At 35.0% G+C, this 72,089-nt stretch overlaps 1 protein-coding gene and 1 pseudogene across 4 annotated transcripts; both read right to left on the bottom strand.

The window, feature by feature from the left end:
- Positions 1-19,455: 19,455 nt before the first annotated feature.
- On the bottom strand, positions 19,456-26,585 carry LOC139870063 (uncharacterized; annotated as a pseudogene).
- A 16,257-nt stretch (positions 26,586-42,842) lies between these two features.
- Positions 42,843-57,750, bottom strand: LOC139872653 (uncharacterized). 4 transcript variants are annotated; one of them, XM_071860571.1, is made up of 5 exons: positions 57,359-57,748; positions 57,135-57,212; positions 47,175-47,273; positions 43,683-44,038; positions 42,844-43,316 (listed from the first exon to the last, which is right to left on the bottom strand). In XM_071860571.1, the coding sequence occupies exons 1-5, from the start codon at positions 57,621-57,623 to the stop codon at positions 43,128-43,130; spliced, it is 987 nt and encodes a 328-aa protein (XP_071716672.1). In that variant the 5' UTR covers positions 57,624-57,748; the 3' UTR covers positions 42,844-43,127. The 4 variants fall into 4 exon arrangements, with proteins under 4 accessions (XP_071716674.1, XP_071716672.1, XP_071716675.1 ...); XM_071860572.1 differs by having other exon boundaries at positions 42,846-43,316; positions 57,135-57,209; positions 57,359-57,746; XM_071860573.1 differs by lacking the exon at positions 47,175-47,273 and having other exon boundaries at positions 42,843-43,316; positions 57,359-57,750.
- Between the last annotated feature and the right edge of the window lie 14,339 nt (positions 57,751-72,089).

The raw sequence follows: 72,089 nt of genomic DNA, 5'->3' as shown, positions 1-72,089 counted from the left end.
TGATGAACAAAGGAGCCGTATGTTGTGAATGAAGAAAAGAATCCAGAAAAGATGTATAAATATATCCATAAATTGCACTTTGATCCTTGCAGCATGTAGACTTTACAAAATGATCCCTCAAGACTTCAATATCAGCATACAACAACATAATTTCTTAAATCATCAAGAAAATAAAAAACCTACAAAGAAATAAAACAAATATAAGAACAAAATAAAAAAACAAAACATTTCAGAATAAGATTAAATATATATGTATAAATTTTAACATCCCCCCTCAATCTTATTCTGGAAATAATCCAATAATCTCAATTTTTTAGAAAGAAAATGATGTTGAGCCTTGCATAATCCTTTAGTGAAAACATCTGCAACTTGATCTTTTGAATCAACATATTCCAACCTTAACAATCCAGAAAGATTTTTTTCTCTAACAATATGAACATCAGTTTCAAAATGTTTTGATCTTTCATGAAATACAGAATTAGCAGCAAGAAGAATAGCAGATTTATTATCACAATATAGATGAACAGGTAACATGTTATGAATGCCAAAATCATTAAGAAGTTTAAGAACAAATATAATTTCACAAGTAGTAGCAGCTAAAGATCTATATTCAGATTCAGTTGAAGATCTAGAAACAGTAGGCTGTTTTTTACTTTTCCAGGACACAAGAGAACCACACAAAAACAAACAGTAACCTGAAACAGACCTTCTAGTACTTAAACATTTTCCCCAATCTGCATCTGAATATGCAACAAGGTTAAAAATATCATCAGCTTTTTTTATACATACTCCTTTTCCAGGAGATCCCTTAAGATACCTTAAAACCCTTAAGGCAGCCTTAACATGTGATTGTAAAGGAGCATGCATATGTTGACTTAAGGTTTGGACAGAATAAGATATATCAGGTCTGGTATGTGTAAGATAAATAATTTTTCCAATTAATTTTTGAAATTCAGTAATGTTTTCCAAAAAATCATCACCTTTTGATGCTTCAGAAGCTAAAACTGAATTAACTTCCAAACGTGTATCAATAGGTTTGCAAGCAGACATACCAAATTCATCCAACAAATCCAAACAATATTTTCTTTGTGACATGCACAAACCTTCATTTCCTTTTATAATTTCAATACCCAAGAAATATTTAAGTAACCCCAAATCCTTAATCATAAACTTAGAATTCAAAAAACTTTTAACATTATCAACTTCAGAATTATTATTATCAGTAATAATAATATCATCCACATAGACAGGGGCGGAGCCAGGAATTTACGATAGGGGAGGCTTACTCGATAATTAGAAGAGGCAAACCAAATAAAACTAAAGGAGGTCAACTTCCTACGTAAAACCTATTTTATTTGTTTTAAACATATATAGATAACTACTTTACGAAACTTTGAGAACTATTAAACAGTAAAAAATGCTACTATAAAATTTGCAGTATGAAATCCAAATTAAGTCTTTCGAGTGGATTTTCAATAGATCGAGAGGAAGAAAGCTTGAGTGGCTCACTTGGCTTTCTAACCTAAGTTCATATCTTAACATTCCATGACTTGTATAGTATTTATGCTCTCTTTGCATCCCTATTTTAATAGCTTGTAATCTTCGTGTGCTTTGTTTATACTCTTGAGCAATGGGATGATTGATGAGATGTATGGATCCCCCTCTTTATTGTAACTTTTTGTTGAATTAATATATTTGCTTTATAAAAAGAAAAAATTTGCAATATGAAAATTGATATGGCCCATCAAGAAATTGATAAGTAAATTGTACGATATGTTCCAGTTAATATTACTATGTACCTAGTTTTGAAAGGTAGGTAACCCAAACAATTGGATTAGATGAATAATTGAGGGATGTTTAGCTAAAATAATTAAATATGAACTATTAATATTTCATTGGAATCGGGTCTATTAGGGGAGGCTGAGCATCCCTCTGTCCCCTCCCTGTCTACGCTACTGCACATAGACAAGTAAAGCAACAAATATATCATCTTTAGACAAAATATACAAAGAATAATCATTACCACTTTAAACAAAACCATACTCAAGTAAAGCAGAGGTAAGTTTAGCATTCCACATTCTTGGTGCTTGTTTAAGTCCATATAAAGATTTAGTTAGTTTACATACTTTTGACTTATTATTATTATCACCAAAACCTTTTGGAAATTCCATATAAACTTCCTCACACAGATCACCATATAAGAAAGCATTATTAATATCAAGTTGAAACAAATCCCAATCATATTGAATAGCAAGATTTAACAAACATCTAATAGTAACCATTTTAACCACAGGAGAGAAGATCTCATCATAATCAAGTCCTTCTCTTTGACTGAACCCTTTAGCAACAAGTCTAGCCTTGTACCTTTCAATTTCACCACTAGATTTATATTTAATCCTATAAATCCATTTGCAGCCAATAGCTTTTCTTCCTACTGGAAGATCAGAAACAACCCAAGTATTGTTTCTGTGTAAAGCTTCAATTTCATTGTTCATAGCCTCAATCCACTTTGGATCTTTACAGGCTTCCTCATAATATTGAGGTTCAACAGATTTATCAAGAGAAGAACTGAAACATTTAACACTATCAATCATGTTTGAGTAATTACAGTAATTACTCATTGGATATCTAACTTTAAAATTAAGATTATAATCATTTAATTTAATAGGAATATTCCTAATCCTACTTGACGTTCTCAAGTTCATCTGATTGTCACCATCTATGTTACTTTGATCATTGTTATTTTCAGAATCAGAAGAAGTGTTAGTGCCCTCAGGGTTAGTATCAGATTCACTTGAATAGTGAATCAGTGGTATCAATAATCTCAGTCTCCTCCTCTGGAGTATCAATGAGATTTTGATCACTGCCATTGTCTTCTTCAGTAATAACTTCCCCTTCATCATTGGGACTTTGAGAAGTGTTTGGTTTAGATGACTCAGACTCAAAAAAGTTTATATGATCATTATCAATAGAAATATCAATAGCTTTGGACTTAAGTTTAAAAGGAAAAACAGTTTCATAAAATTTGACATCTCTAGAAAACATGATAGAATTTGACTCAAGACTTAGTAATTTATAACCTTTTTTGACATTTGAATAACCTAATAAAACACACTTTTCAGACTTACTGCTAAACTTATCATTATTATTAAGTATACTAGCAATACACAGACATCCAAACACTCTCATATGGGAGAGACTGGGTTTAAACCTATAAATCATTTCAAAATGAGATCTTCCAAGTAACACAGATGAGGGCAGCCTGTTGATAATATAGGTAGCAGTTAGCGCATAATCAGACCAATAGCACAAAGGTAAATTACTTTGAAACAACAAAGATCTAGCCACATTCAGTAAATGTCTATGCTTTCTCTCAACAATACCATTTTGTTGAGGTGTGTAAGCACAACTAGTCTGATGAACAATGACATTTTCAACACAGAAATCTTCCATTTTTTTGTTGACAAATTCAGTACCATTATCACTTCTAAACATTTTCACATTTACATTGAATTGATTTTTAATTAGTTTAACAAAACTCAGAAGATTATCAAAAACATCACTTTTAGTTTTTAACAAATAAACCCAAACAGCTCTGGAAAAATCATCAACAATAGTCAAGAAAAATTTAAAACTAGAATAACTATTAACCCTGTAAGGGCCCCATACATCTAGGTGAACTAATTCACCAATTTTTGAAGATGTATGATCACTCAAGGGAAAAGGATCCCTTGATTGTTTAGCCTTATAACAAACATCACTATAAAAATTAGGATTGATCCCAATACTATTCTTAAGAAGTTTAAGAACTTGAGTAGCAGGATGTCCTAATATGCAGTGCCACAGAGAAGTAGAAGCATAACACATAATCTTCTTATTAGAATCAATACCTTTATCACAATCAAAAATATACAAGCCCCCTACTTCATTACCAATCCCTACAACCTTCTTTAGATCCAAATCCTGAATAAAACAATTATTACTAGTGAAACCAATGAACATAGGATAATCCTTTGAAAGCTTATTAACAGATAGTAAGTTAACACAGTATCCAGGAATCACAAGAACATCTTTTAGCACACAATTATTGGTTAAGTGAAGGTTACTAATCTTTGTAATTTTAGCAAGAGTACCATTTGGATGACCTACAGTCATATTTAATTTTGACACATCAAATACATTTACTAAACCTTCATTTGAACCAGTCATATGTCTAGTTGCTCCAGAATCAATAATTCATTTGTTATTAAAATCATTGTTACTATAACCATTTTGTTTAAAAAATGTATCAAACTTTGAGTTAAACACAATATTAAAATTGAAAAAAGTACCTGCCATATTGGCATGTACATTTCCTTGGGTAGATTGATCATGCAATAAACTCATAAGCTGTGAAATTTGCTCAGAAGAGAAAGGATGAGAATTATTATCACTAGTATTCACAGCAGGCACAGAATTATTACTGACAGCAGATTTAGTATCATTCCTTTTAACCCAACCAGGAGGATAACCAACAATTTCATAACATCTTTCAATAGTATGACCTAACCTTTTACATTTAGTACACTTAAGATTAGGATTAGGTCCATTACCAATTCTCCTTTTGTTATCAAAAGTCTTGGATACTAAGAAAGCAGAATTTTGATTTTTAACAGAACCAGAACTACTAGCTTGAGAAGAAGTTCTATGAGACTCTTCTCTTAAAACAATAGCAAAAGCAGTTTTAACACTAGGAAGAGGATCAATTAATAAAATATTACTTCTCACAGAAGAATAAGACTCATCTAAACCCATTAAGAACTGCATTAGCTTAATTAAATCATTATGAGTCTTAAATTCTTTATTAGCTTCACAAACACAAGTAGGTAATTTAACAAGAGCATCAAACTGTTTCCATAAAGCATTTAACTTATGATAGTAATCAGATACAGTAGAGTTACCCTGTGTTAATGAATTAAGTTTTTGATGCAGATTAAAAGTAACAGAACCATCTATCTTATCATAAGTTTCTTTAAGTTCTTCCCATACAGTTTGAGCAGATTGAGCAAATACTTGACCACAATACAATTCATCAGATATAGAATTTAAAATCCATGAAAGAACCACATAATTGCATCTATCCCATTGTAACATAAGCACATTATCAGTTTTATTTTCTTACAAGAACCATCAACAAAACCAAACTTATTTTTGGTATGTAGGGCTAGAGTCATAGCCCTACTCTAAACATTATAGTTCTCTGTCCCCTTAAGCTTTAAAGAGACAAGAGCAGTAGTACTAGTATCACTAGCATGCAGATAAAGAGGATCACCAAAATCAAGATCACTCACTTGAGTGATCTTGTGTGTATCACCAGAATCAGAATCCTTTGTCATATTAACAAATAATCAAGAAACACAGAAAAACCAACAATATAGCAAAGGCAGAAAACAAACAAGCACACAACAAATAATAAAAAACCACAACCACAGCAACAATTGCTGGCCAGACACCTGTAAGGAAGAACAACTTACAAATCTCCAGTAGCAATTGGTTACTAGCCAAGCACCCTGTAAGGATTAAGAACACACAAATATATAATATAAACAGGTCAGAATCAACCAAGTGCCTGATCAGGTATTCACACGTTTCAAGAACGTAGATCAAGAGTTGGGCACCGGGATTCAGTCAAAACAGGGTAAAAAATAAAAGACTAGAAGATAAGAACAAGAAAACTCCCCTATCAAGAAGAAATCCTGAAAAGAAGAAGAATAACAGCAACGGAAGACAGGAATCAACTTAGATCGCCCAGACAGAAGAAAACCCTAATTTGACAATTTAGGGTTTGAAGAAATATCACCGGAAAAATCAACAATAGTTGAGAAAATACACCGGATATAAAGAATAATCAGAACGGCAGCAAGAGAACACCAATTTAATCAACAGAACCCCAAATAATGAAAACCCTAGAATCAGATCTTCAACCCAAAACCAAATCTTCAACCCACAACGTCTCAGATTTGAACGTAGACGCTCTGATACCATGTACGAAACTGTGAACACATACAAAAATCACACCAAACCTTGAAAATCATATGATTAAAACCAAAATTACAGAAGAAGATTCACAAACAAAATACAGGAAAGAACAGCTCTAATATCTAGCAGACTAGAACAATCTCTCATAAGAACACTAAGTATCAAGATGATACTTCTTAAATCAGCCAATTTTGGAACTAGGGTTTTGAGATTAAAACGAGAGAAAACCAGATGATGAACAAAGGAGATGTATGTTGTGAATGAAGAAAAGAATCCAGAAAAGATGTATAAATATATCCATAAATTGCACTTTGATCCTTGCAGCATGTAGACTTTACAAAATGATCCCTCAAGACTTCAATATCAGCATACAGCAACATAATTCTTTAAATCATCAAGAAAATAAAAAACCTACAAAGAAATAAAACAAATATAAAAACAAAATAAAAAAACTGTTATAATAATAATAATAATATAGATATGGATAGTCAATTTTGGTGTATACATATAGTCAATTTTGGTACACAAAGTATGTATTTTTATATTGAGATTTTAGGCTATAAATACTCATGAATGCAAGCATTAAACTTGCACCATTTCTCACACTTACAAAGTGTTTCTTTCTTTCTCTCCATTATCATCTTTGTTCTTACACTTCATTATTAGTATTCTAAATCAAGAATCAAATCACTAAAGGTAGTTATAAGCCTACTGAATTATAACATCAAGAATCAAACCACTAAAGGTAGTTATAAGCCTACTGAATTATAACACGTTATCAGCACGATAATCTTAATACTAAATATGGTTGGCTCTGCCACCAAAATGATATATGGTCGGTTATACCACCAAAATGATATATGGTCGGTTATACCACCAAAATGATATATGGTCGGTTATACCACCAGAATGATATAGGTCGGTTATACCACCTGAAAAAATATATGGTCGACACTGTCGCCAAATTTTCATTTATGTTTACTAATATTTATATTTTTGTTATATAACATTTATTTATGATTGCTTACACATGGTCGACACTGTCACCTACTTATCATTTATGTTATATTAAATTTATGTTTAATGTTTATATACTTATGAATATAAATTGACTCTAATTTATCATGATGTTTGTTTTAATTTTTGATAATAGAAAATGTCGAATCTGGAAAAGCTTAAATTTACTCCTTTAGAATCAACTGGAAACAACTACATGCCATGGGTTATAAAAGTAAAAATGCATCTTAAATCAATGGGCATTCTTGAAACCATAAATGAAAACAACACTTGTTCTGAAAAAGAACAAGCTACGGCATGTTGCTTTATTCATCAACATATTGATGAATGCTTACAAAATAATTATGTGACTGTAGAAGATCCCCATGTTTTATGGGAAGGTCTCAAAAGCAGATTCAATAATCAAAGAGAAATTTTACTTCCAGCTGCAATGGAACAATGGAGAACATTAAGGTTCCAAGACTTTAAGAAAGTAAATGAATACAGCTCAGCTCTGTATAATACATGTTCACAACTTAAATTCTGTGGACATGAAATTAGTGATGCAGACATGATGGAGAAAACTTTCTCCACAATGAATGCTGCAAACATCACAGTGCAAAGAAATTTGAGAATGCTAAAGTTCAAAACATATCCTGAACTTAATTCATATCTCTTAGTTGCAGAGCAAAATGATGAGCTATTAATGAAAAATCAGCAATCCCGTCCTACTGGTACACTTGCAATCCCTGAAGCAAATACTGCAAATAATTATAAACAGGGACAAGGACGCGGGCAAGGTCGTGGTTATAATAACCATCACCATCATCATGCCAAAAGCCATAACTATGGTAGAAACCATCCTTATGGTAATGGTAATGGGCGTGGACGTGGTCGTGGTCGTGGCCGTGGTGGTCAAAGAAATAGTAATCCACGAAAATATAAATATCAACCACAAAACAAGCCCATTAAACAAGATGTTGAAGAAAATTCTTCTAAAAATTCTGAAGAATCTTGCTACAGATGTGGTAGAATGGGCCACTGGGCTAATACTTGCCGAACATCTAAAAATCTTGTTAAGATGTATCAGGATTCGCTGAAAGGTAAAGAAAAGGAAGTAAATTTTGTGGATAATATTGATCCAACAGTCACTGAGAAACCATCTGATTTATATGAAGATTTCTTGAATGTTTAAGTTGTGTGTCTTTTGAAAAATAAACGATTTAATATCGTCTGTCTTTGTCATTATGTTTGCTAAATGTTTCAGTACTATCTATTTGCGTTTAAAATATTGTGTAATATTAATGTACTCACTATTTATTTCTTATATATGAAGTTCAATATGAATTTTGATGGAATACAACATCAATCAAGTGGTGGAGATCTCTGTATAGCAGACAGTGGAACTACACACACTATACTTAAATCCGAGAAATATTTTATTGATCTAAAACCAACGGAAGGAACTATACATACAATATCAGGACCTGCTAACTTGATAAAAGGGATAGGAAAGGCAAATTTCATACTACCAAATGGTACAAAATTTTTAATAAATGATGCCTTATTTTCTCCCAAGTCAAGCAGAAATTTATTGAGTTTCTCCGACATATACCTTAACGGGTATGATTATCAGTCAGTGACAACAGAAAATGAGAAATATTTAAGTATCACTGACAAGAGTCATGTGGTTGAAAAACTACCAAGACTTAGTTCTGGATTACATTATACACATATAAATGTACCAGAAATACATATGGTAGTTAACGAAAAATATATTGATCCTGGTGTATTCAGTTTATGGCATAACAAATTAGGCCATCCAGGATCAACAATGATGAAAAGGATTATTGAATGTACTCATGGACATCCACTAAAGGATAGAAAAATCCATCATGATACAATGGTTCCATGTACATCTTGCTCTCTTGGAAAATTGATAACTAGACCCTCACCACTTAAGGTTGAGAAAGAATCACCAATGTTTCTTGAAAGAATTCAAGGTGATATATGTGGACCAATTCATCCACCATGTGGACCATTTAGATATTTCATGGTTCTAATAGACGCATCTAGCAGATGGTCTCATGTTTGTCTGTTATCAAGCCGTAATGTGGCATTTGCAAAATTTCTTGCCCAAATTATTAAATTGAGAGCTCATTTTCCTGATTACACCATTAAAAGGGTGAGACTTGATAATGCTGGTGAATTTACATCTCAAGCATTTAATGACTATTGCATGTCTATAGGAATTGTTGTTGAACATTCTGTTGCTCATGTGCATACACAAAATGGTTTAGCCGAGTCATTGATTAAACGTTTACAGTTAATCGCTAGACCATTGATAATGAGAACAAAACTCCCTGTATCTATATGGGGTCATGCAATTTTACATGCTGCTGCATTGATTCGCATCAGACCAAGTGCAAGTCATAAATATTCCCCCCTACAACTTGCTTTTGGTCAAGAGCCAAATATTTCCCATCTTAGAACATTTGGTTGTGCAGTGTATGTTCCAATTGCGACACCACAACGTACAAAAATGGGTCCTCAAAGGAGGTTGGGAATATATGTTGGATATGAAACATCTTCAATATTAAGGTATATTGAACCTATGACATGTGACGTTTTTACAGCACGTTTTGCTGATTGTCATTTTAATGAAACATTGTTCCCTAGATTAGGGGGAGAAATGAAAAATAAAGAAAATGATGTTTCATGGTGTGAACATAAATTAATGTATCTTGATCATCGCACAAAAGAATGCGAAAAGAAAGTTAAAAAATAATGCATATGCAAGAACTTGCAAATAAATTACTTGATGCATTTACAGATACAAAAAGGGTGACTAAATCATATATACCAGCAGTAAATGCTTCAGCTAGAATTGAAATTCTAAAAGCTGGAAATGTCACTCATGAGTCTTTGCCACGCCTGAAACGTGGGAGACCAATTGGTTCCAAAGATAAAAAATCCCTGAAAAGAAAAATCAGCTGATAATGAGATAAAAGAAAGTGTTCAAGAAGAACCACAAATCAATATTCCTTCTGCAGAGGATATTGATAAATGTAAATACATAAATTGCAATAAATTATGCAATAATATGAAATCGAAATGGAATGACAAATATTGATGAGAATTTTTCATATAATGACATCATGAATAAAGATGATGAGCTGGAACCAAAATCTGTCATTGAATGTCAAAATAGATATGACTATATACGAGCTGAATTAGAATTGCTCAATAAAAGAAAAGTTTTCGGATAAATCATTTTCACTTTTAAAGATGTGAAACGTATGGGACACAAATGAATTTTTATACGAAAAAGAAATGAGAAATAAAGTTACAAGGTATAAAGCTAGACTTGTAGCTCAAAGTTTTTCTCAAAGACCAGGAATTGATTATGAGAAAACTTATTCTCATGTTATGGATGCAATTACTTTTAGATACTTAATCAGCCTGGCAGTTTTTTTTTAAAAATTTAGAAATGCATCTCATGGATGTTGTAACTGCTTATCTATATGGATCACTTGATAGTGATATATATATGAAGATACCTGAAGGATTTAAGGTACCAGAAGCATCAAATGCAAAAGCCAAAGAAATGTATTCAATTAAATTACAAAGATCTTTATATGGGTTAAAACAATCGGGACGTATGTGGTATAACCGATTAAGTGATTACTTGATAAGCAAATGGTACAAATAAAGAGATCCATGAAGCCATTAAGTACTGAAAAGATCTTAACATATACTGAAAAGATTTTGAAATGTTTCAATATGGACAAGGCAAAACCATTAAGTACTCCTATGGTTGTTAGATCACTCAATGTTGAAGCTGATCCATTTCGTCCATGTGAAGATCAAGAAGACATTCTTGGACCAGAAGTACCATATCTTAGTGCAATTGGAGCTCTTATGTATCTTACAAATTGTACAAGACCTGACATTTCTTTTGCAGTTAATTTGTTGGCAAGGTTCAGCTCTGCTCCTACCAAAAGACACTGGAATGGGATCAAACACATATTTCGATACCTTCGAGGAACTACTGATTTAGGATTATTTTATTCTAACGAATCAAAACAAGATTTGGTTGGTTATGCAGATGCAGGTTATTTATCTGATCCACATAAAGCTAAATCTCAAACTGGATATGTATTCCTAAATGGAGGTACTGCAATATCATGGCGTTCTCAAAAACAAACACTTGTTGCTACATCGTCAAATCATGCCGAAGTGATTGCATTACATGAAGCTACTCGAGAATGTTTTTGGTTGAGATCAATGACACAACTCATTACTGATTCTTGTGGACTAGAACGCGATAAAAGTCCAACAACTATCTATGAAGATAATGCAGCTTGCATAGCACAGATGAAAGAAGGGTACATCAAAAGTGACCGAACAAAACACATACCACCTAGATTCTTCTCATACACTCAAAATCTCATTAAGGACAACCAGATTGAAATGAGATATGTGCAATCTAGCAAAAACTCTGCTGATCTTTTCACGAAAGCACTTCCAACTGCTATTTTCAGAACACACGTTCATAACATTGGCATGAGACATGTTCAAAAGATGTAACAGCTGAAGCGATGTCTACTTGAGGGGGAGTCAACTCCATGCTGCACTCTTTTTCCCTTAGCTAAAGTTTTTTCCCACTGGGTTTTCTTTAGCAAGGTTTTTAACGAGGCAGTAATTTATAGTTGATCTTCAACAAAATAAAATTGCTATCCAAGGGGGAGTGTTATAATAATAATAATAATATAGATATGGATAGTCAATTTTGGTGTATACATATAGTCAATTTTGGTACACAAAGTATGTATTTTTATATTGAGATTTTAGGCTATAAATACTCATGAATGCAAGCATTAAACTTGCACCATTTCTCACACTTACAAAGTGTTTCTTTCTTTCTCTCCATTATCATCTTTGTTCTTACACTTCATTATTAGTATTCTAAATCAAGAATCAAATCACTAAAGGTAGTTATAAGCCTACTGAATTATAACATCAAGAATCAAACCACTAAAGGTAGTTATAAGCCTACTGAATTATAACAAAAACAAAATATTTCAGATTGAATATATATGTATAAATTTTAACACGTTTTTAGACAAATGTATCGTGAGACCCATATTTTATTCTTATGCATGTCATCACTATTTTAAAATGTATATGATAAACAAATGGGACGTGTCATGTATGTTTACTACTATTTCAAATAGTGGACTAAAATTTGTTTTGGGTCAAACCAACCCAGTTTGGCCACCTTTATGAATAACAATACAATACGCATTATTATGCAGTGAATAATAATTGAGCACTTATTTTGCCAATAACCATATTTAACTTGTGGCTATTAGATTTTCAGGCATCAGCTCTTCAAAGACTTTGCTATATTGAAGCCTTATGCCAGACAATGAAGGAAAAACATAGGGTCGATTAGCAACATGAGCCAATCTTCATCTTCGTTAAATAAGTTGGAATTGACAATCTAAGATAAAAGTGAATGGGAGCTGTTGTGGTTTCCATTTTCCTTGCTTTGCTTATTGGATTCTACTACAATAGATATTCCTCATATTTGTGGTTTTCCTCACGCTTTCGTTTCTTGTAAGCTGAAGTACTTCTAATAATGTTTCTACAAGTAAAAAATGAACCGACAAGAATGGATATTGTAGAGCAAACAAGTTAAGAAAAGCAGATAGTTGTAGACTGAAAACTGACAAATAAATAATCGAACAAATAAATCAAAATACAGAACCTGTGTTGAAATCAATGAAACTTAAGAGACCTTTGAATTAGGTTAACAAATACGAGGAGTACTATGGTTCGTAATGTGAAAAGGAGAGTAAAGTTTTTATTTGATCAAGAGCAGAGTAAATAATGTTTTGTGAGTGTTATTGAACAAACAGAGACAAATGAACAAGAGGGCAAAGACTTAAAAAAGATTTTATTTCCCGCCCAGATCACTTCAAACATTTTTGGAGAACGAGACCGGTTTAAAGAAAAACAAGGTCTATAAACATGGGAACCAGTTTTTTAGAAAAAACATGTTCCTAAAGTTAGGAATAGAGATTTTTTTATATATAAAAAAACGGTTCCCCGTTTCCTTCTTTTCTAAAATCGGTTCCCATTCACTTTAGGAACCTGTTTATCCATATTTCTCTAAAACCGGTTCCTTTCAAGGGTTCCTATTCTCATTTGTGTAGTAGTGATTACAAAAAGGTATATGGTAAATGATAGATGAACGGTTGCACTTCAAAAATATCAAATTGTTAATAATGAACTTTTTTACTCCGTTGATTCCTATATTATACTACCTCATTTTGCTAACAGCGTCCATTAGTTTTCAATTTTGCCTTTAGAAACTTTTGTTTATCAAATATTTGCAATCAACATTCCTCCGTCATTTTTTTTTTTTTGCTAACAACATACCTCACTATTATACCCTATTTTACTAACAGCGTCCCTCGGAGGGATGCTGATTGCAATTTTTTGATAAACAAAAGATTCTAAGGGCAAAATTGAAACCGAGGGACGCTGTTAGCAAAATGTGAATACAAGGACCAACGGAGCAAAAACGTTTTTAATGATATATATAATTTTAGGTTGACTTGACCAATTAGCTGTACACATATGTTTGGTAAACAAATTTGTGACGAAATTTTATTAATTAGTTGAATCAGATTGATATTTGTATTTAATACTCGATGTTTCTTAACATATTGATATTTGTATATAATAAACATAAATTCAATTTGATTTTTACCATATACGTGTATTAATTACGAATTTTGATATATTAGAAAACATCGGGTTCACTAACTGCACCTTAATGTATGTGTCTGACATACATTAGCAAAACCCTTTTTGTAATTGGTAATTTTTAGTCTTCAAATGAGTTGGACTTTTCATATACTCATTTAAGGTTGAGCATGACTCGTTAGTCGTTTACTATTACACATTGACTCATGTAGCCTTGATCATGAATCCTATACTCTAAACAACCGATTTTATAATTTTTGGGGGATAGAAGTTGTGTCTGGACTTTTATAACTGCAATTTATCCCAATTAGTATGAGATGAGAAGTTTTTAATTTTTAGACTTAATTACGAAAATCGTCCTTAATGTCTACCTTTTTATTCATCCTATACCTTAAAGTTTCTTTTTTTCATGCTCACCCTTAATATTTTGATATGGTCTCAAAATCATCCCTAGTGCTAACTTAACATTATGTTATCTCCGTAAGTCATTATCAGGTGCTTACCATCTGGGGGAAAATTAGTCTTCTTGTGTCTATGTTAATAATATATATAACATGTATACGAAGCACTAATGCTTAATCTTAACTGCAGTTTTCAATCGACCCTTTGCAAACCCCAGTTCCCAACTAGAATCGTCTCTTCCCAAATTATGATATGCTCAACCGGAATCTAATGATTGGAGTTGAGCTTTCAATTAATCGGAGAACACAATTGAAGAAATTGCTCTGGAATTAATCGATTGTATTTCAAGATTGAATGTTACAGAGTAGAGACCGTAGGGATGGCAATAGATCGGATATGGATCGGGTGAGGCCGTATCCATATCCATATCCATATCCATTTATTTTTTTTAGTTTTCATCCATCCATATCCATATCCGTCGGGTGAAGCGGGTTAATGGATAATTATCCATATCCGTTTAAATTTATCTTATTTTTAACAATTATAAGCGGTGATTCATTATATACAATCAAAAGTAATATTTTTTAATAGTTTATGCGACCGAAAGTCACATTTTTACTAATCTATATAACAAATATTCAATAAATAGCCTATTAAATGTGTAAAGATATCGACATGTAAGTTGCTTACTTTTAGTTACATGGAATCACATTTAAACCACCAAAGTACGATAAATACATTTAAATTAAACAAAACAAAATATAAGAATAAAGTTATATTTTTAGAGAAAATATAACGAAAGATGAATATGAATATAATTAATGAAATATCACTACATAAATGATACTAATTTGAGTGATAAATTTATATATTTAGTTATTTCGGATGGAAGCGGGTTCATCCATGGATGAAATTTTTTCGTCCATATCCATATCCATATCCATTTAAATCGTCCATATCCACGAATAATCGGGTGGATCGGATGAATATCCACTGGATCGGGTATCCATTGCCATCCCACTAGAGAGGAAATTTTTACAAGCCCTAGGCATCTACTCATGAGGTCGTTCTGTTACAACGACAATTCTCAACAGATTACTAACTAACGCTAACAGCTTCAACTCCTTATTGCAATTTGCGGAAGAAACAACGCACGTGCAGTGCACCTGAGCTAACCACGTGAGAAGTACACACCTGTACATATCAAAGTACGGATATTCAAGACTGAGGAACGAAAGAGAAGACATCTTTCGTTTGTATTAATATTGTGACGATGAAGGATGGGGAAGACAACTGAAATACGAAGCATAAATTAGGTTTAAGTTGGGTAAAAAAAATTGGGTCAATTTTCTTAATAAACTAGGCCAAAATCTTTAAAAATATTTCAATATTTTGTTACGTAAATAATAAATAAAATGATTTTAAATGAATTAAATAATAATAATAATTTAAAAAGAATAAAAAATAATTAAATAATGAATTAGACACTGAACCATTTCCACACTTTTGCCTTTTGTATTAGACACTGAACCATTTCTACACTTTTGCTCTTAGTTCTCAATTTTGTGCAAAATTGCACATAGTACAAGTCATCAACGACCATTTCTACACTTTTGCTCTTAGTTCTCAATTTTGTGCAAAATTGCACATAGTACAAGTCATCAACGCATAATATATGTGAATTTATCAAATAAATGAGTGAAATACCACCACCTCCCATATTTTATCCCTGTATCAGTGCACAATTTAACATGTGAAACTGTATCCCTCAAGAACAAGAAAGCAAGTCTACAAAACACTATCGATCCTAAAACCAAAAAAAGGGAGACAACTGGATTTGTAAGGAAAAGTGAATTCACGAGAACCAGAAATCAGTCCCAATTCCCAAACTCAGAACCAGAAATCACTATCACAATCACAACACCAATTAAAACAAAATACCATAGCAATCACTATCACAAATTCTATCACCTAAAAAAACCATCTATTTTTAATAGTCATAACGAAAGTACGAAAAAAATACAGAAGCACAAGAGTTACTACCATCCAAAAGACATGATAGGAGAAATGAAAACGCTGGTATCCGAAAATGGACAAGTTTAAATTGCATTTGACTATTAATGATGATAAAAAAGTACTGCATCTCTCTAATCTTCCATATATGTAAGATGAACATAGTACACTCGCTCATCCCTTTGAAATTAATACCATGCGTATCCGCCTCTATTCATTTACAAGCGTTCCTTCGTTTGGACCATGTTTCTCCAGATAAGTTCTTTTATAACCCGAAGCTCTTCCCACTTCTTTATTCATTTCACCACATATTCTGTTCATCTTTGAATTCTATTCTATCATCGCTCCTGAACATATGCTCAATTTTGCCCTCAACGTTATAAGTCGAATGGCCTCACTCATGACGAAAGCATACTGTATAAAATCATCATGTGTATCATCTCCTGTTTTGGATACTGATAGTTGTCTCAGTGCAACGAGAAAGGTCCAATACGAAATGTGACCACCATCAAAATATCCATTATCATATCGAGAACTAAAATCCAAAATTTTAGGGTTTTCTGACACCCTGTTTGGTAATTTATACCTACCAATGTCATCTACTACGAAATATACTCCTTTAGAATTAACGAAACCCACAAGGTAAATGTCTTTTGGATTTATTAATAATGTTGTTAATAAATACCTCTTCTCAACGATGTTAATCCGTAGAAGTTGGTCATTATTTTTTTTTTCGTCTACGATTACTCTAAATAGATCTAAAAACTTTGCGTAATCATTGGCAAGTTTTAACCGATGATTACACAAAGTGTTTAAATCTATTTAGGCGATCGATATAAATTGAGATAGTGACCAACTTCTACGGATTAACATCGTTGAGAAAGGGTGTTTACTGACTACGTTATTAATAAAACCAAAAGACATTATCTCGTGGGTTTCGTCAATTCTAAAGGTGTATATTTCGTAGTAGATGACATTGCTACGTATGAATTACCAGACGGGGTGTCGAAAAAGTCTAAAACTTTAGATTTTGGTTCTTGATACGATAATGGATATTTTGATGGTGGTCACGTTTCGTATTGGACCTTTCTCGTTGCACTGAGACAACTATCAGGAACCAAAACATGAGATGATACAGATGATGATTTGATACAGTGTGCTTTCTTCATGAGTGAGGCTAGTCGACTTATAAACGTTGAGGAAAAAATTGAGCATGCGTTCAGGAGCGATGATAGAATAGAATTCAAAGATGAACAGAATATGGTGAAATGGATAAAGAAGTGGGGAGGAGCTTCGGGTTATAAAAGAACTTATCTGGAGAAACATGGTCCATACGAAGGAACGCTTGTAGATGAAATACAGGCGGATACGGATGATATTAATTTCAAAGGGTACAATGAGCGAGTAGGCCATTTAGCTGCGGCTACGGTCTGACTTGAGTGTCTTCCTTCATCCAGGTACCATTCAGGATGCAGCTAGTTGAAAAGATAGGAAACCCTTTATATTTGTCATATATAATAAGTAATAAATTGCATGTGTTTGAGATGAGATGAAATACCTACTAAGCTGTTTTTATTCGAAAGATTTAACGAATGATAAGTTTAAATTATGCATATTATTTGTTCTTATTCCTTCATGTTTCATATTTAACATTGGCTTTAATTGGTGGATTATAATTGTATTTATGTTAAGTGAGGCAATTTAGGCTTTGTACATGTTTGGTTATTAAAGTCAGTTTACAAGTAATGAAAATACCTCACAATTATATCTTGGTGTAGGTATAACTATGAGGATTAATATCGAGACTTTAAAAGTCCACGAGAATTTCCATTGTAGCTAGGCCCAATCAAGAATCAGCCTTTGGAAAAGAAGCCCAGCTGATAACAGCCCAACCCAAAAGGAAGATATGAAAATGATATTTAGAAGGCCAGAGAAGAAAAGAAACGAAAACGTGAAATTCATAGTGGCAAAAAAATTCAGGAACGGTTCTTCCGAGTTCGTTGCACCAGATCGTGGCATACCCATATCGTGGATTCAGTTATTGGCATCAATTAGAGAACGTGGAGAGATGGACACGATCAAGGGCTTAGTTGTTAAATTGAGAAGCAACAAGATTTATAAACAGACTCTTATATTCGGTGGAAGAAGAACACAAAAAAAAAAATCACAGTCGATGCCCAATTGCATGTTGTTGCTGCTGCGATTTATTGCATGTTGAGGCGCTGATCATCGCAATTAAAGGCTCACCATTCGTTAGTTGTGATTTTCTCCTAAAGTCATGAGTAGCTAATTTATTTTTACTATCTAGTTAAAGAATTTTCTATGTTTATGAATCCAATTAGGTTTTGAGACTTGTTAATTTCCCTAATTCAGTACTTTTGAGTATTTGCTTATACTCTGCTTTATTTCTTGAACATGGTTACTTTTGATTAATTGAATCAGTTTGTGTGTTTTTTTTAATTGTCAAAGTATCATTTGCTATTTAGATGTTTAAGTCCTTAATTGCTTGAATGTTCTAATGAAAGTAGCAATTAACAATGTTGATTATGGTCAAGTTTTCAATTATTGTTAAGGGTATAAGTAATTTGATTTAGATGAACCGAGCTTATGTGTTTGTCAATCAGAACTGGTAATCTCTTTTGAGTCTAATGCTATCATCAATCAAGCCTTGAGAGCTTGTTTAAGGCCGATTAGTTTGATAAGGGAAATAATCAAAGAGCTTGTTTTGTTTATCGACAATTTAAGAAGAGATAGGTTATTAGAGCTTGTTAATGGCCATAACCAGTTTACTTGTAAATCTCTGAAATGTTTAGTGTAATGATAAACCAAGGATTCATAACTAGATTTATCTTTAACTAGGTCGTACTTTTAATCTATATATTTGTCTTTCACTTGTTTACTGATTACTTTTAATTAGTACTTTTATTTTTCTAAATTGCTAGTAGTATAACTAAACTCAAAACCCCCCTTTAACTTTGTTTGGTAATAAAGAAATAATCTAAACCAATCTCCGTGGAAACGACCCTACTCGTGCTATCTACAAATATTTAAAGTAGGATTTATTTTGTTGGATTCGACACCCACCAACGAACCAAAAAGATGGTGTTTTTTGGTCAAGATCTAACCCAACTTCGCCAACCCCTTTTTATTATCACTCCGTGAGATTGAGTATTGTTTTTGTAAACTTTTTTTTTTTATAATTATCAAAAATGCCAACTATTATCAAGGGTACGTATATGCATTACAGTATCATACCAGATCATCATCTTCTTTTGGTAGAACTCCTTTGACAAAACCATCCCCAAGCCGACTTCTTCTTCAAGAATGCTACATCTTTCTTGCATAAATCAAAGATCCGATTTCTTCAAATATCATTTCTCTAACTAAAAATCCTGCTCTTTTCGCCATGGAAATAGCAATCTAGAATATAATAAAAATAAGGGAAAAAAAAAGAGAAAAAACATGAAAAAAAAATTTAAAGATAAAATGTGTCTTCAAGAATCAAGAATTTTAATTACAACAAATTACTTACATTTTTGGCTCTATTGTGCTTCCCAAACTCTTTCGGTTCATCACATTTTTCATCAGAAATTTCTTCAGGATCCAGCTTTCTTTTCATCCCTCGTTTGTTATAATCTAAACCCTGATCATATTCTTCCTTTGCTTGTTCCTAAATTGATGAATTTTGATTTATTTTTGCTTGATGTAACGAGCTGTGAAGAACATCAGATAATGTTAGTGGTCTAGCTACATCTTTTGCCCCCTGTTGAATTAGAAACATACCTTTTAACTTCATATTACAACTCCCCTATATGAAAATGAAATGTTCACCTTTTATTTCGTTTAAAAAACAAATAGATGAACTTATGAAAGAAGCAAGAAATAAAAGAAGAAAGTAATAAGGCAATCGAAAGTACTTGTTTACTACTGTATGTCATAAGCTGTTCTTACTAATAATCTGATTCAACAGGCATTGATAATTAACTCATACATTTTGTCAACAAACAGAATTCAGTTATACCTATTTTGTGACTGAGTCTTTTTGTATAATAACTAAATGGATTATTCATTAAACATATGAAGTACTTGTACAATTGTACAAATAACATGAAATATCCAAGGTGGAACTTCTTTGTAATAAATACATGGAAGTCTTGAAATTTCTCAACTAAAGTCAACCTTTTTCTTATAAGCCATGAAAAAAAAGTAGATGATCAACTCTGTAACCAATTTCTATATAAATACCAAATAGCTTGTGCAAGTTTATATTCAAACAAAATAAAGAAACAGCAGATTTCATTTTCCTTGTAAAAGCCCAGATTCAATTAATTTAAACTTAGGTTAATAATGTTAAAATACAATGCAAATTTAGAATAATATGGAATTAGTAAATGTATATGGGTAAAATATCTAGATATTAATATGTATAAGAAAATATCTAGATATTAGAATATGAGAGAAAAATCTAGAAATTGAAATGTAAAAGAAAAATCTAGATATTTGTAGGTTGTAGAAATATCTAGATATTTATATATCCATGGAAATATCTAGGTTCTAGAATGTTCCATGGAGTAGTATAAATATGGGAGGAGATTTCATTTGTGTTGTGTGAAGTTGTGAGAGTGAAATAAGAAGTGAGTTGTGAAGAAGAGAAGAAGAGTGTGAGTTAGCGAAAGTAGAGAAGATAAAGCTTGTAAGTAATATTGTAATTGTAATTTAATATAAGTGTTTTTGTTAAGTTTCCCGATCAAGCCTTAGTTTGTGTTTAAGTTCTTAGTGCACTTTTGTTGTTCTTATTATATGGTCGGCTCTGCCGCCTAAGTAATACATGGTCGGTTATACCGCCTAAAGATATATGGTCGACACTGTCGCCTAAGTACATTGTGCACTAAGGATTTATAAAATTAAAGGCTAAACAACGCCAAAGTGTTGGTGTAGTGAGTCTTGTATAGTCTAGATCCTCTATAGTGGGTGTGTTGGGCTCGTCGAAGCTTCCAACAATTGGTATCAGAGCGGGTCGTTTGGGACCATTTCTAGTGGAGGAAATCGGTAAACGTTGGACGTTTACATCGGCTTGTTTTCACCAAGGCTCTAAGGAAGATTCTTTCGGAGCACAGTTAGGAACTGTGAAAGCTCATCGGTCAGGGACCAAGCTTATTGGACGTTGGACGTCATGATGGCAAATCTTGCAAGTACGAGCAGTGGAATCAAGAGTCTCAATAACCACAACTATGGTTATTGGTGGACTTGCATAGAATCCTACCTACAAGGACAAGATTTATGGGAAATAGTTGCTGGCAGTGACACAACGCCTCCACCGAAAGAAAATGCTGAAGCCTTGAGAAAATGGAACATCAAGGCCGGGAAGGCTTTATTTATATTGAAGACTACAATCGAGGAGGATCTATTGGAGCACATCCGTGACGAGAAAACACCAAAGGCAGCTTGGGAAACTTTTGAAAAATTATTTTCAAAGAAGAATGAAGCATGCCTCCAGCTCTTGGAAAATGAGCTCGCGGGTATCTCACAAGGAAGTCTGTCTATTTCTCAGTATTTCACCAAGGTGAAATCAATTTGCCGTGAGATATCTCAACTTGCTCCTGAAGAGAAAGTGAGTGATGCAAGAATGAAGAGAATTATCATCCATGGCTTAAGGTCCGAGTATAATGGATTTATAGCCGCTGTGAGAGGATGGCCTACTCAACCATCATTAATAGAGCTGGAGAATTTGTTGGCTAATCAAGAGGCATTAGCCAAGCAGATGAATGAAGTAACCATAAAAGACGGAGAAGGTGCACTCTTCACCAATAAAAAGAAAGCAACATCTCGAAGACAAGAGGCGATGAAAGAAAGTAAGACATATGGGTGGAAGGGTCACCCAAAATCAAAAGGCAACGCTTCAGGGGGAGTTCGGGGAGCTCAACAAGGAAGAAGAGATCATCGCCAACAATACGGGGAAAATGATAAGAGAAAGAATGGTGAATGCTTCAATTGTGGCAAGAAGGGTCATTTTGCTCGAGATTGTAGATTCCCCAGAAGGCGAACTTTTGAAGGAAATGTAGCCGCCGCAAGAGATGAGAAGAAAGAGGTCACATTCGAAGCAACCATTAATGAGAAAACATGGGATGCAGAAGCTGGACTTTCTGTTGAAGCTGACATAGATGATCAAGCTCTTACAACAACTTTAAAATCAAAAATAAACTACAAAGATGATTGGATCATCGATTCTGGGTGCTCAAATCATATGACCAATGATGGGACAAAGCTGCAAGAAATGGAGGATTACAAAGGAAAGAGAGTCGTGTTGACAGCCAATAATTCAAGGTTGTCTATTTCTCACATTGGAAAGACAATAATTCCAAATGAAGGCGACTCTCAAAAGCTCCAACTCGAGAAGGTGTATCTTGTCCCTGGCCTAAAGAAGAATTTACTGTCAGTACCACAATTGACAGCAGAAGGAAACTATGTGCTCTTTGGACCAGAAGATGTGTCCGTATTCAAGAGAGTGAAGGTGGTTGGCAATCCAATTATGCAAGGAAGAAGAATAGAGTCGGTCTATGTACTATCTACTGAAACAGCATATGTGGATAAGACTCGAAAGAATGAGACGGCTGATCTTTGGCATGAACGTCTTGGACATGTGGGCTACAACAAGTTAAAGGAGATGATGGTGAAACACATAGTAAATGGACTTCCTCAAATTGATATCCGAACATATACAATATGTGTTGGATGTCAATTTGGAAAAGCTCACCAATTGCCATTCAAGGAGTCACAACATCAGTCCAAGACACCACTAGAGCTCATACACTCAGACGTCTTTGGCCCAGTGAAACAAACATCACTTGGAGGAATGAAGTATATGGTGACATTCATTGATGACTTCTCAAGGTATGTGTGGGTTTACTTCATGAAGGAAAAGTCGGAGACTTTTCAGAAGTTTAAAGAGTTCAAGAACAAGGTAGAAAGTGAGCTCAATAATAAGATTAGGTGCTTATGCACAGATAATGGAGGAGAATATTTATCAACCGAGTTCAATATCTATCTTGAGAAGCACAAGATCAGAAGGCAATTGACTTGCCCCAATACTCCACAACAGAATGGAGTGGCGGAATGCAAGAATCGTCACCTTGCCGAAACTTGTCGAAGTATGCTTCATGGTAAGAATGTACCAGGAAGATTTTGGGCCGAATGTATGAGGACGGCTTCATACGTGATTAACAGACTCCCACAAACAAAGTTGGGATATATTTCACCATATGAAAGATTATGGAAGATCAAGCCAACCGTCAACCATTTCAAGGTTTTTGGATGTGTATGCTACGTCTTCGTGCCAGATCATCTCCGAAGCAAATTTGATAAGAAGGCAATTCGGTGCATTTTTGTCGGTTATGATGAATCAAGAAAAGGATGGAGATGTTGTGATCCAAATACTGGGAAGTGTCATACTTCAAGAAATGTGGTATTTGATGAAGCCTCTTCATGGTGGTCACCTCAAAAGATAGAGCTTCCAGAATCTCATGGATTAGAAGAAGTTCCAGAAGAGAAAGAAGAACATATAGAGCACATATCGGATCCAATTAAAGAAGGAGATGGATCGTACTCTAAGGAAACGAGTCCATGGAAAATTGGGGTACATCAATCTACATTCGAAGAGGTTCGTCCAAGCCAAATGGATGCCGAGGAGCATGTGCAAGAATTACGGAGATCAACAAGGCCGAGGCAACCTAATCCGAGGTATGCCAATGCTGCTCATGTGGATGAATTAATACATATTGAGCTTTCCACTTATGAAGAAGCAGCACAAAGTCAAGAATGGCGGAAAGCAATGGAAGAAGAAATTAATGCACTAACAGAAAATTAGACATGGAATTTAGTTCCAAAACCAAAAGATGTGAAACCAATATCTTGTAAGTGGGTTTACAAGGTGAAGACTCGATCAGATGGCTCCATTGAAAGGTATAAAGCTCGACTTACTGCTCGAGGTTTTTCTCAACGATATGGGCTGAATTATGAAGAAACATTTAGTCCAGTAGCGAAGATCACAACAATTCGAGCTCTACTAGCTTTAGCCGCCAGCAAATCTTGGAAGCTGTGGCAGATGGATGTCAAGAACGCTTTCTTACATGGAGAACTTGACAAAGACATTTATATGGAACAACCAAGAGGCTTTAAGAACAAGTTCCATCCTGACCATGTCTGCAAATTAAAGAAAGCACTATACGGCTTGAAGCAGGCTCCAAGAGCTTGGTACGGGAAGATTGGCGAGTTTTTGGTACAAAGTGGTTTCACAGTTGCTCCTTCAGACTCTAGTTTATTTGTGAAACATGATCAAGGAAAACTAGCCATAGTGCTAGTATATGTGGATGATTTAATCATCACGGGAGATCATTATGAGGAGATTCAAAGAACAAGGGAGAATCTTTCTATCAGATTTCATATGAAGGAGCTTGGAGAACTCAAACATTTTCTTGGACTCGAAATAGAGCAGAAAAGAGAAGGATTATTTCTGGGACAACAGAAATATGCGCGAGATCTTTTACAAAAGTACGGAATGCTTAATTGCAAACCTATCTCAACTCCGATGGATCCGAATACAAAACTACGAGCAGATGAAGGAAAAAGTCTTCAAGATGTTACCATGTATCGAAAGATGGTCGGAAGTCTTATTTATCTCACACTAAGCCGGCCAGACATATCTTATGCAGTTGGAGTGGTAAGTCGATACATGAGCAATCCGAAGAAGCCTCACCTTGATGATGTACGACGCATCTTAAGGTATGTTAAAGGCACTATTAACTTTGGTATTTTATATAAGAGAACAAAAGAATGTCGGGTGACTGGATATTGTGACGCTGATTACGCTGGAGACTATGATACACGACGGTCAACAACTGGATACATGTTTAGTCTTGGATCGGGAGTAATATCATGGTGCAGCAAGAGACAACCAACTGTATCCTTATCAAGCACTGAAGCAGAATATCGATCGGCATCATCAGCAACACAAGAAATTACATGGTTGAAACAACTAATGGAAGATCTTCATCAATCAACAGATTATCAAGTAAATCTTTTTTGCGATAACCTATCAGCTATACGACTAGCAGAAAATCCAGTCTTCCATGCAAGAACAAAACATATAGAAGTGCACTATCACTATGTTCGTGAGAAGGTCCTTGAAGGAAAAATCAAGATGGTGCCAACAAAGACAGATGAACAGGTTGCAGATATATTCACCAAGAGCCTAAGTAAATCAAAGTTTGAAAAATTCAGAGAAGCACTTGGAATGGTCTGCAAGACATCGTTGGAAGGAAATTTGCATTGAGGGGGAGTGTTAAAATACAATGCAAATTTAGAATAATATGGAATTAGTAAATGTATATGGGTAAAATATCTAGATATTAATATGTATAAGAAAATATCTAGATATTAGAATATGAGAGAAAAATCTAGAAATTGAAATGTAAAAGAAAAATCTAGATATTTGTAGGTTGTAGAAATATCTAGATATTTATATATCTATGGAAATATCTAGGTTCTAGAATGTTCCATGGAGTAGTATAAATATGGGAGGAGATTTCATTTGTGTTGTGTGAAGTTGTGAGAGTGAAATAAGAAGTGAGTTGTGAAGAAGAGAAGAAGAGTGTGAGTTAGCGAAAGTAGAGAAGATAAAACTTGTAAGTAATATTGTAATTGTAATTTAATATAAGTGTTTTTGTTAAGTTTCCCGATCAAGCCTTAGTTTGTGTTTAAGTTCTTAGTGCACTTTTGTTGTTCTTATTATATGGTCGGCTCTGCCGCCTAAGTAATACATGGTCGGTTATACCGCCTAAAGATATATGGTCGACACTGTCGCCTAAGTACATTGTGCACTAAGGATTTATAAAATTAAAGGCTAAACAACGCCAAAGTGTTTGTGTAGTGAGTCTTGTATAGTCTAGATCCTCTATAGTGGGTGTGTTGGGCTCGTCGAAGCTTCCAACAAATAAACAATAAATCAGACTCGTTTTCTTAGTAATAATAATGGTTAATTATAAAAATAAAAACAAAAAAATTACAAAAATTGAGTAAGCTACCTGAAGTGCATTATCAAGATTATTAGAAAGCTGAGATAGTGAGCTAGAAACAGAATCAAATCCCTTTAACAAAAGCAATAAATCTTCCTTCAATCGTTTCGCCCGATTCAGCCCTTCATGACTCTAAAACAAGAAAAAATTCCCCAATTTTCAAAACCCTAAAAACCAAATTAGTACCAAATCAACAAAATTCAATCCAACCCCACTTACCAAAGATTAATCTTTCTAGTTTTCAAGCAGTGAATCAATCCAATTCCGAAGAACACTCCAATATTGCTTTTCTGAAACCGGACTAGTCATCAGAGACAAACCCACATACTACTCGATTCCTGCTTTTAGACACATCAAAATTAACGGGTTGGTTTAAAAAGAAAAAAGATGCAAACTTTGATTAAAAGCATACCTTAAAAAGGGGATCTTGAGATGGTGATTCGATGGATGTTGCCAATTGCCATTGAAGCTTTTTTTTGAAGTAAAGTGGAGTACAGGAGAGAAAGATTGAAGTAAAGTAACGGCTAGTTTTAAAATGAATCAAAAACTGAGAACATTTGTTTTAAACTATTTGTAACGGGTAGTGGTGTTACTTGTGGTGTCACTTGCCTTTTTGTATTTTTTGGATGAATATGACGTGTTTCTTTTTTGGGTGAAGTAGTGGTGGTGTTTCTTTTTTGTGTTAGTTAGGAGTATTATGATGATGTGTAAAAATATAATTGGGTTGAGTATTAAAAGGGGATAAAAAGAATATTTTTAAATTAATTAAAAAAACAAGAAACGAGTGTCACTTACCCCGTCTCTTTCTCCCCGACGCCACAAAGTGACACCAAAGTGACATCCGTTACAGCCAAAATGGCGTCTCTTTGTGTCCAACAAGGCAAGTGACGGGGTCACTTACCCCGTTACAATCAGCCTTATGTACGGAGTAAAAGAGGAAGTATAACGTACGTACTTGTGTTTTGGACCTTGGGTTCTAGGGTCTAACGGCTCTAAATTGTGGGGTAGTAGTATTTATTTTTGGATTTTTTTGCACACTCAAAGGGTTAAAAGGTTTCTAGTTTCTTAATCTCGTCTAGTGTTTAAGTTTCTAATATTTCAAAATTTGGGGTATTGTGTGGACTTGGTTAGCTTTAATAACTTGATTAATGCTTGTTCTTCTGATTTTGTGGGCGTTTCACCTTTTGAGCCGCCTGCCAATTCCTATTTTCGGTATGATTGGCTTGAGATTCTTGGCATTCTAGTGATGTTTGCGTCTTCGGTGAATGCTACGGTTGTTGGTAGTTTATTTGGGGAGGTTCTTTCGGTTGCTAAAACTACGGTGAATTTGGGTAATGTTTGCTCCTTGTATGCTTTCGTTAGGTCTTCTAGTTCTAGACATGTTCATGACTCCGTGGATGTGGTTTTACAGGATGATTCACATGATGCACGCACGTTGAACAATGTTTGGGTGTCCAAGATTTCTGATGCACGCACGCACGGTGAATTCGGATCTTGTTCGATTCTTTTGATCAGAATTTATTAAATTCTACTAACCGTTTTGTGGTCTCAAATTGTTCTTTGACTGCTACACCTTCTGCTGTCGTGCAAATTAATGTTGTTAATTGTTCATCATCTATTTCAAAACTTGCGGCTGTAACTGATTCTACAACTCCTTAGTTATTATACAAAATTAGTACCAAATATAAGGATATTAGGACCCAAAACAACGCAAGTGATTCAACAAGATCACTCACCGATAGTAATTCTACAAGATTACTAACCCACTTAATGAACGAAAGATTATAAATGCAAGAAATGTAAATCGACACAAGAGATAACGTGGTTATATGCAATCGTTGTGATTGCTTTAGTCCACGGACCAACTAGAGAATGTATTTACTGAATATTTGTGGTGTGTTTACAATGAGTTACAAGAGGGTCTATTTATAGAATGGTTTAAGGAGTAAGCTAAAAACAATTCCTTGAAGCTTCATGTGAGTTTTCTGACAGCTTCATGGAAGCTACATGTGAATTTCCTCACAACTTCGTGGAAGCTACATGTGAGTTTCCTAACAACTTCGTGGAAGCTTCGTGTGAGTTTCCTGGAATCTTCCCTCTAATTGTTTAAAGTTCTCCATATCTCCAACAATCTCCCACTTGGAGACTTTGAACAAACCCAACCTTCGTCAACCCAAAATATCAACGATCTAACCAAGAACGTTAAACCATCATTATACCGCCAAACTCCATTTGGGACACGCACACTCAACACATACTTCGGATGAGTAGACTTTCGATACAAGGTCTTCAACACTACTTGTTAGAATTAAAACATTAACTCTCTAATTCTCTAGTTGGGGTCTTCTCTCATCAATTCATTAGAAGACCGATTGAGGTAATGTAATACCTCAATTTCTCTGTCGTAACAACCTTAGTAAACATATCAGTAGGATTCTTAGTACCAAGGATTTTCTCCAATAATAAAGTACCATCATTTATATGTTGTCGAATAAAATGATACCTTATCTTGATGTGTTTCGTACGACTATGAAACACCGGATTCTTCCCAAGATGAACCGCAATTTGATTATCACAATTCAAGACGCAATAGTCTTGTCTTTTACCCAACTCACCTAAGAAGTTTTTCAACCAAACAAGCTCTTTAGAAGCTTCTGCAATAGCCATATATTCAGCTTCGGTGGTTGATAAAGCAACACTCTTTTGTAGTCGAGACATCCAACTAACCGCTGTCTTCCCTATTGTGAAAACATAACCCGTAGTGCTTTTCCCAGAATCATCACATCCACCTAAATCAGCATCCGCATAACCCCTAAGTATGAGATTGTTTTTGGAGAAACACAATCCCATATTAGAAGTACCTTTCAAATAACGAAGCAACCATTTGACCGCTTCCCAATGCTCTTTCCCGGGATTAGACATATAACGACTTACAACTCCCACTGCTTGAGCAATATCGGGTCTTGTACAAACCATGGCATACATAATACTACCCACGGCCGATGCATATGGAACCTTTTCCATATCTGTTTTGTCTTTTACCATCTTTGGTGATTGACTTTTCGATAACTTAATCGTGATACCCAAAGGCATAGAACGAGCCTTTGAATTCTCCATATTAAACCTCTCTACTACTTTCTCAATATATTTGGATTGAGACAAGTATAGAGTACCTTTCACTCGATCACGCACAATACTCATGCCAAGTATTTGCCTAGCACCACCAAGATCTTTCATCTCGAATTCACGGGAAAGTAATACCTTCAACTTGTTAATTTCGGACATGTTGGAACCTGCAAGTAACATGTCATCAACATACAACAATAAGATTATATAAGAAGACTTGAGTTTCTTCAAGTAGCAACAGTGATCCGCTTCACATCTTAAGAAACCAATCTTCTTCATAAAATTATCAAACTTCAAGTACCATTGCCGAGGTGCTTGCTTTAATCCATACAAACTTTTCTTTAGCTTACAAACCCATTTCTCTTTACCCTTTACCTCAAAGCCCTCGGGTTGCCTCATGTAGATCTCTTCAACAAGATCACCATGCAAGAATGCGGCCTTCACATCTAGTTGCTCTAGATGTAAGTCTTCGGATGCAACCATAGAAAGTACCAAACAGATAGTAGTCATTTTAACTACTGGTGAAAATTTCTCTTTGTAGTCAACCCCTTCCTTTTGTTGAAAGCCTTTGACTACCAAACGAGCCTTGTACCTTTTCTTGCCATCCAACTCATTCTTGATTCGATACACCCATTTACTTTGCAACGCCCTTTTATCATGAGGTAACTTCACTAGTGACCAAGTTTTATTCTTCTCAAGTGACCCCATCTCTTCTTTCATGGCAAGCTCCCATTGTATGGATTCTTTTGTCTTTCTTGCCTCAAAGTAACTTTCGGGTTCACCATTCTCGGTATAGAGTAAGTAGTTCGCTGATGGAGAATACCTAGCATTAGGTTTGGGCACTCTAGTCGAGCGTCTTAGTGTAGGAGTAACCAAAATGGTTGGACCGGTTTCAATTGTGTCCTCCTCATCACTAGAATTCACACTACGTTCGAAATCATCACCGCTTTCCGAACCATCCCCATCATTAGCATTTTCCGATGCCTCACCATTTGTTGGTAATTCATTGTTTCCCGTACTCCCACTAGAACCTGTAATATCATCAACAGAAACATCGTTAAAAGTAACATGACCCGGTTTAGGACTCCCCATTTCCGGTTTGCCATAAACCGAATCTTCATCAAAGGTAACATCACGAGAACGAATCACTTATCTAGCCTCGTTATCCCAACAACGATAACCCATTTTATCCGACCCGTAACCTATGAAAGTACACTTCTTTGACTTAGCTTCAAGCTTGTCTCTATCCGCATCTTTGGTCTTCACATAAGCATTACACCCAAAGATCTTAAGGTGACCATAACTCACCTTCTTACCATGCCATTCTTCCTCGGGAATTCGGAAATTCAAAGGTGTTGAGGGTCCCCTATTTATCAAATAAGCCGCCGTGTTAACCGCATCCGCCCAAAACATTTTAGTCAAACCGGCATGTAGTCTCATACTCTTTGCCCTTTCATTTAACGTTACGATTCATACGTTCGGCAACCCCATTGTGTTGCGGTGTCTCCGGTACCGTTTTCAACATTCTAATACCGAACTTTGCACAATGGTCTTTAAACTCAAGACTACCATATTCACCTCAATTATCCGACTTCAAGCACTTGACCTTCAAGTTAGTCTCATTTTCTACCATAGCTTTCCACTTCACAAATGTATTAAATACATCAGATTTAGCTTTAAGAAAATAAACCCATACCTTTCGAGTGGAGTCGTCAATGAAGGTGACATAATAGCGAGAACCTCCATGTGATTCTACATTGGTTGAACCAAACACATCCGTATGAACGAGCTCCAATTTCTCCAACTTAGGTGCATTCCCTGATTTCCCAAAAGTCACCTTCTTTTGCTTCCCATATACACATGGTTCGCAAAATCTAAGTTCTACCTTTTTCAAATCCGGAATTCTCCCACTCGAAACAAGCATCTTCTTACCCTTCTCACTCATATGCCAGAGTCTTCGGTGCCATAGAGTTGATTCGGACTCAACATTAACTGTAGCAACCACCGTGTCTTCATCAAACACTTCAACCATATAAAGAGTTCCCCTTTTATGTCCACGAGCCACTACACAACTACCCTTAACCACCTTCCATTGGCGGTTTTCAAAAGTAACTGCGTTACCTTCATCATCTAATTGGCCAACCGAAATAAGTTTCCTTTTTAATTTAGGAATGTACCTTACGTTTTTCAAGGTCCAATTAGAGCCAAGAGTAGTCTTCAATACAACATCTCCAATGCCCTCTATATTGAGTTGTTTATTGTGGGCCAATCTCACCTTGCCTTGATATGATCGAAAATTCTTTATCATGATTTTGACATGAGTAACATGAAACGAAGCTCCCGAATCCAAAATTCAAGACTCCATAGAATTTTCAACACTACACAAAAGTACATCATCACTTTCATCTGCGGTCAAGTTCACACCTTTCGCCGGACCATTTTTACAATTCCTTTGAAAGTGCCCTTTTTGATTGCAACCCCAACAAACAGCTTCACTTCTATTTTTCGATGGATACCTCTTCTTAGACTTATTTCTACCCTTTTTTCACCGCGTTCAAATTTCCTACCACGGTTGTCAGTACTTAACAAAGAACCGGATGTTGATTCCCCCGAGTTTCTCCTACGAGTATCTTCACCTAGAATCAAATCCCTTATTCCTTCGAACGCTAGCTTAGTAGTTCCCGTAGAGCTACTAACCGCGGTAACCGTACCCGACCAACTTTCCGGTAATGATGAAAGCAAGATTAGTGCTTTAAGTTCATCATCAAACTTAATCTCTACCGATTCAAGCCTTGAAACGATATTATTAAATTCATTGATATGATCCGTTGCACTCGTACCTTCCTTCATCTTTGTATTGAACAATTGACGCATGAGAAATACCTTATTAGAAGCGGTAGGTTTCTCTTACATGTTAGAGAGTGCTTTCAAGAAAGCAAACGTCTTCTTCTCATTCACAACGTTGTATGCAACGTTCGTAGCAAGTGAAAGACGAATAGCGCCCAAAGCTTGACGATCCAAAAGCGTCCAATCGGCATCGCTCATGCTTTTGGGATTGGTCTCTAACAGAGGTTGATGTAGCTTCTTTTGATATAAGTAATCTTCAATTTGCATCTTTCAAAAGCCAAAGTCTCTCTCATCGAATCGGTCGATTCTAAACTTCCCGTCTTCCGCCATCGTTCCCTTAACGAAACCTTCTGCTCTGATACCAGTTGTAAGGATATTAGGACCCAAAACAATGCAAGTGATTCAACAAGATCACTCACCGATAGTAATTCTACAAGATTACTAATCCACTTAATGAACGAAAGATTATAAATGCAAGAAATGTAAATCGACACAAGAGATAACGTGGTTATATGCAATCGTTGTGATTGCTTTAGTCCACGGACCAACTAGAGAATGTATTTACTGAATATTTGTGGTGTGTTTACAATGAGTTACAAGAGGGTCTATTTATAGAATGGTTTAAGGAGTAAGCTAAAAACAATTCCTTGAAGCTTCATGTGAGTTTCCTGACAGCTTCATGGAAGCTACATGTGAATTTCCTCACAACTTCGTGAAAGCTACATGTGAGTTTCCTAACAACTTCGTGGAAGCTATATGTGAGTTTCCTAACAACTTCGTGGAAGCTTCGTGGAAGCTTCGTGTGAGTTTCCTGGAATCTTCCCTCTAATTGTTTAAAGTTCTCCATATCTCCAACACCAAATCAACAAAATTAGTACCCGATTCAGCCCTTCATGACTCTAAAACAAGAAAAAATTCCCCAATTTTCAAAACCCTAAAAACTAAATTAGTACCAAATCAACAAAATTCAATCCAACCCCACTTACCAAAGATTAATCTTTCTAGTTTTCAAGCAGTGAATCAATCCGATTTCGAAAACACTCCAAAATTGCGTATCTGAAACCGGACTAGTCATCGGAGACAGACCCACGATACTACTCGATTCCCGTTTCTTAGACAGATCATAATTGACGGGGTAGTTTAAAAGGGAAAAAGATGCGAACTCTGATTGAAAACAGACCTTAAAAAAGGGATCTTGAGATGTGGATTCGATGGATGTTGCCATTGAAGCTTTTTTTGAAGTAAAGTGGAGAACAGGAGAGAAAGATTGAAGTAAAGTAACGACTAGTTTTGAAGTGAATTAAAACTAGGAACACTGGTTTTATTTAAAGAGGACGTATAACGTTATTAATTGTGCTTTGGACAGTTTTGGTGAAAAAGGCACTGACTGAACCTATAAAGTTGCAAGCTAATGTTCTCTTTGATAAAAACAGATCTGATAAGCTGAAGAAGAATCTTGAAAGTACATTTTAGGCAGCATAAAATAAACCTAAAGAGAAAGTGACACCATATACTGTCGATACAACTGTTAGGCCCTATAACTTCTCACTTGACCAATCAAAACTTGGCTGGTAATACACCAGGCCCAAGCCCATTACAAAATCAAAAGTCTCATGGGCCTGTGCAGAAGGAGTCCAATTTCGATGTAGAGATAACGTACGAAACGTCTTATTTTCATTCTGCAAGACATTCCCATAAAAAACCAGATAAACATCTCTGTCCCACTTTAGACTGCAGATCAGCTTGTGCTCTGTATAAGAAGAATGCTCAAAAGTCTAAGATTCAAAATAATAGAGAAGGTGCTTCTGTTCATCGTGGTCCTAGTAAGAATCACAACAGGAAAAAGAACAAATTGAGTGACTTGAATGAGGAATTGGAACTGGAGATGGAATCACGTGGTGTTGTAGATCAAAGGGTTGACAATCATGAAGAAGAGATGCCTCGCAAACCTGTTAGGGTTGAAGGTAAGATGCTAAACCCTAAAAAAAACAACTAAAGATAAAAAGGATGATGTGTTTGGTAACTTTATAGGGGGGATGTTCGATGGTAATGAAAAATTATCTATCAAAAACAAACATGAAAATAGCTTCATGGAATTCTAGAGGCCTAGGTAGTAAAGATAAAGGTAGTAGAATGGGAAAGTTAATTTCAAATTTCCAAATACTATTTATTGCAATACAAATTTACAATAACATAGGAGAGATAAAGTTGAGCAGAAAGCTCTCACCATGTTCACCGATAACGGCTCAATTTCACCGGTAACGTCTATATTTCCTTTCTTTTTCCGGTGATATCTTCACCTTTCTTCTTGTTCTTAATTTCATCTCTTGTCTTTTCATCCAATCTGCATTTGTTAACTGGTAGTCACCCTTTTGATCATCATCTTTTTTCTTCTTATTGTTATTGCACACAACCTGTTTGTTCATTTGTCTCAAAGAAAAACATCTTCAAAAAAAAAAAAAAAATCATTGTGTTAATCTCATTACTGCATCAATTAGCGATTTTATTTTTAGTTCTCTACAATCATCATGTTCTCAATACCAATCTCACCTTTTACACCACGCCCTTCATCATCCAAAAAGTCGATACATTCTCAACCTAACACAATCAATCACATCAAATACCAACCGGACAATGTTGGTATTTGGGTTGAAGTCAATCGGAATAAAACTAAACAACCTGCTCAATCGTTGAATAATCAAGCTCCAAAATTAGATGATTTCCCTGATCTCAATCAATCTATCAGAAACCCAAAAATACCAACCGCCGCCAGATTCAACATGTCATCAAACCCCATCTATCAACGATTCAAATCTCATGAACACGCAAAAAACCTGATCAAGAACTTTGGTTCTAGTGCCAGCCTTCATCCTCGTGACAAACTTGATCCTAAAAACATCACATCATTCCTCTTTTTCAATTTTCCTGACTCTTGGAATTCTATGAAGTTATGGGGTCTTTTCAAACATTATGGGGATATCACCGAAGTGTACATCCCAAAAAAGACGCTAAAAAATGGTAAACGTTTTGGATTCGTTCGATATAGGAACATACCGGAACACCTTGTCGATTCAATGGTGAGGAAACTCAGCATGATTGATGCTGATGGTATGTATCTTGTAGTATTCAGAGCACATGACAGGAACAAGCAGAATGAGTCTAATCCTAAACCTACTGTGAACAGACCTAGCTAACACATTCCCCCATCAACAAACAAACTCACAGACGAACGCAAATTTTCCGATGTTTCTGCTCCTCATGCCCATACCGAACCTGCCAAAAGCTCAGGTATCTCAAGTAACAGTCTTAAATCTATAGAAATTAACGTAATTCAAGATGAAAAGCTCAACGATTTACTTGGTCATGCTCTTGTCGGAGTGATAAAAAATATTGATCATCTTGCATATTTCGATGAAATTTGCAAATCGGAAAACCTTATTGGATTTGAACCCAAATACTTAGGTGGTCGTGATGTCATGCTTATTTTTGGGGATAAAAGATTGGCTCTTGACGTACTAAACATTAGCGAATTAAATGAAAATAAGAACCCTCTGTGGAATTGGTTCGAAGATATCCAACCTTGGGATCCTGATGATTACTCCTATCCTGGGCGTTTAGTTTGGGTCGATATCAAAGGGGTCCCAATCTCGTGCTGGTTTGAATCTACCTTCAAAGATATCGCTAAAAATTGGGGTGAAATAATCGACCTACAAAATTGTTCTATCGATGAGAAAGGGTCACAAGATCTCTCCTCGGGCAAGGTCCTCATCTTAACTAGCTCGCTTGAACCTATCAACGGACGTGCCCTTATCAACCAAAGGTCGATATCAACGTATGCATTTGTTTATGAAAATAACGACCCTACGATTGAATTTAATTCCATGGATAATGAATCATCTGTATGGGATGATGAGGTACTATCTGATGATTACGCTTCGGACGAAGAATCTCTCATGGATGGTAATCAAATATTTGAAGGCTATGAGTCACGAAAACCTCCAAACAACAACTTCAATATTAACGACCTTAGTGATAACAATTCCGGAAACGAAAAGAAATTGCCTTCTGATGAATCGTCACAGTCAAACTCGAAGCGAATTGAAACCTGCAAGTTCCCAAATAATCATGATGTCTCTGACTCGACTCCCGAACCTAATGGTCATGTTCACAACGAAAATAATATTTCCTCGGATTTTGATCATGTCTAGGAAACTGAAGTAATTGATGACGGCCTACCTTCTCCAAAACCATGTAACCATAACACACCACATATAGATCACGATTTACATAACACACCTACTGAACCCAACCTCAACCAACTAAACGAACCTATTTCCTCAATCATCCCTATAAGTCCAAATCAGATCATGAACAACTTGGAATCCATGAACTCCAATAAGCCCAATAACGTTTTCCATGAACCTGTGTCAAGCCCAACAAGCACACCAATCCATACTCCACCTCACAATGAACCCACCATAATAACCCAACAAAATCACGTAGCCAAACCCATTAATGCTAATCTAGAAGGCACATGTGACGAGCTGGGTAAGGTTGATATCGAAAGTTCCTGTGTTAATCCTGCCAACAATGTCCACATCTCCCCACCCGCACATGAATCCCCTATTATAGGCGATGACAATGTTTTCTCCAACCCAACAATAGCTGAGATTCAATCGAACGAAAAAAAGAAACGTCTGTCTGCGAAGAAAGAAAAAAAGAAAAGTCTTCGAACAAACGATCTAGAATTCAAAAAAATCGCAAGGGTTCAATCAAAACCACTACACCAATCCAAGCTTGCTGAACCGAATAGAAAGGCACCACACTCCAAATTCCTATATATTAAACATTGTGCACGTAGTGGTCAAAAACTGAAATTTTCTCAACTCAATCGCAAATGTAGCTCGACATCAAATCCCATCTCTACATCGAATATCCCCAAAAGGTCGTGCTCAAAAAATACAGCTGGAAGTAGCGCAAGCACAAATGAGTTTGGTACAGATATCGGAATTCGGTGGAATGCGGAACATTAGCCTCCCTCCTCATCATCTCGTTTTTTGTAAGTTTTCTAATGGCTTGTATTTCTCTTAATATTCGGGGTTTAGGGGTAACGGGTAAAATTAGTTGGCTTAAAAAAAATATGCAACTCAAATTGCCCTATCATCATAGGTTTACAAGAAACAAAATGTGGACAATCTCCTGATTCACAAATTGACTCCTTCTGGTATGACTCCAATTTCAATTTCGTTCAAAAAGACGCTATCGGGGCCTCGGGTGGTCTACTATTGATCTGGGATCCCTCCACTTTTATTTTTGAAAGTGCAATTGAAGGTGAATTTTTTATTGCAATCAAAGGAAAGTGGACTGGTTTTGACTCAGACATGGTAATCATTAACGTTTACGGGCCCCATTCGCACCAGAAAAAACTTATGCTTTGGGATGAACTTTCGCGACTTATTGATTCCATTGATATTCCTCACATTATCTTTGGTGATTTCAATGAAGTCTGATCCAAATCCGAACGCCTAAACTGTTTTTTCAAGCAGTCATGGGCCGACAATTTTAATAACTTCATACATAAATCTAATTTTATCGATATTCCACTTGGAGGTAAGAAATACACTCGCTTGTGTCTCAAGACAATGAAATTCAGTAAACTTGATCGTTTCTTGGTATCTGAGACCATCCTAAAATTATGGCCGAATATCTCCTCAAAATCACTCGATCGTGACCTTTCTGACTACTGTCCAATCATCCTTAAAAACTCTATCGTAAACTTCGGCCCTAAACCCACTCGTGTTTTTAATACTTGGTTGAAATTAAAAAATGCAGACGACATCATAAAATCTACATGGTCGATACCCGTTAGCGGAAACCGCCCTTATTGTATCCTCCAAAACAAACTAAAAAACGCCAAGCTTGAACTAAAAAAATTAAGCTCACAACTAAATAACCTGGATAATGAAATCAAATCACATCTCGACGCCTCAAATGATTTTGAAAAACTTGCGGAAATTAGACCCTTAACAGATTTCGAAAAAGACAAATGGATTAACAACAGAATGCAGCACATAGAAAAGGAAAAACAGAAATCTAACATGTTCAAACAAAAAGCCCGAATCAAATGGAACCTCGAAGGCGATGAAAACTCTAAATACTTTCATAATTACATTAAAAGAAGAGTTAACAAAAACAATATCCGTGGTATATCCCTAAATGGTACTTGGTCTGAAGAACCTAACACAATAAAAAACGAAGCACTTAAATATTTTGAATCACTCTTCCGCTCCAAACCATGTAAAGGTTCTTGTCCATTCGAAAATGAACCTGATCGTATCTACATTTTGCGAGAAGATAATCTAATCCTCGAATCACAATTCTCTGAAAAAGAGGTCTGGGATGCCCTTAACGATTGCGAAAGCTCTAAGGCACCTGGACCGGACGGTTTCAACATGAAATTCTTCAAAAAATATTGGTGCTTAGTTAAAGAGGACCTCATTAAGGCCCTAGATTGGTTTTGGCTCAATTCCGAAATATCTAAAGGCTGCAATGCATCTTTCTTCACGCTAATACCTAAAAAATCCAACCCTATTGGCTTTAACGAATATCGACCCATATGCTTAATTGGAAGTTACTATAAAATCCTCACCAAGATTCTTGCCAACCGTCTTTCAAAAGTTATCCATAAAATAATCGTTGTTGAACAAACCGCATTTCTAAAAGGTCGTAACATCCTCGATAGCGTTCTAATTGCAAACGAAATTATTGATGAACTCAAAAGAAAAAAAGAAAAAGGCCTCATATTCAAAGTGGACTTCGAAAAGGCATTCGACTGCATCGAATGGGATTTTCTTTTCGAGACCATGGCATGCATGGGCTTCGGGCGCAAATGGATCAGTTTCATCCATGCCTGCCTCTCCTCCTCCTCCATTTCCATCCTTATCAATGGCTCCCCAACCATGGAATTCTCTCCTGAAAGAGGCATTCGCCAAGGCGATCCTATCTCTCCCTTCCTTTCCATCATCGCGGCCGAAGGTCTAAACATCCTCACTAAACGCGCTATAGCAAACGACCAATTCCGAGAGATTTGTGTCGGGCACGATAAGATTGTGATATCCCATTTACAATATGCGGATGACACAATCTTCTTTGGTGAATGGAGTAAACGGAATGCAAAAAATGTGTCCAAGTTACTAAAATGCTTTGAAAACATATCGGGCCTAAAAGTAAATCTCAAAAAAAGTAACTTATACGAAATTGGGGTATCGAAAATTGAAGTTGATGCTATGGCAAACTATATAAACTGTACAGCCGGCACAACTCCATTCACTTACCTTGGACTTCCCATCGGCACCCTCACAACGAAAGCATCGTCTTGGAAACCAATCATTGAGAAATTTGATAAAAGACTTTCCGACTGGAAAGCAAAATCAATCTCTTTTGGTGGACGACTAACTTTAATCAAATCCGTATTAACTAGTATCCCGTTATACTACTTCTCCTTATTCCACGCCCCTTGCAACATCATCAATTTACTCGAAGCAAAAAGACGTAAATTCTTTTGGGGAGGTTCCGAAGCGGATAAAAAAATTAATTGGATCAAATGAGAACACATTCTTGTACCCTATGATAAGGGCGGTTTAAACATTGGCTCTTTAACTTGTAAAAACATCTCCTTACTTTCTAAATGGTGGTGGAGATTCCATAACGAAAAAAACGCTCTTTGGGTTAAAATAATTTCAAGCATTTACGGACCGGGTGGGGGGGGGGAGGGGGGGGGAGGGGGTTTGCACTAATGATTTTTCTAGAAATGTTCCAGGCTGCACCATTTGGAATGAAATAATCAAGGCTGGTCATATCGCGGACACCCTCGGGACAAACTTCACCAAGTCTATCATAAAATGCATTGGAAATGGCACCGACACCAAATTTTGGCACGACACTTGGTGTGGTACCCAAAAATTCAGCAATCAATTTAGAAGACTATTCATGCTCGAAAGCAACAAACACGCTCTGGTTGCCGATTGTATCACGACACAAAACTCTACAACCTTCGGTTTGTGGAATTGGTCTAGAAATCCACATGGGCGTACTCTTAACGAATTAACGGAACTCAACAATCTTTTATCCACCATTAATTTAACCGATAAACCAGACACATGGAAGTGGTCCTTATATAATGATGGTATGTTCACAACTAAGAAACTTGCTTCGATCCTCGACAACACCAAACTACACTTTCAAAACCCCTAAAAACAAATTTTTACCCCAAAAAATTAACATAATCATCTGGAGATTAATTTATGGTAGAATTCCCACTCGTAGTGAACTATACAAGCGTAATATCAATCTCAACTCAATTCTTTTCCCATTATGCAACTCACACATTGAAACCATTGAACACATCCTTTGTCTTTGTCCGAAAACATCAAGTGTATGGCTTTCTATACTAAATTGGTGGAACCTTCCTTCTAACACCATTAACGACGTAACCATCTCGGAGCTATCGTTCACTACGTCGAAAACCGGTTCACATATATGGCAAGCCACTAAATGGGCCTCATCGTACATTCTTTGGAAACACAGGAACCTCAATGTTTTTAGCAAAAAAGAATGGTGTGTAGCTACAATTTTAACCGAAATCCAATCACAGACATACGCTTGGATATCCAAAAGATCAAAGAAATCAACAATCGATTGGCATCAATGGCTCATCAATCCGTCATCCTACACCTCGGATCAACAAAGATCGGGCATTGGCTAATTTTCATCATGTCCAAGATGGCCCTTTTGTATCCACGCTTCTTCATGGATAGGTTTGCATTTTGTCACTTGGTTAAATGGGTAGTATTAATCAACTTTGTCACCGCAAAGTCGGTACTGTTCGGTTAATTCTATCCAGCTTGAAGTTTCAAGTCCCGCGGTGCCAAACTGTTACCTTATTCATGATGTCGTCATTTGCTATTTTCCAATATCATCATATTGTATAGAATTTATAGGGCCTGTAATTATCCATTATATTAATATAATTTCTTGCTTTTCAAAAAAAAAAAAAAAAATTTATTGCAATACAAGAAACTAAGGTTGCTAATGTTTCAAAAAAATTTATTGCAAATACAATTGATTTTGACGATATGCTCCTTTAAATGGTGGAACATTACGTTGGCTATTTCTTCTTCTATAATGGAATTTTCAATTGAATGGTGTAGTGGATGGGTATCAAAGCTAGAGGTTTTTGGGGGTTAATTGCGCCGGCTAACCATTGGGCTATTTGGTTGGCAAGGATCGAAGTAGTATTTAATGAGGCGTATTCATGTTGGGCGGTTATAGCTTCAAAAATAAAGATCAAAGTTTTTCAATAGACGTAGTCATCAAATATTCATATGGACATCCCAACCATGGTTGCTATTGTAATGGTTGTTTTTGTGATTGTAATGTGTAGCTCTTAGTTAATTACTAGTGAACCTACTGTCTGTTGTTTTTATGGGTGGATGCATATAATAAATCCATGCCATTGCTCTGTATTGATTCCTCTTGTTTTTCACAGTTTGTGAAAGACTTTTATTATATTCATTGTTTTTTTGCCAAAAAGATAAAAAGAAAAAAAATGGCTCTAAATTGTGTAGTAGTATTTATTTTGGGAGTTTGTACTTTCGAAGTTTTGTAATTTGTCAACGTCAATTTGCGTATTCAGGCTTTTTATATAACATTTTCGTGGTTTAATTTTTGAAACTACAATGCTCTCTCCGTAAAAAAAAAAAAAAAAAAAAAAAAAAAAAAAAAAACTCTTTTTTGACTTTTTGTTGAATTTAAGATATAGTAATAAATTGTTTAATTTGTTATTTATTTAATGTAGTTATAAAAAGTAACTAATAAATTAATTGATATATTTAAAGTTAAATTTCCAAAATTAAAAGGGATAAAATTGAAACTTTAATGATATTTAATGGTTATTTAGAAAAATGGACAATAATTTTGGGACAAACAAAAATAGAAAGACGCACAGTTTTTTGGAGACGGTGGGAGTAGTTTATTTTTTATTAGATAAAACAATAACTAATAATTATTATCTCACCAATGGCTACTCTTCTTTCATCTTGTTCATCAGCTTCTCTTGTTTTCACCAATCTCTCTCCCAAATCTCTCTCACCATCTCTCCTTTCTCTCTTTCTCTTCCAATGTATCTCTAATTTCTTCATCTATATCTCTCTCTAATCACTCTTTTTCAACTTCTTCTAGAATTAGACCATTATCAGTCTCCTCATTCACAGTTAAAGCTAGTGTTTCAGAGAAGAAAAAAAGTACTAATTGTCAACACAAATAGTGGTGGTCATGCGGTTATTGGTTTCTATTTTGCTAAAGAGCTTTTGAGCTCTGGTCATGATGTTACTGTTCTTACTGTTGGTGATGAAAGATTTGATAAGATGAAGAGGCCTCCATTTACTAGATTCTCTGTGAATTTCCATTCCATTTTATGTTTTATTTAATTATTAGTGATCTTTGTTGTGTTTTGGTTTCTGGGTCTTGTGGATTTTAATAGGCAGGCAAGCATGCATAATGTATAATAAACATAAATATGAGACACACCACGAAACCATTTAACATTAAACATGCATCAAAAAATCAAATCAAATACAAATTAACCAAACCATTTTATTTTAAGCATTCATCAGTACACGAAGAAAAAAAGATAAGTAAGCACATCCATGGGCCACGTCATTGGCACATAATAAGTTAGTACAATAAAGACAAAGGCAGCTGCAGAAGCAAAAAGAAAAGGAAACACATCCATAGGCCCTGGCATTGGCAGTTTGGCACATAATAAGTTACAATAAAGACAAAGGCGGCAGCAGCAGCAGCAGCAGCAATAAGCCGTATTTATTCAAAAGCCCACCTGTGAAACATGACACGATTACTATACTCCTTATATACTTTATGACTAAACTCATCTCTCAAATTCACGTATAAGATTTTGTAAGCCTCATCATCAGTCATTTTGAGAAAAACGTCAATAACATCATCCATCAACACGTCCACGAGGCTTCTTATCTCCAACTCAAAAGCCGCCTGAAATGAAAACAGAAAACTATGAACCAAATTATTAATTATCCATAAATAATAGAACAAAAAAGGGGTAAAGTGTTGTGTTCGGGTTTGAGATATAAAGGAAGGCAGTTGTACTTATCAATTAACGTCAAATTATTGATTAATTATCCATAAATAAATAAATCCCTACTAGGCTTTAAGGTTAAGGTTGTTGAGGCATATGAGAGAAAAGAAGGAAGTCCAAATTCGGAACAAGCTTCTTCTTCTTTTAAAGTGAGTATTATGACTGATTCCTTACCACCTTATAATAATAATCAAACAACAAAATTTCTTCTAACAGGAAGGAGGCACGAATTAATTAAAAAAAAAAGGAAAAAAGAGGCGTACAGTCATAAGATCAAGAGCATAAATCCGATTTTCTTGGCGAAAACTGGAATTGAAGTCATCCAACTTCTGTCGGAGGACGGTTTCATCATCGGAATAATTATCCTGGATCTTTGCACGTTCCGCACAGTAAAATTGAACTTTCAGAAGGAGTTCACTATTGCCTTTAAGATTTTCTACGTAGGCAAAGCCAAACTTGCAATGGTTTTGGACCACTAAAGACTCCCTTTTAAAGGGCTCGCCATCAATAGATATTCCGTCCGAACAATAAATCTCCATCTTTCTAATGGTTTTGCTATTATTGCTTTCGACTTCATCATCAGTCTCCGCTGCTACTTGTTTATCTTGCTGCATGTTTTCTGCTACAATCAATCAATCAAGTTGTTAATAATAATAGCAAAAGTAATAAATTCTTAAACCTCCTTCAATACAATTGTAATAACCCTACTTTTTCCATTACTTTTTACGTTAATTCTTTAACGTCCGTTAGTTAACTTTTTGTGAGATACGTTTAGAAGATAACATTTTATGTTATAAATTTCTATACATATTATTTGTAATATTTATTTGATGAAAATAATATTATAGTTTAAACCCCGTCGACCGTAGAGACCGTTATTGGTTTAGCGTTTTCTCACCGTTTATCGATAGACTTTTAAATCAACAATTAAACCCAATACCACATGAGTGGTGTATGAGGGAGGTGATACACCCAGAGTCATTTCTCCATCCACCCAGAGTGAAACACTCTTAAGAGTAGAAAAATTCATTCTCTCTTTATTCGACAGATAAAGAGATTGCTTCCGAGAGGACCTCCGGCCTTTAAGTAGGAAAAAGTTCAAAAAAAAAAAAAAAAAAAAAAATACTAAAATAAAAATAATAATATACGCCATGAAAATGATAAAATCAGATTTCCATGGGTTTTAAATCCTGCCTGGAATTTAATTGTTTCGTGTTAAATTGTAAAGAAAAAAATAAAGCTTGTTCCCTCCCATCCTTTGGGCAAGGCCCCAAAGGGGTGTTTGTGTAACTTCTGATTTATCAAATATCTAAGTTTAATCTCATTTGAACAAATTATTGCCCAACTTTTCTCCTCTTCTCTCTGTCGACATACCCCACGAACACCATCACCATCATCGACCATCTTCATCATCAAATAACCCTTGAATCTTCACTTGATCATTAAATTAAATACATACCCGCGTTTGTATCATTCTCCTCTACGCATCTACGGTTTCAATTTTGTTTTTTGGGTAAAATCTCAAAACCCTAATTTTTTGAAACTCTGATTTTGTTCTTGTTTCATAGTGTAATATAGTCTATGGCTCGAGTCTTTAATTATATCTATGTGTATGTATTGTTTTGTTAAAAGTGTTATGATTTCATGAAAAATTCGAATTTAATATTGCTGATTCGGATGAGTACATGTTGGTAACTGATTACTATTAGTTCATACTTGGATTGTTCATGAAGAGTACATAAGTTTTCATATATAAAACACGTTATTTCGTTGAACGTTTCAGAAGATATGATCAAAATACGCTGAAAACTGATTTGACCACTGTTAACGTATATTGTTGTTGCGGTTTTTCTATATTGAATTAGGACTTGACGTTATTTCGTTGAACGTTTCAGAAGATATGATCAAAATACGCTGAAAACTGATTTGACCACTGTTAACGTATATTGTTGTTGCGGTTTTTCTATATTGAATTAGGACTTGGGAATTTTACAGTGGGTTGTCTACTTAAAACGAAGCTTTTTCAATTGGCGGTAACTGAATTGGAGTTGCGTTGATTTTTCTAGAAAATACAGAAGTTACTGCTGTAATGCAGATATTAAATCGTCGTTTACGCAAACGTGTTGTGATTTAAAAATAATGGTTCGGATTTGAGACCCGAACATTTTTGTACATGTTTTAACACTTAAACACAAAGCTTTTTCAAGTGGCGTTGCATCATTTGGTGTCTTTTTTAATTTAATGGTATTTTTGTGTAAAAATCGCATTGTTAAACCGAAAAGATTTGTGAAACTTTTTGTAGTTTGACTTTTATTAAGTCAAAGGTCAAAACTTTTTTAGTCAAGTAATAATATGAAGTTAAAATGAATTATATTACTTACCTTTTGGTCAAATGTATAAAATCTTGTATAGTGTTTAGTAGTGTTAAAGTGCTAGTTGGTTTAAACCGACTAGTGACACTATAGAGCACTACTGTTTACTGAAATGTACTTAACATGTAATTGTGAACTGGTGTAGTAAACATCTAAAATCAGGATACTATTATTTTTGGACAACAATTGTGAGTTAAAGGTTTTATTAAACTTTACGTGTAACGTTTATTATTCGATTGTTATTTGGATAACACTTGTAATTGTTATCGGAAACACAATAAACTTTGGGAATTTGTTAAAGACTTTTGAGTCGGATTTGAGCTATAGGATTATGATTACATTTTGACCAGACTTAATTTATTAGACATTGTTTGACCAACTTATATCTCTAGGTTGAGTACGTTGGTGATGTAGGATCGGGTGAGCTTGCGAAGATTGGGTTGCAATATCATTGAGCTGAAATTATAGAGCATAATAGTGGGCCTTCTAATGTTAGTTTGGTTCATTACTTTGGAGAAACAACACGTGAGCCGCCTACATCAGTCGGTTAGACTTTTTGTCGTGCACTCGAGGTGAGTTGTAGTCCCGCTATTAACTTTTAATCTTTTTGGGATGAGAATACATGCAACTTTTATTTTATTTTTACACAATAGACACGAATATTTATTTATATACTTTGAGTTTGTAACGCAAATCCCTTAGCTTGGTAACTGTTAACTACTTGGTTTTTGAACTGTTGGGCGCGAATTCGTATATATGAATCCATAAAGTTTGACCTCCCCGTCCGGGTTAGTCATGCTAACATTTAACAGACGTATAGTATTTCGAGTGGTAGACGTGTTAAGGTGTATTTTATTACAGATGGTTTATTATTTCTACGTTAAACTTGGTTAGTGGGTGCTCAAAACTGTAGAACACTTTCATGAATTTGAGGATGTTTTCTAACATGCAAATCTTGTGGTATACTTTTATTTATTGTTCAAAATGCTTAAACGTATAACTCACCAACATTCATGTTGACTTTTTTAGCATGTTTTATTCTCTGGTACTTTATTGTTTGCTTCCGCTGTCGATGTTTAAGGTGTTGCATTGGAGTTTATGTGGCATAATTTCAAACTCTTTTGCATTCAAACTTTATTACTTTATGTTGGATGATTTGACTTTTGGTCAACTTACTATTTCTAGTAACTTGCTATTTATGGAAATTTAACGTTTTATGAAAACTTTTGAATAATGAATGCAATGTTTATTTAAAACGTTTCATATAGAGGGCATAACCTCGCCGTGGGACCGTTAGTTAATGTAGCGTGTCAATAGCGATTTTAGCGGGTCATTACACCAATCAAGTTTGGATTAATTAATTGATAAAGAACAAGAACGTACCTGTCAAGACTGGTTTATATAAGCGTGGTTTATATGAATAAACATCATCGGTCTCGGTCTCGGTCTCGGTCTCTATTTGTTTATCCTGCTGCATGTTTTCTGTTACAATCAATCAGTTAATTAATCAAGTTATTAATAATAGAAAAGTAACAAATAATAATAATAAATAATAAATTTGATAAATTCATAGATATACTTAGATAAATTTGATCTCGTATGTAGCACCTTATGTTATTGTTGGTGTAAAATTTATTTTGAAACTAAAAAATTTAGGTCATGGATTTTCATTTGGTCAAAAATTTTCTCTCTTTAACTTCTCTCTGGTGCGATTGTACGATCTTCCAATATCACATTCATTCATCTTTTTTCAGTCTTGTTTTCTTGGTGGAATTCATCAACACTGGTGAAGCATTCAAATCGTCCTCCTGATAGTGATTAGCATGTAGATCCTATGGAGATAAATTGATTATGAATATAATGTGGTGAGCGGTTCGCCACGCGTTACTGCGGACCCCTCCTTGTTTGCGATAAGGTGTTTTAATGAATTACTTGCTATTTACATTTATATTCAGCAATAAGTATGTTTAGAAGTCCATAACTCATCTTAGATTTTTGTATTTGCATTTTGTAATGTAAAATTAATTTGTAAAAAATAAAGGAAGGGAAAAAAAAATATTGAAAGAGGGCGTAAATATAAATGATGATTTTGATTTTTGATGAACAAAATAAAAAAACGTATAAAGAGAACATATGAAAGGTGAGAACTTGAAGGTGTGCAAAACACAAAAGAAAAAAAAGGTGAGGACGCTCGAACCTTTGTTTGAGGTGAAGCACGAGGAACCATACACCTGGCTTCAGGAAGAAAGGAGGAGGAGGAGGAGGAGGAGGAGGGGGGGGGGGGGGGGGGGGGGGGGGGGGGTTTACAAAAAAAAAAAAAAAAAATTAACTGTTATGCATAGTACTCTCTCTTTCAAGATATACAAGAAAAAAAGAAAAAAAAGGGAAAAAGTATTCGATGACCGATCGCCGTTTTTGGTGGTGGTTTTCGGTGGTGGTGGCAAACTGTTTTTAGGTGGCGGCGACACACTGTTTTAGGTCGCGACAAAGAAAATAAGAGAATGGTAGAACCCTAAACTCTAGTATATATTCCAAAAGTTTAATCCGGTGACTGAAGTATTTTTGAAGCTTGTAAAGAGAAAGACAGTGTAAAAGGAGTAGCTAGGAGTATACATGTATACTTGAACAGTTGAACATGATGATTCAACATTAAATGTTGAAGCATTCAAAACTCAACGTGTTTATTAGTGACATGTAAAATAACATGTTGAACCATTCAAAATAATCTTTTATCTAGTTAACACTTCCAAAAAAAGTTTAAACAAAATTACATAAAAAAAAAAAAAAAAGATAGTCACATAAGAATTTTTTGATGCGGATAGTCCCTGTGGTTTGCACACATTGCTCGAATAGTCCAAATCACTAACAACGTTAATTTTTCCCGTTAGAAGAGAGTCATATGCGATGCACATGAGGCTATTTTTGATATTTGCATTTTTCTATTTTTCATCACACACTTATTAGTCTGCAACTTATTAATGAAACCTTTAAAATTATCAACATCAAGCAAATGAGTCTTTGGTGTTCAAACCCACTGCAACTTGTGTTCGAAAAAAAAATTAAACACAAAGATCAAATATATGGCGTTTTCACTTTTCACAATTTCACAAACAAACAAATGGGTTTTGTAATTGCTCTGCAACTGGGCTTGACTTCGTAAAAAAAAAATATCACACACAAAGATCTAAATCTATAAAGCAATATATCAATAGTAATACACCCATATAACAACTTCAATTGATCTTCAAATTTCATCTTCTTTTTTTAGTCACTCTAGCATGTCGTGTTCGTGAAACAATAGGTATCAAACAATTCAAAGGTTACTAAAACGAATTGATGGTTACATGAACGATTCGATGGTTAGAGAAATGATTCAGAAGAAATGGGGGAAAAGAGAATGAATTGGTGGATTTGATGAAATAGAGTGTATGTATATGAAGTTTGGGGTAAGAATATTGAAAAGAAAAAAAATGTAGATGGAACTGGATCTAGATAGATAGATCTGAATTAAAGTGTGTTTTAAGTATCCAAATGTTTCTGGTTCAGTATATGAGGTGAATTGTGTTGAAACTATTCATGATTTAGAAGATGGAGTATATTTATTATCCTATTGTGGGAAGGATGGCCTACGCTCTACAGCTCTATGGGTGGTGACAAGTCAATGGAGGCTGCTATATATATATATATATATATATATATATATATATAGTAGAGGGATCAAATGAGAACCAATTTTGCATTGAGAACCCTGAGAACTCACAAATTCGAGCAAAAATTGGGACGCGGCCGATAGGCAAACCTAAATAAATAAATGGGAATTTAGTGGGGTGGAAGTAGGTAGTGATAAGGTTCTACTTTCACACTTACAATATGCGGATGACACGATGTTCCTTGAAGTAGGTAGCTAATGCGCGTAATCTTACTAATATTTTGAAATGTTTTGAGCTAGCTTCGGGATTGAAAGTTAATTTCAACAAGAGTTGTCTTTATGGAGTGGGTGTCAATGCGGGTGAAATTGAAAGTCTAGAAAGACGAATGGGATGCCAAGCCGGAAAATTCCCATTTATTTATTTAGGTTTGCCTATCGGTGCCAAAATGAGGAAAGTAAAAGATTGGGATCCGGTAATCCTTAAGATTAAGAAGAGGCTTTCGGAATGGAAAATGCGTACGATGTCCTTCGGTGGACGGTTGGTTCTCCTAAAATCGGTACTTAATAGTCTTCCATTGTATTATTTCGCGCTCTTCCGTGCTCCTCCCTGTGTGCTTAAAATTCTTGAGAGTGTGAGACGTAATTTTTTTGGGGTGGAGATCTTTCGGGTAATAAAATTCCATGGGTTAATTGGAAAACCACTTGTCTACCATACGGGGGGGGGGGGGGGGGGGGGGGGGGGGGGGCTAAACATCGGGTCGTTCAAAAGCAAAAATCTTGCTCTTTTGGCCAAGTGGTGGTGGAGGTTTAAAACCGAAGACAATTGCTTATGGGTCAAAATTATTCGAAGTATTTATGGAATTGACGGTGGCTTGAGGTTGGGAGGCGGGCTTGCTCGTCTCTCGACTTCCGGTACTTGGAACAACATTATCTATGCAGGTTCACTAATTGAAGACCTAAATATTCCTTTCGTAAGTTCGTTCAAGAGATTGATTGGAGATGGTAGCACTACGGATTTTTGGAACGAAGCATGGTGCGGCTCGGAGAGTCTCAAAAATGTGTTTCCCAGATTGCACAGGCTCGAAACAAACAAGAATATTATGATTTCTGGGCGGTTAAAACAGTGTCAACAGCAGGCTTTGAGTTCGGGGCAGACGGGTTGCAATTCGGGTACAGCAGGCCTACATCAGTCTCGTGTTCAGGCTACTAATCTAGGTGAGAATTCGGAGGCTGAAGTCGACTAGGCGAGTCGACTGGTCAGTTTAATAATAATCATCACAGCCGAGTAGATCAGTCAGGTGGCGGGGCAAATATCTCGGGTTCAATTCATATTCGTTTCAATTGGGAATGGACAAAGGAACCCACAGGGCGTACAGCGGGTGAGCTCGAGGAACTGATCAACTTGCTAAGATCAATCTCCTTCGAGTTTAGCCATCAAATGTCTTGGAAATGGACACTTGCAGGTAACGGTTTGTTCACAGTTAAAACATTATCGAAATTAATTGATTCGGAGGTTCTAGACAGCGGTGCTCTTTCGACACAAGAGACATTAAGAAACAATCTTGTGCCAAAGAAAATCGAGGTCTTTATATGGAGGGTTTTGAAGAAAAGATTACCGGTTCGGATCGAACTCGACAAAAGGGGCATTGACTTGCATAGTATTCGATGTCCCGTTTGCGATGACGGTCTTGAATCGGTTGATCACGGCCTTAGTCGAATGCAAATTTTCATCGGATATCTGGTCTCGTGTTCTTAAATGGTGGAACAACAGCAACATAAACTCTTCCGAGATACTTCGTGGAAAATCTTCTCACACTATGTCCTCACTCGGCTCCAAGATTTGGCAAGCCGTGGAGTGGATATGCGCTTATTCGATATGGAGGAATCGTAACTCTTTAGTTTTTCAAGGCAAAAGTAGTATCTCACCGGTGATTCTTAATGAGATCCAAGCAAAATCCTTCGAATGGATCTCGGAAATAATCAAAGGCGTTTCCATCGATTGCCATAGTTGGTTAGTTAGCCCTTATTTTTATGTAAACGTTTAATAGATTAGGAAGTAATCTTTACTTCCTGAAAATGTATAGGTTCGTCGATGTCACTTGAATAGCTCGATTGTTGTAAGTTGGTACATCCGGTGCTTGTGGATGTACCAAAGTTGTACTCTCCTTATTTATAATATTAATTACCTTACCTTTCAAAAAAAAAAAAAAAAATTTGGGACGCAGCCGAACAAAAAAATTTATAGTCGAACAATTTTTAATTTTTAGTTATTAGATGCATTGTTTCTTGGTTCTACATTTTGATGTAGAACACATGTAGAACATGCTGTTCTACACTTGTTTTACATCAATTTTCATCAAATTAAGTTAAGGTTTAGATTTAGGGTTTAGGGTATAGATTTTTGGGTTTTAGGGGTTTAGATTTAGGGTTTAGAATGAGTTTTTTACACGAACGATTTAACCCTAAACTCTAAATCGGGCTAAATAAAAAAAAAAATTGATTTTTGAAAAAAACAGGTGAAATTCGAACAAAAAAAAAAAATTCGAACCAATTTTCGTTCTACAATTTTGTAGTTACGAACCAAAATTTTGTAGAACACAATAAAAATTCAGGCGGTCGAGAACAAATTTTCCCAAATTCGAACGAATTTGCGTTCTACAATTTTGTAGAATCCAACAGAAAATGTAGAACATGCATCTAAATTTTTACTCGACTCACATTTTTTTGTTCGGCCGCCAAATTTTTTGTTCGCCTTCCTCTGTTTTTGTTCGCCCGCCGGTTCTCAGGGTTCTCACACCAATTGGGTTCTCACTGGATCCTCTCCCTATATATATGTATATGTATATGTATATGTATATGTATATATATATATATGTATATGTATATGTATATATATATATAGGGACCAGATCAATCGGGAAGTAACCAATCGGGGGGAAGCAAATTTTTTTTTTTCGTTGTTTTAGAATTTTTTTTTCCAGCATCAAGATCACACGGAAATATGAACATTTAGAAAAGACACTTCGTGATGAATGTTATTATTTAGGCGGGAAAACGAACGACAAAAATAACATTCAAGATAATATTGTTCGTGAAGAATGTGAACGTTTTTTTTTTTAATGTTTTGTGAAGTAAAATTTAGCTCGATTTAGAGTTTAGGGTTTAGGGTTCGGTGTTTTGGGTTTATTCCATAAACCCAAAACACCAAACCCTAAACCCTTAACCCTAAACTCTAAACCGTTCGTGTTAAAAACTCGATATAAATCCTAAATCTTAACCCTAAATTTCTAAACCCTAATATCTAAACCCTATAAACCCTAATATCTAAACCCTAATATCTAAAACCTCAACATACACTCGAAAAACACGATAATTGTTATATATTACTTCTTCGAGCGTTTTTCCGCCAAAATAAAAACATTTATCACAAAGTGTCTTTATTAAATGTTCATATTTTCATCCAATCTATAATGTTCGTAAACAAAGTTTTTTCAAAAAACGAAAAGAAAAAAAAAATTTGCTTCCCCCCGATTGGTTACTTCACCCTTGATCCTACCACTATATATATATACATACATACATATATATATATATATATATATATATATATATATATATATATATATATATATATGTATGTATATATATATGTATGTATATATATATGGTCATCATCCATAGGGAATCACTTTGTTTGGGGGAAGTGAGGGGAAGTAATTTTTTTTATTTTTTTGAAATATTTTTTTCAAACATTAAAATCACATGAAAATATGAACATTAAAAAAAACATTTTGTGACGAATGTTATTATTTTGACGGGAAATCGCTCGAAGAAATAAATGATAATATTCATCATGAGTAATGTTTTAATTAGAGTTAACTTGCATCATTTTGTTTTCATCTTGTGTGAAGTATTTTTTTCGAAATTTGGCCCGATTTAGAGTTTAAGTTTAGTGTTTTAGTGTTTTAGGTTTAGTCCCCAAACCCTAAACTCTAAACCGTTATTGTTAAAATTTCATGCTAAACCCTAAACCCTAATTTCTGACCCTAATAGCTAAACCCTAATTTTTAAACCCCTAATTTCTAACCCCTTAAAAAAAACTCAGAAGCAAAACATTCATTACAATGAATGTCATCATTTATTTCTTCGAGCGTTTTCCCGCCAAAGTAATAACATTTATCACAAAGTGTCTTTTTTAAATATTCATATTTTCATGTGATCTTAATGCTTGAAATTAAGGATTTAGAAATTAGGGTTAAGAAATTGGGGTTTATGGTTTACAAATTAGGGTTTAGATTGAATTTTTAACACGAACAGTTTAGAGTTTAGGGTTTATACTAAACCCAAAACACTAAACCCTAAACTATAAATCGGGCTAAATTTTTTTAAAAAAAACTTCACATAAGATGAAAAACAAACGATGGAAAAAAAACTCTAATTAAAACATTATTCATGACGCATGTTATCATTTATTTCTTCGAGCGTTTTCATGCGAAAATAATAATATTCATCACAAAGTGTTTTTTTTAAATATTCATATTTTCATGTATCTTAATGTTTGAAAAAAAAAAAAAATCAAAAAAACGAAACAAATTTACTTCCCCCCAATAAAGTGCTTCCCTCTTGATGATCCTATATATGTGTCAATGAATGTGTGTGTGTGTGTGTGTGTATATATATATATATATATATATATATATATATATATATATATATTGTTTTAATCAAGGGGGAAATAGATATTAGGAGGGAAGAGGGGAAGTTAATTTTTTTGTTTTACTTTTTTAAAATTTCACAAACATTAAGATCATGTGAAAATATATACATTTAAGAAAGACACTTTGTGATGGATATTATTATTTTGACCGGAAAACGCTCGAAAAATAACATTCTATCATAATAAATGTTATTCCTTATGATGTTAGTTATAACATTGATCGTGATGAATGTTATTTTTCAAACATTTTTCGGTCAAAATAATGACATTCATCACTAAGTGTCTTTTTTAAATGTTCATATTTTCACCTGATCTTGGCATTCATAACTAATATAAAAAAAAATTACTTCCCTCTTCCCTCCTAAAATTCACTTCCCTTTTAATTAGCCCCCATATGTATGTATAAAGTTGTTGAGAACAAAGATGGTAAAAAGTGGATGTGGTAATGGAAACATTGATGAAAATCTAAACGCTCAAAATTCTTTTTTTTCAACTTTAAAAGCTGACCAAAATGACACGGATGAGGAGATGAATGATGAATGGGTGGGATGAAAAGTCCCATCTTTATTATGATGATGATAGTAAGAAGAAACTTGTGATGGACTACTGACTACATTCTGAATAGGCGCAGCTCCCAACCAAACAGATTATACAAGAATGGAGCTTGATGCAAGTTATTATATTATTTTTTTTAAGGCAAATGTGTTGAAAATGGCATCAACTGATTTAGTGTTTTATTAAGTTGTTCATAATATTTTTGCAATAGTTTAGAAACTTGCTTATGCTTATAATTTATCAAGTTGGATCTACTTATATGTGGATTCACTTTAATTGAACAAGTATAAACACATTGTTGTATTGTTTGCGCATCATCTGCCCATGTATGAAGATTGTTTCTTGCCTTTTGTTTTAAAGTGATGATGCTTCTATATCTTTTTCGTAACAAAATCTTTCAGTTTATGTTGTGTAGATCAAATGAGATTTGTGAAAAGATGACCATAAACTTAGGGATAGATGCTCTGTACAATCGATGTTTATGTACTGTTTTACTTTCATGTGATCACAATGCTATTATATACATATTAATGGGTAAAGAACAATCCATTATGGATACATTCATTAACAAAGAAGCACTCTTAATTTATTACTCCGTGTACACTTGTGTTATTGCCTTTTTGGGAATTTATATATTCTTAGAAAAGTCAAGTATTTGGATGATGATTCAGATTCAGATGTGGCCAGATCTCATCAAGAAGGCAAAAGGAGAGTTGGATGTGAACAAATCTCAAGGTGGTCCAATTGTTTTTGTTTATTTATTAAATATTAAATATTTTGTTTATTTTAAATGTATTACTATATGCGTATGTAAATGTTAATGTAATTGTGTGAATACATTTGGGACACCATTGTAGGAATATAGTTGGTGATTGGTTTGCGTCTAATTCTTGTAGTCGTGTGGGTATATTCGAGACATCGGAATAGCCTAGGTTTTATGAGAGTAAAACTAGATTAAGTCACATTTTCATTTAACTTGGTGGTGAATTAACTTGTATCTAGGTTAGTGACAGTTCATAGGTTAACACTTGTTAAGAAACTGTGAGAATCGAATTGCAGTGTCACTACATTTTACAGTTGTTTAAACGAGTTTAATTAAGCAACTAGCTAGGGGAATTGACTCTAAGTGGATACATTTGTCTCCATTAACTTTAAATAGGTCAGAGGTGTGTTATAGAGACTTCAAGGGTTTTTGAGTCCTTTGTCTAATTGGAGGAGTCAGAGGGTGTTTATAAACTGAAAAATAGTTTATTATATGTAAGCTACGAGACAGTACGTTGAAGGAACAAGTAAAGATGAACAGCCCCAACAAATGCGATTTTGAAGGTGAATTAAAATCTTATCGTATCAGGTTTCATACTATTTTGTCAAGTAGTAACTTAAATGAAACTGGGTGTTTTGATGCATGTTTTGGGATTCAAGACCTGCATTTGTTGATAAATTATTATTGTTTTGCACACTAACCATTTGATTGAATGCTTCAATAGAATTATAGAAACCAATATGTCAATTGTGAATATGAATTATTCAATGTATGTGAGTCGTCTTTTTAAGAGTAGTATCATCTCAACTGCTTGATACACTGAAAATAAGACTTGATATTATTTACCGATGGTTAGATTGGGTCATTGGGACACGCACGCGCGCAGACACACATACACACATACAAAATCATGTTAGAACCATGTAAGACTACATTGTTGTTACCTGATAATTTGAAGTTACCCTTGAAATAAATTTATAGTTGGTTGGATTCAGATTCATCTTCAATATAATCGATAGAACTGCTTTGTTTACTTAGTTGTTTATAGATGGCGATTTCTACCCATTTGATGTATTATTAAGTTGTTCATAATATTATTGCAATAGTTTCGTGACTTGCTTATGTTTATAATTTATCAAGTTGGATCTACTTATATGTGGATTCACTTTGATTGAACATGTATAAACAAATTGCTGTATTGTTTGCGCATCATCTGCCCATGTATGAAGATTGTTTCTTGCCTTTTGTGTTTCAAAGGGATGATGCTTATATATTTTTATTTTTTTCGTAACAAAATTTTTCATATGTTGTGTTGATCAAATGAGACTTGTGGAAAGATGACCATAAACTTGGGGAAAGGGGGTGAATGACATGCTTATGTTTCTTTTGCTTATTCATCTAATTCTAAACTTTCAACTTCCAATCGAAAAGGGTGTTAATTTGATTGAAATTGAACTGGATACCAATTTTAAGACAGATGCCTTTATGCAAAGTCAAGTAACTCCTACATTGTGTAATATATCATTTCGACACTTTCCTTCAACAAACCTGTGGAACCACAAGTCCTTCAACTAGTAAATGCTTAAACCTCTTTCAATCCAATCCAATCCAATCCAGTTGGGATTATTATGTAATTGAAGAAGAAGTACAAGAACATACCTGTCAAGACTACTGCTTTATATGAATCAGCATCATCACTCTCACTCTCTGCTATTTGTTTATCCAGCATGTTTTCTGCTACAATCAATCAATCAAATTGTTAAATATAGAAAAGTAACAAATAAAAAAAATAATAATAATAATAATATAAATAATTATAAATCAATTACAATATAATATATAATATATAATAATCAAATTATAGAAAAAAGTATTGTATATACCAAGAGTATTATATGGAGATTTTTCATCGGTCCAATTAGCAGCTAACATCCTCCTTCGATGATTTCTAGATCCACCCCATGATAAAGTTTCCATCTTTTTAACATTTGATGAATCAATCAATCGAGGCTTTGAAGAATTAGGATTTTGTATCGGATTCGAAAGGCTAAAAATCAATCGAGGTCGACATCTAGCTCGACTGGAACAGCATGTGAACGATGAGTATACCGCTTGATTAAGCCTTAAAATTGCCCTCAGATTGCTCATGCTTTGATTTCGATGGCCAAACCCTAGTTCCCAATTTCAAAGAAATCAATTAGCAAGGAGATGTGGATTCAGGATTTAACATTTGACAAAATTACTAGAACTAGAATGACTGATAAGTAGAGGAGGACGCTCAATGAAAAAAAAAAAAAAAAAAAAAAAAAAAAAAAAAAAAAAAAGGTAAAGATTTCTTCAATGGTAGATTGATTCCACTCCAAAGTTATGACTGCACAATTAGTCCTTATATTATTCATTCCCAATTACATCATTAGTCCTAAGGAAAGTAAGTTAATTGTCTGTTAAATTGCTGTCAACGTGCTGGTCACTTGTTTTTAGCATAGAAACATTTGAATCTTGTGTATAATCCTGGTGGAAAAAAAGTACACACATTTAAATGTTTTTTTAATGTTACTTTTTTTTTTTTTTTACAACAGTTAGTTGTGATCACCCAGAGGGACTTAAACACCCACGCAATCATCTCCCGCAGTTGCTATATCCTCCCTCCCAACTGCGTGCCCAGGAGAAACCCGCATCAATCCCATACGATGCATGGACGTTAGAACACCCCCTCCCCTTTACCCCCCAACGTGATGTGAAAAAGGTGTCATGAGTGGTACTTCATGGCAGAGATGAAATTGTGAGTTAATAATGTAGTCAAAGGGAGTCGAACTCTTGACATCCCCTAAAGAAGGCAAACCAACAACCGCTAAAAATTACACATTTGAAAGTTACTAAAAATATTAATACGAAACAATAGATTGTAAAGACAAACGCTCTTAACAATTAAAATAAAATACGGTAAAACAAGAAACTCAAAGCTTATATATACAAAATATGTCCTTTAACTAATTCACGAGTTGTAATCACTTGAATCCAATAATTTGCTTGAAAACTAGTCTCTCGCCCAGCCTTCGCCTTCTTCAGTGGCCAAGTTGAAGCGTTCAACGGTTCTTCGGCCTACCACCTTTCTCAAGGTTGAGCTTGTTTAATTGAAGCTAATGCTATGCTGCCCTTCCCTTGTTCAAGAGAAAGCGAGGACAGCTAGCGCGCTTGACTAAGAAGATAGAAAGGGCCTTTTCCGCTTGGTTAGTAAAGTCAAGTTTTTGGCCTTATCTTGCAGGTGACGACGACGTCGAGTTGACGGCAGAGAAAGACTGGGCATTCAGGCCAACGGACCAATCAGAGCGCGACATGTGGCGCGACAATCACATGTGATTGAAAAAAAATCCAAAAAAAAAAATCCAAATTTTTTTTTAAATAATTTAAAAAAAATTAAATTTTTTTTAAAAAAAATTAAATTTTTTTTAAAAAAAATTTTAATTTTTTTTTTAATTTAACATTTCAAATCCAATCACATGTGATTGTAAAACACAATCACGTGTGATTCTGCATGTCAAATTCAATCATATGTGATTGAAAAAAAAATTCAAATTTTTTTTTTCAAAAAAATAATTTCAACCGAAAACAGACTTTAATTGAGTGATTTGATCAAGTTTGTTAGCGTCTCGTGATCATATATTCAAAATTTCAGACTTTAATTCGGTGATTTAATCAAGTTTTGATCAAAAACTTGGTGTTTAAAGGTTTTAACACAAATTTACTGAAATTTGTCATTTTACTAAAAAAAAAAAAAAATTCAATCAAATGTGATTGGATTTCACAGGCAGAATCACATGTGATTGAGTTTTACAATCACATGTGATTGGCATCCAGAATCACATGTGATTGACTGTATGTCAAATCCAATCACATGTGATTGAAAAAAAAATGTTCGAAAAAAAAAATTGGGAAAAAAAATTTTCGAAAAAAAATAAAAAAAAAAAATTTTTAAATTTTTTTTTCTCAATCACATGTGATTATCGCGCCACGTGTCGCACTCTGATTAGTTCCTTGGATCTCAACTTAAAAGTTGGTCGCATATGAATATTTCTCAACTAACGTAGTACATATTTATATTTATTTATAAGAAAACGAGCACAATCATAATAGGATTAAAACTCCTAAACTATAACTAACATGTTTATCAAAAATGAAATAACAATAAATAAAGATAGTTATCGAATCCTGTATTCATTTGACCCATGGGTTTATTTAAATTGGACCAACAACCCACCCGGGTTCACATCTACATCTAGCCCATTATCTAGCCCTGCTACAGTCTCCCCCACTTGAAAAAATCTCTCCCTCGAGTTATCCGGGTATAGAGGACCTTCAGATGCATGATAGGGAGACAAGTCTACAAAACTGAAAGTAGACGAAATATACATGGAAGCGGGGATGTCGATCACATATACATTGTCACTGATTTTATGAAGGATCTTGTATGGCTCATACTTATTTGGTTGCAACTTGGTATATTGACCCTGCAAGTAACTAGATGGCAGTGAATAGTTACTTAGTGGTTTCTTAAAACTTCTTCGATGTTTTAAACATTCTAAGCATAAGTTTTAAGTGCGGAAGCGTTTGTGTTTGTTAATGCAATATGTAAAGAATGTAAAGTGCAACAAACATAAGGACTTATAAAGGTTCGAGAGGATGTTAACTAATTCTCCTTAATCCACTCCTCGACACATCATGTCGAGAGTTTAGCTTCACTACGCTTTTCCCCAAATCCGGTGGAAAATCGATTACATCACTTGTCCTTTAATAAGCAACACCAACAATCTTTTAGTCCCATCGAAAGATCAAAGCTTAGTTTGATAACACATATCTCCAATGAGATTTGGATTGTTCCCATTAAAAGAACAATCAATATTTTAAGTCCATTTAAGGAAATTAGTTATTAGCTAAATAAAATGGTGTTCTTATTACAAGAACAAAGCCGCTAATTTGATCACCCCCAAGTTAGAAGCTCACACTCACACACAAGGTTGTTACAAGTGATGATCTATGCTACTTCTTCGACCTATTCAAAAAAGTAGCTTACAATGCAAACTATCTAATGATAAGAATGAAGTGCTTAGTTTACATTGAATCTATCATGGGTACAAGATAGAATGTCCCTCTAGCTAATCACATATCTTAGAATATGAAATGAAGCACAATGTGATCGAAAGCGATAGCGACAACACCTGCCCCCGCGACCACAATAACAATAATAATCCCTCATATCCCTCATATACATTAAAGTAAAACTTTAATTGAGTAATTAATCAAAATCTAAATAACAATTAATATGAGCCATTAGATTTGGTAAATACATTCGATACCCTCCTAAGTATTGCACTCACTAAGCATAGTAGCTTACTCCTTCGTTGTTTACCTTTTTAGATTGTGGGGCACCGAAGGACAAGGGTAAGAGTTTGGCATAGCTTGCATGTGGTGGATCCTTGGAAGACACTTTTGGTAAAGGTCCCGATGGTCATGCTCAATAAGGGGTCATTTTGATTAAAACGATTTAGTTAAACTCATGGGTCGTGTTGTTGCGAATAACGTTATGTTGTAGTTTGTAAGACTTAAACATGGACAAATGTATTTTGAGTCTTTTGAACTTGTACTTGGGTTCTTTGAATTCGAAATTGTGTTTGGGTGTTTGAGTTACACTTAGTCAAAACTTTGAAACTGCATCACCCAGGTATAGGAGCGCCGCTCCTAAGGCAAAAACGCCCTCCTGGACAGTTCTTGGTGGTCTTTTTGGTTAGTGGGTAGAAGCGCCGCTTTTGGTGACAAAAGCGCCGCTCCTGAGTTACAAAAGCGTCGCACCTGATTTTGGTGCACCGCTCCCGTCCCCTTTTTAAAAAAATATTTGGGTTTTTAATTAAATAGGTTGGAGTCATTTCAAGTGGTATCACAGCATGACCTAAGGGAACTAGGTTGCCTTGGGATGGGAGCCTAGACTTAGGTTGAATGGATGTTTTATGCATGACTTGTCGGGTTACGGGACCACGAGATGGGTGTAGGCACTTTAGTGCTTGTGCTTAATTGTTTATGTGTTTCGGTTAACATCAAGTGAGATGGTCATTATACCAAGGAATTTGATAGGATGTGCAAATGTATTAATGACTGGCCACCATTAGTACGGTTTCACGTCTTGTCAAATGAATGAAGTACAACGGACGTGTCGAGCAAGATGGGATTGTAAGTGCTTAGGAGTGTCTTTTTATCGCGTTATAATCTACTTTAATTTGTAGAATAAGGATGCGAAGTGGTGTGGATCATAAGGGTCCGAGTCATGAGAATGCGGATCACGAAGACGATCTTACGGCCAAGATTGAGGCCGCACTTGAAAGTTATTCCGTGGTGTTTACCGGGAAGGTTAAGGAGGTTCTTCAAGAAACAATTGAGGAACAAATAACCGATCTCCTTCGAGATCAAGTAAGTGTGGTGGCGAGGGAAGAGTTCAATAAGAGGTTTCCAAAACCTCAAGGTGAAGAAGGTTAAGAGTGGGGCCGAAAGTGTAGGTAGTGTGAAGAAGGGAGGTGCCAGGTGAAATGTCCCGTTCTTATTGATTAAAAACGTTTCATATTAATTGATTTCGTTGCGAGGTTTTGACCTCTATATGAGACGTTTTTCAAAGACTGCATTCATTTTAAAACAAACCATAACTTTTATTTCATCAATAAAGGTTTAAAAAGCTTTACATAGATTATCAAATAATGATAATCTAAAATATCCTGTTTACACGCGACCATTACATAATGGTTTACAATACAAATATGTTACAACGAAATAAGTTTCTTGAATGCAGTTTTTACACAATATCATATAAGCATGGACTCCAAATCTCGTCCTTATTTAAGTATGCGACAGCGAAAGCTCTTAATAATCACCTGAGAATAAACATGCTTAAAACGTCAACAAAAATGTTGGTGAGTTATAGGTTTAACCTATATATTATCAAATCATAATAATAGACCACAAGATTTCATATTTCAATACACATCCCATACATAGAGATAAAAATCATTCATATGGTGAACACCTGGTAACCGACATTAACAAGATGCATATATAAGAATATCCCCATCATTCCGGGACACCCTTCGGATATGATATAAATTTCGAAGTACTAAAGCATCCGGTACTTTGGATGGGGTTTGTTAGGCCCAATAGATATATCTTTAGGATTCGCGTCAATTAGGGTGTCTGTTCCCTAATTCTTAGATTACCAGACTTAATAAAAAGGGGCATATTCGATTTCGATAATTCAACCATAGAATGTAGTTTCACGTACTTGTGTCTATTTTGTAAATCATTTATAAAACCTGCATGTATTCTAATCCCAAAAATATTAGATTTTAAAAGTGGGACTATAACTCACTTTCACAGATTTTTACTTCGTCGGGAAGTAAGACTTGGCCACTGGTTGATTCACGAACCTATAACAATATATACATATATATCAAAGTATGTTCAAAATATATTTACAACACTTTTAATATATTTTGATGTTTTAAGTTTATTAAGTCAGCTGTCCTCGTTAGTAACCTACAACTAGTTGTCCACAGTTAGATGTACAGAAATAAATCGATAAATATTATCTTGAATCAATCCACGACCCAGTGTATACGTATCTCAGTATTGATCACAACTCAAACTATATATATATTTTGGAATCAACCTCAACCCTGTATAGCTAACTCCAACATTCACATATAGAGTGTCTATGGTTGTTCCGCAATATATATATAGATGGGTCGACATGATAGGTCGAAACATTGTATACGTGTCTATGGTATCTCAAGATTACATAATATACAATATAAGTTGATTAGGTTATGGTTGGAATAGATTTATTACTAACTTTCACGTAGGTAAAATAAGTAGTTTTTATCAATCTTGTTTTACTCGCCATTTCTTCGTTTCTAATCCGTTTTGAGTGATTCCAGTGACCACGGTTTTGTATTGAACTTAAATTTATGAATCTAAATATAAAAAGTATAAGTTTATAGTCGGAAATACAAGTTACAAGTCGTTTTTGAAAGAGGTAGTCATTTCCGTCGAAAGAACGACATCTTGATGACCATTTTGAAAAACATACTTTCACTTTGAGTTTAACCATGATTTTTGGATATAGTTTCATGTTCATAAGAAAAATCATTTTTCCAGAAGTATAGCTTTTAAATCAAAGTTCTTCTTAGCTTTTAATTATCCCAACCAAAACAGCCCCCGGTTTTACTACGACGGCGTATATCCAGTTTTATGGTGTTTATCGTGTTTCCAGGTTTTAAATCATTAAGTTAGCATATCATATAGATATAGACCATGTCTTTAGTTTATTTTAAAAGTCAAGTTAGAAGGATTAACTTTTATTTGCGAACAAGTTTAGAATTAACTAAACTATGTTCTAGTGATTACAAGTTTAAACCTTCGAATAAGATAGCTTTATATGTATGAATCGAATGATGTTATGAACATCATTACTACCTCAACTTCCTTGGATAAACCTACTGGAAATGAGAAAAATAGATCTAGCTTCAAAGGATCCTTGGATGGCTTGAAAGTTCTTGAAGCAGAATCATGACACGAAAACAATTTCAAGTAAGATTTCCACTCGAAATAAGATTGTTATAGTTATAGAAATTGAATTAAAGTTTGAATATGATTATTACCTTGTATTAGAAAGATAACCTACTGTAAGTAACAAAGGTTTCTTGATCTTGGATGATTACTTGGAATGGATTTAGAAAACTTGGAAGTAAACTTGCAATCTTGGAAGTATTCTTGATTTTATGAAACTAGAACTTTTGAAATTTATGAAGAACACTTAGAACTTGAAGATAGAACTTGAGAGAGATCAATTAGATGAAGAAAATTGAATAATGAAAGTGTTTGTAGGTATTTTTGGTCGTTGGTGTATGGATTAGATATAAAGGATATGTAATTTTGTTTTCATGTAAATAAGTCATGAATGATTACTCATATTTTTGTAATTTTATGAGATATTTCATGCTAGTTGCCAAATTATGGTTCCCACATATGTTAGGTGACTCACATGGGCTGCTAAGAGCTGATCATTGGAGTGTATATACCAATAGTACATACATCTAAAAGTTGTGTATTGTACGAGTACGAATACGGGTGCATACGAGTAGAATTGTTGATGAAACTGAACGAGGATGTAATTGTAAGCATTTTTGTTAAGTAGAAGTATTTTGATAAGTGTCTTGAAGTCTTTCAAAAGTGTATGAATACATATTAAAACACTACATGTATATACATTTTAACTGAGTCGTTAAGTCATCGTTAGTCGTTACATGTAAGTGTTGTTTTGGAACCTTTAGGTTAACGATCTTGTTAAATGTTGTTAACCCAATGTTTATAATATCAAACGAGATTTTAAATTATTATATTAGCATGATAATATGATGTATGAATATCTCTTAATATGATATATATACATTAAATGTCGTTACAACGATAATCGTTACATATATGTCTCGTTTCAAAATCATTAAGTTAGTAGTCTTGCTAGTTCATTGTTAATATACTTAATGATATGTTTACTTATCATAATATCATGTTAACTATATATATATCCATATATATGTCATCATATAGTTTTTACAAGTTTTAACGTTCGTGAATCACCGGTCAACTTGGGTGGTCAATTGTCTATATGAAACCTATTTCAATTAATCAAGTCTTAACAAGCTTGATTGCTTAACATGTTGGAAACACTTAATCATGTAAATAACAATTTCATTTAATATATATATAAACATGGAAAAGTTCGGGTCACTACAGTACCTACCCGTTAAATAAATTTCGTCCCGAAATTTTAAGCAGTTGGAGGTGTTGACGTATCTTCTGGAAATAAATGCGGGTATTTCTTCTTCATTTGATCTTCATGCTCCCAGGTGAACTCGGGTCCTCTACGAGCTTTCCATCGAACCTTAACAATCGGTATCTTGTTTTGTTTAAGTCTCTTAACCTCACGATCCATTATTTCGACGGGTTCTTCAATGAATTGAAGTTTTTCATTGATTTGGATTTCGTCCAACGGAATAGTGAGATCTTCTTTAGAAAAATATTTCTTCAAATTTGAGACGTGGAAAGTGTTATGTACAGCTGCGAGTTGTTGAGGTAGCTCCAGTTGGTAAGCTACTGGTCCGACACGATCTATAATCTTGAATGGTCCAATGTACCTTGGATTTAGTTTCCCCCGTTTACCAAATCGAACAACGCCTTTCCAAGGTGAAACCTTAAGCATGACCATTTCTCCAATTTCAAACTCTATATCTTTTCTTTTACTTTCCGCGTAGCTCTTTTGTCGACTCTGGGCGGTTTTCAATCTTTGTTGAATTTGGATGATTTTTTCGGTAGTTTCTTGTATTATCTCCGGACCCGTAATCTGTCTATCCCCCACTTCACTCCAACAAATCGGAGACCTACACTTTCTACCATAAAGTGCTTCAAACGGCGCCATCTCAATGCTTGAATGGTAGCTGTTGTTGTAGGAAAATTCTGCTAACGGTAGATGTCGATCCCAACTATTTCCGAAATCAATAACACAAGCTCGTAGCATGTCTTCAAGCGTTTGTATCGTTCTTTCGCTCTGCCCATCAGTTTGTGGATGATAGGCAGTACTCCTGTCTAGACGAGTTCCTAATGCTTGCTGTAATGTCTGCCAGAATCTTGAAATAAATCTGCCATCCCTATCAGAGATAATAGAGATTGGTATTCCATGTCTGGAGACGACATCCTTCAAATACAGTCGTGCTAACTTCTCCATCTTGTCATCTTCTCTTATTGGCAGGAAGTATGCTGACTTGATGAGACGATCAACTATTACCCAAATAGTATCATAACCACTTGTAGTCCTTGGCAATTTAGTAATGAAATCCATGGTAATGTTTTCCCATTTCCATTCCGGGATTTCAGGTTGTTGTAGTAGACCTGATGGTTTCTGATGTTCAGCTTTGACCTTAGAACACGTCAAACATTCTCCTACATTTTTAGCAATATCGGCTTTCATACCTGGCCACCAAAAATGTTTCTTAAGATCCTTGTACATCTTCCCCGTTCCAGGATGTATTGAGTATCTGATTTTATGAGCTTCTCTAAGTACCATTTCTCTCATATCTCCAAATTTTGGTACCCAAATTCTTTCAGCCCTCTACCGGGTTCCGTCTTCCCGAATATTAAGATGCTTCTCCAATCCTTTGGGTATTTCATCCTTTAAATTTCCCTCTTTTAAAACTCCTTGTTGCGCCTCCTTTATTTGAATAGTAAGGTTAGTGTGAATCATTATATTCATAGATTTTACTCGAATGGGTTCTCTGTCCTTTCTGCTCAAGGCGTCGGCTACCATATTTGCCTTCCCCGAGTGGTAACGAATCTCAAAGTCGTAATCATTCAACAATTCAATCCACCTATGCTGCCTCATATTCAGTTGTTTCTGATTAAATATGTGTTGAAGACTTTTGTGGTCGGTATATATAATACTTTTGACCCCATATAAGTAGTGCCTCCAAGTCTTTAATGCAAAAACAACCGCGCCTAATTCCAAATCATGCGTCGTATAATTTTGTTCGTGAATCTTCAATTGTCTAGACGCATAAGCAATCACCTTCGTTCGTTGCATTAATACACAACCGAGACCTTGCTTTGATGCGTCACAATAAATCACAAAATCATCATTCCCTTCAGGCAATGACAATATAGGTGCCGTAGTTAGCTTTTTCTTCAATAACTGGAACGCTTTCTCTTGTTCATCCTTCCATTCAAATTTCTTCCCTTTATGCGTTAATGCAGTCAAGGGTTTTGCTATTCTGGAAAAGTCTTGGATGAACCTTCTGTAGTAACCAGCTAGTCCTAAAAACTGGCGTATGTGTTTCGGAGTTTTCGGAGTTTCCCAATTTTCAACAGTTTCTATCTTTGTTGGATCCACCTTAATACCTTCTTTGTTCACTATGTGACCGAGGAATTGAACTTCTTCCAACCAAAATGCACACTTTGAAAACTTAGCGTACAATTCTTCCTTCCTCAATACTTCTAACACCTTTCTCAAATGTTCACCGTGTTCTTGGTCATTCTTTGAGTAAATAAGTATGTCATCGATGAAAACAATGACAAACTTGTCAAGATATGGCCCACACACTCGGTTCATAAGGTCCATGAACATAGCTGGTGCGTTAGTCAATCCAAACGGCATAACCATAAACTCGTAATGACCATAACGCGTCCTAAAAGCAGTTTTTGGAATATCATCCTCCTTTACTCGCATTTGATGATATCCAGAACGTAAATCGATCTTCGAATAAACCGACGAGCCTTGTAGTTGATCAAATAAGTCGTCAATTCTCGGCAGTGGATAACGGTTTTTGATGGTAAGTTTGTTCAACTCTCTGTAGTCAATACATAACCTAAATGTACCATCCTTCTTCTTGACAAACAAAACAGGAGCTCCCCACGGTGATGTGCTTGGTCTAATGAAACCACGCTCTAAAAGTTCTTGTAATTGGCTTTGCAGTTCTTTCATCTCGCTGGGTGCGAGTCTGTAAGGAGCACGAGCTATTGGTGCAGCTCCTGGTACAAGATCTATTTGAAATTTAATAGATCGATGTGGAGGTAGTCCCGGTAATTCTTTCGGAAATACATCGGGAAATTCTTTTGCGACGGGAACATCATTGATGCTCTTTTCTTCAGTTTGTACTTTCTCGATGTGTGCTAGAACAGCATAGCAACCTTTACTTATTAGTTTTTGTGGCTTCAAATTACTAATAAGATGTAGCTTCATGTTGCCCTTTTCTCTGTACACCATTAAGGGTTCTCCTTCTTCTCGTACAATGCGAATTGCATTTTTATAACATACGATCTCTGCTTTCACCTTCTTCATCCAGTCCATGCCAACTATTACATCAAAACTCCCTAACTCTACTGGTATCAAATCAATCTTAAATATTTTGCTACCCAGTTTAATTTCTCGATTCCGGCATATATTATCTGCTGAAATTAATTTACCGTTTGCTAATTCGAGTAAAAATTTACTATCCAACGGCGTCAATGGACAACTTAATTTAGCACAAAAATATCTACTCATATAGCTTCTATCCGCACCCGAATCAAATAAAACGTAAGCAGATTTATTGTCAATAAGAAACGTACCCGTAACAAGCTCCGGGTCTTCCTGTGCCTCTGCCGCATTAATATTGAAAACTCTTCCGTGGCCTTGTCCATTCGTGTTCTCCTGGTTCGGGTAATTTCTAATAATGTGGCCCGATTTTCCACATTTATAACAAACTACATTGGCATAACTTGCTCCGACACTACTTGCTCTGCCATTACTTGTTCCGACACCATTTGTTCCTTTCATTCTATTAACCCCTGGTCCGTAGACCTTACACTTCACAGCGCTATGACCATTTATTTTACACTTATTGCAAAATTTGGTACAGAACCCCGAGTGATGCTTTTCACACCTTTGGCATAGTTGCTTCTGATTGTTGTTGTTGTTGCGGTTATTATTGTTGTTGGGATGATTGTTGTAGTTGCTGTTGTTGTTGTTGTTGTTGTTGTTGTTGGGCCGTTTGTTGTAGTTGCGATTGATGTTGAGATTATTGGGATAGTTGTTGCGATTATTGTTGTAATTGCTGTTATTGTTGTATTGGTGATTCTTATCACCGTTTTCCTCCCACTTTCTTTTGACTTGCTTCACATTGGCCTCTTCAGCCGTCTGTTCTTTAATTCTTTCCTTAATCTGGTTCACTAGTTTGTGAGCCATTCTACATGCCTGTTGTATGGAGGCGGGCTCGTGTGAACTTATATCTTCTTGGATTCTTTCCGGTAATCCTTTCACAAACGCGTCGATATTCTCTTCCTCATCTTCGAACGCTCCCGGACACAATAGGCACAATTCTGTGAATCGTCTTTCGTACGTGGTAATATCAAATCCTTGGGTTCGTAACCCTCTAAGTTCTATCTTGAGCTTATTGACCTCGGTTCTGGGACGGTACTTCTCGTTCATCAAGTGCTTGAATGCTGACCACGGTAGTGCGTACGCATCATCTTGTCCCACTTGCTGTAGATAGGTATTCCACCATGTTAACGCAGTACTTGTGAAGGTATGCGTAGCGTACTTCACTTTGTCCTCTTCAGTACACTTACTTATGGCAAACACCGATTTGACCTTCTCGGTCCTCCGTTTCAATCCGATCGGTCCTTCGGTTCCATCAAATTCCAAAGGTTTGCAGGCAGTGAATTCTTTGTAGGTGCATCCTACACGATTTCCTGTACTGCTAGATCCAAGGTTATTATTGGTATGTAGCGCAGCCTGTACTGCGGCTATGTTTGAAGCTAGAAAAGTACGGAATTTCTCTTCATTCATATTCACGGTGTGTCGAGTAGTCGGTGCCATTTCCTTCAAAATAGTCAAATGGAACAAGTTAATCATACAGAATATTAAGAGTAGTTAATAGTATTTCGTAGCATAATATGAACTCATTTATAAAAGCTTTTTCTTCATATTAGCGTTTTATAAGTTTAAATTCGGGTAGTACCTACCCGTTAAGTTCATACTTAGTAGCTAATATACAATTCAACTACTACAATTCTATATGAAAAACTGATTATAATAATATTTCGCGTTCAAACTTTTATACAATATTTTACAAACTTACAATACCGCTTATTTTACATAAAGCATGAAATATAGCATACAATAACTTTGAAACAAGATAGTTGTCAAGATAATTCTAGCTAGTACACAAGTCGTTCTGCAAAAGCAATAAAGACACGTAATTCATACATCCAGAAACAAGTCATGCATTCTGGTTTTACTAGGACTACTTCCTATCCTTGGTCTTGTGGAACATAACCGTTATGGCCGTTGATAAGACAGCGTGTTGTAACGTCGTCAAAGGGACGAGGGTTACGTGATGACCAACAGTCTCGTAATAACCTAAAAACCTCATTTCTTACCCCAATTACCGACTCCGTCACTTGTGGGAACGTTTTGTTTAATAGTTGTAGCCCGATGTTCTTTTTCTCACTTTGGTGAGAAGCTAACATTACTAACCCGTAAGCATAGCATGCTTTTTTATGTTGCATGTTAGCCGCTTTTTCTAAATCATGAAGTCCTATATTCAGATACATTGAGTCAAAATAATTTCTTAACCCGTTGCGTAAAATAGCATTTGGGTTCCCCGCAATATATGCGTCAAAGTAAACACATCGTAACTTATGGGTTTCCCAATGTGATATCCCCCATCTTTCAAACGAAAGTCTCTTATAAACCAAGACATTCTTGGAACGTTCTTCGAATGTCTTACAAACTGATTTCACCGTAAATAGTTGTGCCGAAGAATTCTGACCGACTCTAGACAAGATTTCATCAATCATGTCTCCAGGTAGGTCTCTTAAAATATTGGGTTGTCTATCCATTTTATGTTTTTATACTGTAAAATAGACAAGAGTTAGATTCATAAAAAAAAATACTTATTAATGCAAGCAATTTTTACATATATCATAAAGCATAAGCACACTATATTACATATATTACACCACACGAATACAACTATCTTATTTCGACTCGCTCGTTTCTTCTTCTTCGGTTTTGGTTCGTTTTTCCAAGTTTCTAGGGCTATATGATGTTCCCCTAATACGAGCCGTCGTTTTCCACATTGGTTTAGAAAAACCTGGTGGTTTAGAGGTTCCCGGGTCATTGTTACAACTTAAGGGCTTCGGGGGTTGACGATACATATAAAGTTCATCGGGGTTGGAATTAGATTTCTCTATTTTTATGCCCTTTCCCTTATTATTTTCTTTTTCCTTTTTAAATTCAGTTGGGGTAATTTCTATAACATCATCGGAATTCTCGTCGGAATCCGATTCATCGGAGAATTGGTAATCCTCCCAATATTTTGCTTCCTTGGCGGAAACACCATTGACCATAATTAACCTTGGTCGGTTGGTTGAGGATTTTCTTTTACTTAACCGTTTTATTATTTACCCCACCGGTTCTATTTCCTCCTCCGGTTCCTCCTCTTCCGGTTCTGATTCTTCTTCCGGTTCTGATTCTTCTTCCGGTTCTTCTTCGGGAACTTGTGAATCAGTCCAATATATATTCGACTCTTCGTTATTATTAGGTGAGTCAATGGGATTTGTGCTAGAGGTAGACATCCATCACACATTATCAAACATGTTAAGAGATTAATATATCACATAATATATACATGTTAATAATATATAGTTTCCAACAAAAATGTTAAGCAATCATTTTTAAAGAAAACACGGTCGAAGTCCAGACTCACTAATGCATCCTAAAAAACTCGATAAGACACACTAATGCAAATTTTCTGGTTCTCTAAGACCAACGCTCGGAAACCAACTGAAATGTCCCGTTCTTATTGATTAAAAACGTTCCATATTAATTGATTTCGTTGCGAGGTTTTGACCTCTATATGAGACGTTTTTCAAAGACTGCATTCATTCTAAAACAAACCATAACCTTTATTTCATCAATAAAGGTTTAAAAAGCATTACGTAGATTATCAAATAATGATAATCTAAAATATCCTGTTTACACGC

The sequence above is a fragment of the Rutidosis leptorrhynchoides genome, chromosome 10 (assembly GCF_046630445.1).
Source record: "Rutidosis leptorrhynchoides isolate AG116_Rl617_1_P2 chromosome 10, CSIRO_AGI_Rlap_v1, whole genome shotgun sequence".
NCBI classification, from domain to species: Eukaryota; Viridiplantae; Streptophyta; class Magnoliopsida; order Asterales; family Asteraceae; genus Rutidosis; species Rutidosis leptorrhynchoides.
The sequence above is the reverse complement of the archived record's forward strand: the minus strand, read 5'-3'. Positions and strand labels throughout refer to the sequence as shown.

Bases quoted from the DNA above. Each gene is read 5' to 3' on its own strand.
- LOC139872653 (XM_071860571.1), bottom strand. From the start codon at position 57,623: ATGAGCAATCTGAGGGCAATTTTAAGGCTTAATCAAGCGGTATACTCA. The intron at 57,213-57,358 runs GTATATACAATA...GATTGATTGTAG, and splicing joins ATCTCCATATAATACTCTTG to CAGAAAACATGCTGGATAAA. The intron at 44,039-47,174 runs GTACGTTCTTGT...TGATTGTAGCAG, and splicing joins ATATAAACCAGTCTTGACAG to AAAACATGCAGCAAGATAAA.